This window comes from Apteryx mantelli, chromosome 2 (assembly GCF_036417845.1).
Source record: "Apteryx mantelli isolate bAptMan1 chromosome 2, bAptMan1.hap1, whole genome shotgun sequence".
NCBI lineage: Eukaryota > Metazoa > Chordata > Aves > Apterygiformes > Apterygidae > Apteryx > Apteryx mantelli.
In genome coordinates, this window is record NC_089979.1 from 170,125,437 (window position 1) to 170,196,333 (window position 70,897).

Genomic DNA, 70,897 nt, shown 5'->3' on the forward strand with positions numbered 1-70,897 from the left:
CCTTGTCCAGCATTAGCCTCGTGCCCCGGCGTCTTATTTCAACCGTAGGGAAGACCTTATCACGCTGATAGCAGCGCTGTTTCCTGATTCAGATAAGCCTCGGAGGGCCTTTGAAACCGTCGCTTCTTGAAAGGCCGAACTCGTTAAGCTGCTTGGCCGCTACGGCGTGCCGCCTGCCATCCCGGGACCAAAACGCCCCGGTGAAAAATGACAGCTTAAAAAGCCGAGCGCGCGCGGCAGCGGGTCGGCACTCGCCCGGGGACGCGCGGCGCTGCCTCGATGTGCCACTGCCCTCTGCTGTCGGCAGCCCGGCCCCGGGGACGCCGGCCAAGGGCGCCGCCGCCGAGCAGAAAAACGCGGATTTTGTGGCCTCCCGGGAGCCGCTGGATGAAATAACGCCCTGGAGAGCTGCAAAGGTGCTCCGGGAGGATGCTGCGCCCGGGACCCGTGCATGGTCCCGTTGTGCTAAAAACAGCATCCGCAGCGGAGGGTGAAGCCGGAGAGGAGGCAACTCCAGCTTGGATCAAGCAACTGGGCTACTTTAGCCAGGTTGAGCCACGTCTTTGGAATAACACCGGATTTCCCAACTTGGACAAAGCACCGTGCACCCTGCTCCTGGCCCTCCAGCGGAGCGAGGCGCCACGGCTCGTGTCCGTGCCGGCCGGCGCCGCTCGCCGGGGCTCTCCGTTTGCACTGACGTAGCTCCGGGCAGGGTCTCCCGCGTGCTTCCCTTCCCCCCCGGCCCAGCCGAAAGCGGAAGCGGCGGCTCTATTTTCGGTCGGCGGCACGTGCTGTGCCACGTTGGAAAGAACCGTGGCTCGCCGCAGCGCGCCGCCTCGGCATCGGCACCTTGCTCCCGCAGAGGGGAAATGACTAAATGCAAGGGCTGCGCTGCTTTTCCGGGAACCTTCCTTCCCTACGTCGCGGTTACCCGGCGTAACCGGAGTTCCCTTCCTGAGCTGGGCACCTCGGCTCCACGGGGACGTGCGTGAAGGATGACTCAAACCGTCCACCTAGCCCCAACCGGCGAGATAAGGGGACCGCAATGCTCCAAGGCCCCCGGAGAATCATGCAGATTTGATGAAGCAGTTTGGACATGAACCCCCCCGCTGTGGTTTAACCCCGCTGGATTTGAGCCCTCCGCTACGGGACGGAGGCGCGGGGAGCCGAGGTTTGCAAAGCGGAGCTGCAGCGGGAGCTCCCAAAGCTCACGCATGAAGCGCTGGGTGGTGCGAACCCGGCTGCTTTTCCATGAGGCCGTTTTGCCAAAGTTCAGTCTGCGACTCAGCTGGGATGTTTTATACAAGCCTGGAACTTAAAACGGCTTTTTTTTTTTTCCTTTTCCCTCTTATTCTGAAAATAAGCAGAACCCAAGCAGCTTGCGTAGCGTTGGAAGTGCTGGAAACGCCTGAGTGCTTGGTGAGAATAAACTCACTGACCTCCCCATGCCGCCCAAGAGGCTATTGCAGGACAAAATGCCCCCAAAATCTTTTTCCCCGCTAACCCCATGCGTGGGCATCCTGAATCAGTCTGCTTCCAGACTACGGGAGACAGGAATATAGCCCAAACCTGGCACGGTTATCCCAGTGCTCGCTGTGGTTAGCATGCACCGTGTCCCCGCTGCAGACACTGCATCCTCCTGCAGGTTTATTCGCCCTGCTTTCGGCTCTCCCCACTCCGGTGGCTGCATGGCCCAATCCCAGCCTGGGGACTCGTCCTCCTGTCCATGCATCAAGGTCTCCCTGGGTCTCCCCGGGCCTCACTTGCACGTCTAACCTTTGCACAACTGTCCAGCCTTTGCGCGACTCTCTAGTCCTTGCACGACAGACCAGCACTTGCATGTGTTGCCCTTGCATGGCTGTCTGGCCTTTGCACATCTCGCCCTTGCACGAGTGATCAGCTCTTGCACAGCTAGCTCTTGCACGACTGTCTAGCCCTTGCTCGAGTGATCGGCCCTTGCTCATCGAGTCCTTGCACGACTGTCTAGCCCTTGCTCGAGTGATCGGCCCTTGCACATCGAGTCCTTGCACGACTGTCTAACCTTTGCACAACTGTCCAGTCCTTGAGTGTCTGATCTTGGCACAACTGTCCAGCCCTTGGGTGTCTGATCAGCCCTTGCACATCTGGCACTTCTAGCACTGTCCATCCTTTACATGTCTAGCCTTTGCATACTTCGCCCTTGCACATCTGTCTAGTCCTTGCACAACTGTCTGGCTCTTCCATGCTTAGCCCTTGCACAGCTGTCCACCTCTTGCATTGCTGTCCAGTCTTTGCATGCCTAAACCTTGCACAGCTGTCCAGCACTGGCACCGCTACCTAGCTCTTGTGCAGAGGATCGGCCTTTGCACAGCTGCGTGGTCTTTGCATGGCTCTCCAGCCCTGGCATGTCCAACCTCTGCATGGCTATCTGGGTCTTGCACAACCATCCAGCCCTTGCACACCTCCCCAGCCCTGCCACATCCAGCCCTTGCACAACTATCCTGCCCTTGCACAGCTGCCTGGCTCTTGCACAGATGTTCACCCCAGGCATATGCAGCCCCTGCATGGCTTTCCACCCCTGGCATGTCCAGCCCTTGCAGGACTGTTCGGCCCTTGCGCGGTTGCCTGGATCTTGCACGGCTGTCTGGGGCTTGCATGAATGTCCAGGCCTTTGCATGGATGTCTGCCCTTAGCACGTCCAGCCTTTGCTCAGATGTCTGGCCCTTGCATGGATGTCCACCCCTGGCACCTCCAGCCCCTGCACAGCTGCCCAGTCCTTGCATGATTGACCAGCCCTGACATATCGACCCCCTGCATGGCTGCCTGGTCCTTGCACATCTGCCTGGCCCTTGCACAGCTGTCCACCCTGGCACGTCCAGCACTTGCACGACTGCCCAGCCCTTGCATGGCTGCCTGAACCTTGCACAACCAGCCTTTGCACAGCTGCCTGGCTCTTGCACATCCAGCCCTTGAATGGCTGTCCAGGCCTTGCACATCCAGCCTCTGCACAGCTGCCCGGTCCTTGCACGGCTGCCCAGCCCTTGCACGTCCAGCCCTTGCTCACCCTGCCCTTGCATGGCTGCCCCCCCCCAGCACACCCAACCCTTGCACAGCTGTCCACACCAACACTTCCAGCCCTTGCACATCCAGCCCTTGCACAGCCGTTTCCCCCCTACCCCGGCACATCCAACCCTTGCACAGCTGCCCGTCCCAGCATGCCCAGCCCTGGAACACCCAGCCCTTGCACGCCCAGCCCTTGCACACCCAGCCCTTGCATGCCCAGCCCTTGCACACCCAGCCCTTGCACGGCTGCCCGTCCCAGCACGCCCAGCCCTTGCACGCCCAGCCCTTGCACGCCGGCCCAGCGCGGCTTCCCCCCACCCCCTCCCCGTTGCTCCCGCTCCGCTCCGCTCCCCCCGCACCGCACGCCCGCCTCCCGGGGGGGCGTGGCCTCGCCGCCCACCGCCCCGCCCCGCCGCCGGCCCCGGGCTCGGCCCCGCCCCTCCGGGCTCGGCCCCGCCCCCGCCGGCCGGGCGCTCGCCGCCGGCCGCGCTATAAGAGGCGGCGCGGGCGGCGGGACCGCAGCGGGCGCGGCGGGGGAACGAGATGAGCAGCGCCGGCGCCGCTGCAAGATGCTGGATGGACACGTCCTGCTGGGATGGCTCTCCTCCTGCGCGCTCCTAGGGCTGCTCGCCTGCGCCCCGCGGCCCTCCGCCGCCTACTTCGGGTAGGTGCCCCCCCCCCCGGCTCCCTGCAGCCGGCGCCGGGGCTCGCCTTTGCACCGCCCCGCTGCTTTATTTTGTTTTATTTTATTTTGCACCCGCACCGCAGGGTGCGCAGCGGCTTTCTGCTTCTGCCCCGCGCCGAGGGGCAGATGCTGCCCCGCACCGGCGGCGGGATGCGGGGAGGGTTTGGAGGCAGGAGGAGGCTGGACCAGCCGGAGCGCTCGCCGCCGGCAGTGGTGCGCGGAGCGGGCAGCCCCGGCTCCGCGGCGGTCTCCTGCTGCCGGCGGTCGCGCAACTCCAGTCCGTCCCCGGGGAGCGCTGCCGGGCTGTCACCGCTCACCGGCCGCCTGCGAGCTGCAGGTCGCTGCCTGCACGAGCAATTGCCCTGCTTTGGGAAAGTTTTGCAGCCTGCCCTCTCCAAGCCCCCTTCTCCCCTGGTGGCAGCGTGGTGGCTGGGGAGCTCGGCTCCAGGTGCACTTGTGCTGGAAACCCCCCGACCAGCATGGGGGGGGGGGGAAGCCTGTCTCCTTCTCCCCATGATGATTTAGCTGCCTGCCGACTTCATGCTTTCCCACCTTCCCAAACCAGGTGCTTGCCAGCAGTCTCAAATGTGAGTTTTTTCAATAGGAAGCGGGGGGGGATTTTGGCTTGCACAGTGACCCCGTCCCGCAGCCCCGACTTTCGGGCAAAAGCTGCTCGGGGCGAGGGGGTGCCCAGCAGCCTCGGGGCGGCCGCGGCATCCCCGGCGCGTCCCGTCCGTCCCGTCCCGTCCGGCTGCGGCGGCGGCGGCGCCGCTCACCTGCGCGGGGCGGCCGCGGTGTCGCGGTGCGGCCGGCAGGGGGCGCCGCCAGCCCGGGCCGCCGCCGGCGCCGCGCAGGTGGACGGGCAGCCCGCGCCCGCCTCCCCCTGCGCTGCTTATCCCCCCCTAAAATTCCCTTTTCCCTGGCTAAAATCCATTCTTCCACCCTGAGCCCGTTCTCCCGCATGAATCCTCTTTCCCTCGTGCATTTTTCCCTCCTTTTCCCCAAATCAGTCCGGGTTGAAGCCCCCCCTTTCCCACGCCAAGGTGAGCGGCTTGGCAGGAGCTCAGCCTGCGATGCTGGGGCTCAACCTGCACATGCTGGTGTGGTTTGATTTGGTCTCTCCGGGGTGTCTATAAGGGATGCTTTGGCTCCTTCTCTTTAAAAGACCTGCCTGGAATGGGATCGGCTCATGGGGTGAGGTGGGGAGGATGCGAGCACCCGATCATCGTGTTTCTCAAAGTTTACTGGACCAGTGATAACTCTTGGTCCTGTTTAGGATGTTATGTTGTGACCACTGGTAGGAGCCACTGGACCAGCCGCAGGGAAAGCTTTACCAGACTTGATCTTCCCCCCCAACTCCCTTCTTTCCAGTAAAACAAATCCTGGTGTTGAGGCTTGTCCATTTGCCTGTGGTCTGGCAAAGCTTTCCAAACAGTGCTACTTGCATCTTCTGTTTCCAACTTGAGAACCGTTTAGCTTCCTGCTCCCGAGGCTGGTTTTGTGAGGGAACAGCATCAGTCCTGTGTGTGAAGGCTTTTAGGGGGGGGAAAAAAAACCCTCATCTCCCAGTGCAGTGCACAGAGTGTAGTGCTGAGCCTCTTGTCTGTGGGTCTGCCGGAGACCGCAGGCACCGGCTGCTTGTACTGTGCCTTTAGACTGATGGGGCTTGTGAGGACTTGGCTTTAACTCTATGTGGTGCTGGTAGCAGCTGTAATGCAGCAGGTAACTCATTCTGGTTACCTGCTTTGGGGATTTCTGTTCTGGCCTCATGTGGCTGATGTAGATTTTAGCAACTTCAGAGAGTGTCTCGAGTCAAGGGAAGGGTGCTGTCAGGTCTGGTGTCCTGACCATTTTGGGTTATTCCCTACCTCAAGACTCTCAGGGCAGCTGCTGCTCTTCTCACCCTGATTTGAAGCTCCCTGTCTGAGGAGGGGAGAGGAGACCCTGCCAGATGTGTATCCCAGCCCTGTGGAGCACAGTGAAGTTTGCTTATGTTAAGCATCTTTCCATTTGGATCGAGCCCCAGCAAAGGCTCAGCATCTGCTACTAATCTCCTCATTGCTCTTCTAAGAGGCCTAAACCAGTGATCGCACTTGCTGAGCTGCTGGGGACACTGGAGAAAGTTCGGAGCTGATGTGCAGGGTTGTTGCTAATCCCTGGTGAGATGTGATCCAACAAGCGTGTGTGGAAGAGGTGAGCTGCTCCTTGCGGCAGGCTTCTGCATCACTGATGAGGAAAGTGGCAGGCTGCTTCCCCAATCTGTGCTCCTGCAGGGCTCTTAATACCTCTGCAGCTGCCCTACAGTGGCTGGTGTTAGCCCCTCATTGCACTGCTTCCCATATGGATGTAGCTGCATGCATGGGGGATTTAATCCAGGTGAGGAATGACCTCAGTTTATTCTAGTGTAATGATCATCCCTAATCTTGAAAGGGAATTGGGGACTTTGGCTTAGCTATAGCAGAGGAGGGGGAAAAAGCCTGGATGCATCACCCTGGGCTTGGGGACTGTGCTGAAGCCAGCTCAGCTGATGAGATGTCCCTGCCAGGCAGGGAGAAGGGATGATCCTTCCAGGTCCAAGGAGCTCGTGTTGTGACACCCCTCAGTGGCCTCAGACCCTCTGCTCCGTGGGCTCCTGTCCCTGTTGGGGTGGGGGGGGGAGCAGAGATCAGTGGGGGCCGTGTTTAAAACAGATGTCATGCTGCAGCTCCTGCTTAGCTGCCCTGCTCTGCTGGGGGATAGGGACAGCTGTGGGCGATCCCTTCCCCCTCCTCTCCCCCATGTCTTATTTCGGGGAAAGAATCTGGTGTTTCCAAATGTGTGGCCTGCCTGGGAATTAGTGCGTGGGGACAGAAACGGGGCACGGTTACATGATAACGAGATTGTGTCAGCATGTAGTTATGTCTGGGGCTGCCCCCCTGGGGCAGCGGGTGAGCGGGAGGGGAGGCTGGAGCGGGGTCTCGGTGGGTGCTGGGGTGGGAAGGCCCTGGGTGGGGGATGTTCAGCTCTGGTGGCGGCTCAGAGGGGTTTGCAAGCAGCCAAAAAATAACAAATAGCCCTCTGGGCTGCCTGATTTAGAGCGTGCGGTGAAGGTGATGCCCCACTCTCCTGGGGCAGAGGGGGGGGGCCAGGCTTGGTCCCTCACTTGCAGGAGGTTGCTAGCCCACCTCCAGGCTTGGTGCTGGTCCCTGGGTGTTGCTCACCTCTCCTGCTCTTACAGAGAAGCAGGTGCTTGCTGGCTTGACCTGGAGCTGGTGTGTGGCAAAGGCAGCACCTGAAGTGATGCTTATCCAGACAAGTGGTGAGCAGAGCTGAGTCCCCGGGCAGCTGCTCAGAAGGGGATCATTAGCCCTGCTTAATGAAAAGCAGCTGGAAGAGGCTGGCTTGGGGGATGTTGTGATGTAGCATCTCCTAAGAGTTGCCTGATATTGGGCAAGGCTTCCTGTTATAGAGGAGACAGGAGGCTGGCGAAACTGGAGCAGGACTTAATGGGCTGCTGCAGGGTCCAGGTCACCCAGCAGCTTCCCAGGGGCTGCCTGAAGGATAAGGGCATGTTTTAGGGTAGGAGTATTTGTGATGCTGGTGCTGGTTGAGTCAATACCAGAGGGGGAAGCATTGCTCTGAGAGAAGCATCAGCCGAGCCTGGCTAGCTGAGATGCACTTGCTGCTCCAGGAGTCAGTCTGCTTTTATGTTCAGGCATCTCCTCTGCAGCTGTGCTGTCTTAAAACTAGTTTGCGCCATATTACGACTGGTGGATGAGGATAGCTTGGAGCAGCCCTAGCCTGCTGGGATCCCAGAGAAAGCATTGCATTTCACTTTCCTCCGCTTTTTGCTGCTCTGGTGTCTTGCAAGCTTTGGGTGTGGGTTCCCCTGCCTCCCTCCCTTTCCTCTTACAACTGCGGCTGCTGGAAATACCGTAACGGTGCCTGGGAATTGTGTTGGGCCTTGCACTGCTGGGCTGCAGAGGTGGCTGATGTCAAGATTAGCTGTGCTGGGGATGACAGTTTGGTTAACTTCAGTCCTGCTGTGTGTGTCCCCCCCCCGGGGTGAACAGGAAGGAGAGCTGGCCTTTAGGAGCTTGCTGCTTTCCTGGTCTACCTCAGAGGTTGCAACCTGCCAAGGCCACAGATCAAAACCCCCTCAACTTATTTCTTTCTGGGTGTTCTGATTTACAGACTGACTCTGTTTTGATGCAGTTCCACCATGCTTTTCGGTTGGGAGAAGTGCGAGTCCCTGCAGCTCGCAGTTTATTCTCCTTTCCTCCCGCAGCAGAAGGAGCTCGAGTGGAGGGGGCAGATCTGCAAACACTTGTCAAGCCCCGGTAGTAATGTTACAAGTGGCTCATGCTTACATAGTGTTTATATTGACAGATTGCAATGTTCTTCATAAATGTAACTGATCCGCACCCTGCACGCAGGCAGCGGGAGCCCTTAAATGCTTGCGTGGGGGAGAGGGAGGGAGGGGAAGCATAGCTTGCCCTAATTTACCAACACGGCTACCGAGAGCAGGGCTGCTACTGCACAGTGGGTTATTTGGTGTGGGAAGTGTAATATGTTTTTGTTCCCGATGGCAGGTGCGGAGTAGGTACCCCGGCGATGCTTTAGGTGCTGCTAGGGTAGAAATGCTGCATGCATGCTAGTTCAGGGCTTGATTCTGCTGAAATCACTCTGAAAAGACCTGTGAATACTAGACTAGTGGATATTCAAGGGTTGGGGTTGAGTGACCACCCTGATGGTCACAACTCCTTCAGCAGGCTCAGAGTTAGCAAGAGGTCCCAAACTGTTGCTGCAAGCGTGTGGCATTGGCTTGAAGGCTGTCTCCAATAAAAGCAAACCTGTTGGTGCTGGCATGTCTTGTTTTCCAGTTGCAGCAGCCTGTGGATATGTGAGATGCAAGCGTGGCTGTTGCCTATCAAGCATTTCCCTACCTGTCACTTGATGGTAGTGTGGGGCCACACACTCGAGCTCCAGCTCCAGACCTGCTGCGTGTGAACTTCTCGGGAGCTGTTGTGCCGCCAGGCCACAGTGTGTTAGCTTTCCAAACACGCTGGCTGCCCCTGGCGTGCGTTGAGACGTAGCAGCTGGTTTTCGGCGCGACCAAAAAACAAAACCTGGGCTCGGGTGGTGAGGGAAGAATGCTGTGTGCAGGCGAGCGCAGCTGGAGCAGAGGCAGAAGGCAGCTCCTGGGGCTGGAAGGGCAGCTTGGACATCCCACCCTGGTGCATGAGGCTTGTCTGCTTCTCTGGAGCCTGATGCTCATTTAAGGTGATGATTTTTTTGGGAATATAAAGGATGGGCTGTTTCTCTGCTCTTTCCAAACTGGGTGAATTGTCACATAGACTAATCAGTCTGAGTCTCAACTGGCTTCTCTCCCAACACTGGCCTCTCTGGGTGAACTCAAAGCAACTTCCATTCCTTTGTAAAGGAAACCCCATGTACAGAAGCATTTGCTTTGTAGATGCTTGGAGGCAGTGCTGGAAGTGATGGATGAAGTGCCACGAAGGTGGTGAAGAACCCCAGGAGCACTTGAAAAAACAGCTAGCTTTGTGCACACAGCAAAGGTCTACCAGAGCTGCGTCATCAGCCCTGGGGACCTGGAACTGTCCCAAATTGGCCTGGGCGGTACCCAAAAGCTCCCTCTGCCTGCAGTGTGCTCAAGGAACAGTGTCAAACTCTATTCAGACAGGGATTAGTATGGCTTAGATTCATGTCCTGGCTTCTTGTCACAACTGCTGCATGCCTCAGTTTCCCTTATCTGGAAATGGCCGTGACATCCATCTCTCATAATGCAGAACTTGTCAATGGTGTGTGTATTGTGCAGCCCTCTGCATTCAAATGTGCCTGGGTTTTTTGGTCGGAGCCCCTGTGGTACAGGTGATTCCTGGAGGAGAAGATAACTGGTTATAAAAATACTAATTGCATATCTGGAAAAACAGGAGGAGGCAAGAGGCTTTCTGTAGTGCAACTGGTGATGCAGAACTAGAGGCCAGAAATCTGTAGGACTCTAGTTTCCTGGTGAAAGGCCTGGTCAATGATTAACTTGCTTTCTGGAAGCTGCTAGCAACAGTAAAAGGGAGTCCAGCCCCACAACCCCAACACAGAAAGGCCATGGGTGTTTAATAATTAAAGGCCTTGTGCTTTATCACAGGGTAATGAGAATAGCCTTAAGACTTATTCAGTGGTCAGTAATTGAATTAGACTGTAGGATTGGGAAGGGGGACAGTTGAGTAAAAGGTCTGAAAGGACCAAATGAAGCCACCTTGATGCTCCTTAGTTTAAATCTTTCCAACTAGACTGGGTTTTGTCAGTCTTGGCTTTCCCTGTCTGCTTAATCCACTGTGCTGGTAGACTTTGTGGTGCGCTTGCCTCTTGGAGAAGACTGAGTGAAATTTCACTTTTTCCTGGTGAAGTCCTGATATTTAAAGGAGGAGGTAGTGACCTAATGAGCATCACCAGTAATTCCAGTGCTGAGTGGCTGAGCACCCACAGGGTCTGCTGTGCAGAGGTGGTGGGACCTAGGAAGCTCAGCTCAGAAGAGGTACAAGCCAGACTTGCTTCCCCTGTCTCCTGCTTGCATCCCTGTGCCTGGCTGTTAATCAAGCAGGGGAACTTAGCCTGGGTGGGGGCTTTGAAGCTTTCCAGAGATGGCTGAAGAGACTCTAGATTGGAATATCCCTGTGGAGGAAGCTGTGAGCTGCAGTGTGGCACCTTCAAAAATTGGGTTAAATGTCTGATCATTGAGGTCTATAGAATACAAATAGGACAAGTCCTATCTTGATGTTTGAGGAACTTGGGGGGAGGGAGCCCAATACATTAAAACTATCTTGATCTGCTAGATATGAAGGCTCCCTTGGCCAATTTGGTCTTAACCATAGACACTACAGCTACCTTCTAGAGATGGCACTCTTGGGTGGCATGGCAATTAGTGCACAGTAAAGTATACACTAGATATACACTCCTTCACCCCAAATTTTCTGAGTAGCCAGATGGTAACCTGCTAGTTTCCCAGAGCTTCCTTGAGAGCATATGTTTTTTGAAGCAATCCAAGAAGTCTCGTGTGCCTGGTTCTGCTGGCTGCAGCCATGCTGAGCTTCTGGCTTCTCTCCATAACTAAGCAGCCTCTCTCTCTGTACAGCCAGACAAACTCTCTAGTGGCTTGTAGCATGTTAATGCAATTGGTTTCTCAGTCTGAGAAGCCCTAATAAGCAAAGGGACCAGCTGCCTGCTTGTTAGTGATACTGTGAAAACATGGATGGAGAGCTACTGTCCCTTGCGCAGGATGCAGCAGCAGGGAGACTAGTGCTGCAGATCTTGGACCAACACAGGTAGCCTGGGTGTGATATGTTCTCCTAATTTACTGGACCCAACTCAGATCAAGTTGAGTAGCAGGAAATTGTGATGCTGGATGGAAAGGGTTAACCCTTTAGAAGCTGTTCTCTGAGGTCTAGTCTCAAGTTTTTCCTTTTTTCCTCCTGTTTTTAACTGTACTTTTCAAGGTTTCCTCAGATCATGGCTGTAAGTGCTAATGAGTCTTATCTCTCAAGATACTGTCATAAAATACACTTATGAAGTTTATCAACTTGGTAAGCTTTACGTTTTATTGTAATGCATGTTTGCTTTGTGCTAAGTGGAACAGAGTATTTCTTGACTACATGGATAAACACAGCAGTTAAGCTTCAGGGATTTGCTTTAGCTGATAGAAAAACCTATTCTGATTTTCTTTTTTTCCCCTTAGCTGTTGCAAAGAACTATGTGAAATGAATCAAATGGTTCCTGTATGTATTATGTGGTCTTTGTGTCTGCTTGTGATATTAAATCATTCTTCTGGGAACTGGGTGAATTTTTTTGCAGATTCAATTGCTGGGGGGATTTCTTTTGGGGAAAGGGGAAATAACAGGTTAATCCTGAACTTGTCTGTTTCGAGCAACATAACATAGATCTTCTATATGTCTACTGTAGAACATGCAAGCTCACAGTATCTGACATTAATGTTTTGAGTCTGTGCTGGCTTGGAAGGTAGCATGGTGCATGCAGTTCATGTCAATGGGATGTCAAGCACCGAGCATGAATTTTATGAGCAGATCCATTTGGCCTAGGTCATTAGAAGTAGCAGTTAATCAGAGCCAGATGCTTATGAGGTTTAGGGAAAAAACCCTCATTTGCCCTGTCTCTTCTCCATCTGCCTTGCACTGGATGGACAAGTGTCACATTTGCAGCTATAGTTTGCTTGTTTTAGGGTAAGTGTTTTGAGTGGTCCAGAGATTGAAGTTACATAATTGGTCACTTAAGTGGGACCCACTTAAGTGGGTCACTAATTGGTCACTGTACACAGTGGGAGGTAGTTTCTTCTGTTGTGGAGCAACATGTGATCACCTAGGATGAAGTACTGACATGTCCATATGAATATCTGAGCTTAATTAAAAAAATTGTCAAATAGCCTTGTCCTTTGGATGTTTAAATTAAGCAGGACTTGCCCTGAAAGCCATCTGGGAAGTGATCTGGCAAACTTCCTGCAGGCCAGAAGATGCCTGCCCTTCCTTCATGTGAAGTGGAGAGCTTCAGTGTTAGGACTGGGCAGAGCAGACCCCCAAAACATGCCTTGCCTGCAGTAAGCTGCTGGAGGTCTTAACACTGATCCAAAATGAGGTACTTGTATTGATCACCATGGTAAAATGCAGTCTAAGTTCAGCTTCAGGCATAGCTGAGTAGCACTGTTTCAACACCCAAAAGACTATGGAGTTGCCTCACCTTGGCAACTTCAGATGGCAGGTGTTTGTGGGTGGCGATCCTAGAAAACAGGGTTAGAAAGCCCTACATGTCCTGAAAAGTAGGAAATATCAGTCAGATCTCTTCTGGATGCTAGTCCTCTTTGAGGCAGTGCCTTTCAGCATTGGGAAGTTTGGGAGGAGACAGCAGAAGACATTGCAAGATACTCAAGTGAGCAAAGATGTGCCGCCAATCACCTGAGTTTAGTCTAGCTTGTATCTGAGTTGAGGGCCAATGTGTCTTGGTGTTTCTCAGCTTCCTTATAGTCTACTGCTATCTAGCCTCAAGCAAAAGTATCCCAACCCGCCTGGGAAGGGGGAGGCCTGGATACCTCCTTCATGACATCCTGAAGGTGACTAAGCTGGTGTCCTTCCTCAGGTATGAGAGCATCTTCACTACTGTAGTATGTCACAGCACCACATGTCCCCTGCCTCTTGCAGCAGCACTGCCCGCAGAGCTAGGCTTCTCCTTGTTTGTGGGATCAGCTTTGGTCTGGCTCAGATGTGAGCTATGAAATGAATGTGCATCTGAATGTCTGGAAGCCAAGTTCAGCTCAGAGTGCAGAATTCACCTGGGAGCTAAGGCAGCTAATGGATTGGGTGCATGGAAGAGAGGAGTAACTGGGTTTAGGATGAGGATCCAAATCCTGGGCCAGCTTCATGTGAGTTGACTAAAGAGACCCCTCCCAGAGCAATCAACGGGTTCAGTCAAGCTCCATATGGGGAGCAGCCTTGCCCAGCCAAGTGATGCAGCTGTGGAGTTCACTTGCTGCTCTGCTGCAAGCATCACTGTGCCACAGCTTTCCTGGGCTGCCCATCTCTGACAAGAAACCCTATCCCCGAGCCCAGAACCCCTCTGGGGACAGTCCACCAGAACTGATACTTTATTTAAAAGACCTGACTTGTTTTGCTTAATCTTGACAAAATTCTTTCCTAGCACTAATCCTCTTCCAGTGAAAGGTGAGAGCTCCAAATACCTGGCAAGCTAATAGCACAGCTCTTTCTACATCCCAGGGCCTCTCTGTAATCAAAGGTGAGGGGGGCAGGGATGTTTTAAGCCCCTGCCAAAGATAAATCTCCTGCTGGGAGCTAGCAGGGAGTTATTTCCCAGTCTGTGGTTAGCAAGCTAATCTGACAGGCTAGAGGTGAAACAGCCACTTGAGCTGAATTACAAGTCTAACCAAAGATCCAGTGCTTCCTTTGGCTCATTAGCTCAACTGTGTTGCATCCTTGGTGACTATTTCTATCTTCTGGCTTGTCCCACATTGGCTGTGGAAATCTAGAAGCTTAGCATGAGTTTGAAAAGAGGACAGAAGCTGAAGAGCTTTTCTTGGGAGAGTGGGACTAAACAAGGCTTTGAACAGTCCCTGCTGCTGCTGTTACATGGCTATCCCATTTGTCTATTTGAAGTCAGAGTATCCATGCTGAATTTTGTAGCAAGAGCTGATGAAAATGTCTTATAGGCAGAGACCTGTGGTGCAGGACAGACACTGGGCCAAAGAGCTGGCATTTGGATGGAAGTGGGGCTGACCCTCATCTTGCATCTGTCTCCTGAGATCAAGAAGAGGAATCTCCAGCTGAGCAGGAACAAATATCACTTGATGTGGTGGAGATGCCTTCAAATTAACTGCATTTTGTCTTTGGAGAGCTCAGTCCCTAGCCCTCCCTAGGGCGTGGACTTGAGTTCCCTGTGGGCTATCTCAGATGCCACCTTGAGGATGCACCAGGGTAAGAGGAGTGTCCTTCACTGCTGCATCCTGCTGAGGCACTTGCTGGAGCTGCGGTGAGGTTCATGGAAAGCATGAAAGCCAGAGCTTGAAGGCTTGGCTATCTGACTTATTGAGTTTAGGACTGTGCCAGATTTGGTGGCCCTTGTATGTGGTGACATAGTGAAATGCTGGTGTCCCATAGCAGCTGGTGGGGGATTAGACCCTCTCTCTTGGACTTTGCTGTAGACAGGGGAGCACCTCAGGTGGATGGTGGACCCTGATCTGCCTAGGGGCTGGCTGAGGTGTTGGAGTGTGGTACAAGGCTGGTGAGCTGCTCCCAGGGATGCTGGACTCAGACAGATCAGCAATGGTGCCTTCTCTTGGGGTGATAGAGCAGAGTGCTCTGATTACACAGGAATTGACTGTTCCTGTTGCAGCAATATCAGGGTGCTGAAAAAGTGTGATTTGTTGATTGCTTAGTGATCTCTGAAATGCTAGCAAAGCAGGAAACCTTCCCTTCCCCTAGCTTTAACCTGCAAGACTTGCCTGCAAAGCATACCTTGGAGGCAAGGTTGCATTTTAGGGGTGCAGCGTTGCACCCACTAATCCTTCTCCAGAGCCTTGCTGGGAGGTGCATGGCTGCCTTTTCAGTGGTTGGTGCCCTTGCATAAAGCACCAGGCAAGCATTGCTCTTGCTACTGTCAGCTGCCTCAGATCCTCTGTTTGTGTATCTAACTAAAACTTGAAGGCTGGCAAAGGAAGAAACCTGACCAGTGCAATGGAAACCTTCAATTCCCTGCGGTCCCAGGAGGAGAATAGTAGTTTCAGGCTGGAGCTAGGAATGAACTTCATCTGTACACTGCCTGGCCCATCCAGGAGGATCAGCCAGGAAAAACATCAACAGTTCCATTAAAAAGTCTGCTGGTTTGCTAAAGTAGTGAAATAAACATACCTGTAAGCATAACGGCCTCAACCGCACAGGAAACATTAACTGGAACGAACACACGCAGACTTGCTCCCTCTCCCCCCGTATACCTAGCCGATTAAAAAACACTATGCATCCATGGTAATGTGTAAATCAAACAGCAGCTGGGTGGATTATTCTTAGCTGGGAAAGAACCAGCTTGGATCAAATGCTGAGGGGCTCAGCGCTTTCCTAGAAAGGCAAAACCCATGCGGAGCCTGCTCCATGCTACTGCCTGGGTCTAGGGGGGATGTCAAAGGGAAGGGTATCAGCAGTAGAAATTGGGGTGAGATAGGGTTTAGGGGGGTTGTTAGCCATCTAAGTGCCTCTTGTGTCCCTTCTTAGCTTCCCTTCCCTATTTCTGTGGGAAATTCTGGTTTTGCTCCAGCCAGGAGGGACCCGTGGAAAAGCTGGAGTGGAAACCAGTGGGAACGGCAGCGACCAGCTAAGTGCAACACCCTGGGAACTTGCTGAGGTGGAAGTGATGGTACCAAATAGTATAGTGGTATATGGTAGAAATAGCCTGTTCAGTCCTCAGCTGAGCCTGTAAAATATGCCCTGATGTCTATATGGGGGTGAAGACCTGGGGACTCCTGTGACCTTGCTGGAGTGAGGGGTGGTGAGCTTCAGGCACGGCCTAGTTGAGAGATGGTACCAGTGTTTTGGACCAGCACCTGGGACAACCCTGGTCTTGGAGCTGCATGTGAAACGGCTTCCCCTTGGCCATGCCCAGCATACAGTCCAGAGAAAACACACTTGGAAAATGCCTTTGGTTGCAACCAGATGGCACCTGTCAAGCACAAGTAGACATTTCTATTACGGTATTCTTATTTTAATGTCTTGGACCACTCCCAGCCACGCTATAGCAAAACAGCCCTGCCCTAGCTGTCCCCCAAAGCAGCCCTCGAGGCAGACTGATGTGATTATTGCGTGCTAGAGACAGTCTCTGTGCTCCTAGGCCTCATCTGCACAGCCACTTAGCACAACTAATCTGAACTGACTTTTAAAGTGGATTAGTTCAATTACTCTTAACTAGCCCGGGTGGAAGCGTTGTCCTTCAGGATTAAAGAGCCTTAATTCACTTTAACATACTTGATTTCAGAGCAAATCAGCCTAAACTGAATTAAGAGCACTTTAGAGCCCTGCGTGGAGGCACTCCTTCAAAATTAATGTGGTTTAACCAACCCACTTTGCATTCCTGTGCTCAGTTCATTCCAGTTAGTGTTGCTTGAGTGTCCCCTTACAGATGGCTAATATAGTCAACCTCAGATATAAAGCTGCGAACAGATTACCTAGGCTGATGTGTGAGCCAGCGCCTGCAAAGGACTCCTGCATCTGCTGATTCAGTGCTTAAAATTGTCCAGCTGGACTGTTTTGGAGGTGCTTGCTCTCCTTTGTCTAGCTCTTTCACTCTGCATTTTCTTTTTCAAATCTTGCTTTTTTTAATTCTTTAAACCAAGCTGCTTGCTTTTTCACTTAAAAGTATAAAGTGGTGAGTCACACATCAGTTTTCTTTGGTGTCTTTAACCCCTGGAGTCAAATGGGAGTACCTCACTGATAGCATGTGCACCCTCTTATTCCAGCAATTTAACTCTTTAACGGAAGGTGAGCTGAGACCCTCTTGCTGCAGCTTGTTAACTGATTTAAAACCATCTCCATCCTTGGACTCCAGCTTGAAACTGCTGATTTGCTGCTCTGGGCCCAAATTTATCTGCCCCTGAGGGGCTGGGGAGGAGGTGGTTACCTGGCACAGCTTTGCTCTGCCACGGTGAAGGTGGCAGAGGGACAAAGAGTTAAACCCTGCGACTCAAACACGTGTTGGCATCCTTCAGTTTCATTAGCTCTGGGTTTTTCATGGCTTGCCTGAAGAGTCCCCTGGCATGCTGTGGAGGAGGGACTGGGCATCATAAACAAGCAAGGGGGGGCACTGCTGGCTCCCCATGCCAAGTCTGCGAGGTGGCTCTGCATGGTGTGAAGCTGTGGAAGGACCTGCTGTGCAGCTGTGCAAAGCCTGTGACTCCCTTGGGGGCCTCAAGGAAGCTGGAGGAGAGGCTCCCCAAAACTGCGAGCACTTCCATTTTAATCAGGGGTGCAGAGATGCTCTGGGTCTGTTGGGTTTTATCTGTGGAGCAGAGGTGAAAGGACGCAACAGTCTGCTGCAACTGAATCATCAAATGGGTCTGGAAAGGCCCCTATTTGCATGTATTTGAACAATTCCTGGCAGACACTTTCCCACCCTCTGCACAACCTTTCAAAGACTTGATGAAGGATGCTCCACTGAGTCAGGCCACTTGCACCAGTGCCTCTCTTCCTGGCAGTGAAGTTTTGCTCTAATGGATGATGGAAATTTCTTTGGCTGACCCCTAAGCCGATTTCATCTTATCCTTATGCCAGCAGAAATGAGGAACTCTCCTTTTCCTTTCTCTGTAGCAATATGTGCATGGTTGAAGACTCGCTGTTGCTCTTCAGTCTTCTGCCATCTTCAGGGTTGATCGTGACGTAGGTATCAATATTGATGATATGGATATTTGATGTACTTATGCATCAACTTTGGTTTCTCTGGCTAAACTTCCTAAGCACTGATGCAAATCTCTTGCTCAGAAAAAGAATACTCAAAGTATTGTCTACCAGTTTGGCGGGAGGGTGTGTGTGGGGGGAATCACTCCCATAAACAACTTGCATCCTTAGGCTTTAGGTTTTTAATTACTTGGGCCAATATTTCTGCCTCCCCAGTTTTGGTGGCAAGCCCTAATGAATTCAGCAGCACAAGATGTTGGTGGAGTGGCCTGGTTTCAGACATGAGTGCTCTGTTGTACTATCTCAGTACAGTCCTGTTTTTCTCCTTTAAAACGTGAGACCCTTAACCTCATCTTTAGTGTCTTCTCTCAAGATCTCCTGGAGGCAATTGCTCTGGGCAGTACTGAAAAGAGCAGGACTACTAGGCACACATCCCTTTGCATAAGCAGTAAGCTTCTAATTTCTGAGAAGACACTAAGGTCTTGCTTAGAGGAGATGTTTCACCTAGGTGCAAATTTGTTTGGGGGTGATGCTTTATGATCTAAGAAGAGGGATATTAATGCAACCTGCCAAACTACCCTCTGCAAAGCCTCTGCCTATCCTAGGAGTGTTGGGACAAGCCTGGGGCACCCTTCTGGTGTCACTCTTTGAAGGCCTCTTGGTTGGGGCCATGCTTGTGAGAAGCAGCTTTTCAGCAGGGGCAACAAGTGCAGTTGCAGATGCTGAGGGAAATGTTATCCCACTAGGAATGAGAGGTCAACTCCTCTGAGAAACTGTCATCCCTCCTTACAAGGATATGGAGGTGAGGATCTACATTGGCTAACTAATCTCTTGCCTCTATCTCAGGGGTGTCACCATTATTCATAAGCCTTCAGCCAAAAGGCCTTAGACTTCAGTGACTGAAGGCAGCTGGTATTTGATTGAGTTTGTAACCATCAATTAAGGGTGGGTAGGTTAATGACCTGCCTTTGTGAGGTGGGAATTGCTCACATCAAAGCTCAATCCATACTGTGGCTTTCCTTCCTTCAGGGCCTCCCAGGGTGGTGGCAGGGAGCTCCAGGGCTACTGTTGTAAGTAGTTGGGAGTGCTGGAAACCCAAAAGTAAGATCTGCTTAGACCTGTAAACAGGGGACGGTCGGTGCATTTGTTATCTAAGGGTCTTCATATATGGAGATAATTTTCCCAACAGATAGGCTTAAATAGTACAAATAAAGAAGAGGGGCACAAGGAACCTAAGCCACACACGAGCCAGCTAGCTCTTTCCTCTCCAATGGAAAGCAAGCTGATCCAGGAGCGTGAGGTCTAGATGACCAATTCCTTCATTGAGTTTTGCCAAAATCCTCTCATCTTGCCTGGTAGCATGTTCATGCATCCCTTGTTTGCTGGCTAATCCTGGCATGGGCCATGAGTGTCCTCATCTGCTGTCAGCTTCCCAAGCTGCCTCACTTTCTCTTAGCAGCCTACCATAAAACGGCAAGTCTGCTGCCACAAGCTGTGGATGTTTAAGTTTGCACGAAGTGGAATTATTCTTGAGATATGGCCTGATGATTTATAGCTAATTGCAGCTTTTTTTAAATAGAGTTTTACTGTAGAGTATATGTGTGTGTCCATGCAGAACAGACTGAAAGACTAATTTGTTTCCTGAATCTACATACTGCACACCAAGCAGAGTTACAGTGGCACCATGTGTGGATAACTTGTATGCTGGTGTAATCATGTTGTACAGGAGAGATGGGGGATTAGGAGTTTCAGGACTCTCTGCTGTATCTTTGGTCAGTGCTTGAGCAGAGATAAGTGAGGATGATGTGGGAAGTCCCTGTAGCTCTTTGCTTAAGCCTGGTGGAGCTGAAGTTGGCCTAATCTTCCTGGAGATAGTCAAAGTGACCAAAATGAGGGGGAGATGCTTTCTAGTCTGTTGGGCTGCTTAACTCCTCAACTTTTTAAAACTCGTTCCGCCTAAAAATGGGTTGACCAGTAGCAGAGAGAATTTAGGAGTAATTGGTTGGAGACAGCTCTCTGGTGTGGTCACCTTGTGAGTCAGATGGTCAATGCATCCCTAGAGAAGAATTTGTAAGTCCTAACTGCAGTGGCTCGAGGGTGCAAGAGTGCAATGTGAGGAGGCTGGAAGGCTGTAGAGCCTGTTCTTGCATGAGACAGACCAAGACATTTTGGGAGGGTGTGAGAGGACACATTACCTAAACCTTCCTCACTCTCAAACCTTTTCTGTAATAAAGCTCTTCGAGGTATGTAGCATCAGCATCTTGGGTGAACTGGGCTCTCAAAACCTTTGACTTCTCATAGTGTCCCCTGTGCTGCCTGGTAGCCCTGGGGAATCTGAACTGGCTCCTGAAATAGCTTTTTGGAAAGATATTGAGCAATTCTTAATCTTTAAAATGTAGAGTGCTCTAAAATCTAGTGACAAAATAGTCACGTGAGGCTCTTAATGCTTTTCATCTTCTTGTCCTCAAAGCACTTTACAAAGGTGGTCAACACCATGATCCCATTTTGCTTGGGAAACTAAGGCATGGAGCAATGAAAGGATTTGCCCATAGTTATCTGGGAGACAGTGTCAGAGTACAGAATACAGGTTCTTGGTCCTGTGCTTCTCGTTAGCAACTCATTTTGGTGTCTGTATCTGTTAGTGTGTGATGTGAAGGACTGGCCAAGACAGCTCCAGATGATACAGTTCACTTCATCCTAGATTTTGGACCAGAGTTAAACAATTCTGCTTGAGCCTTGACTTCTTTCGTTATGCCTTGCTAAAACTGTTGGGCAGAATGGCAAAGGAGTGGGAGCTGCTAGAGCAGGCTCTTAAAATCGGTCCTCACAAATGAACTAACTTGACTAAGAGTCAAGATTGGGAGTAATGGATCAGGTGAGTTAATGGTGAAAATGGTTTATGGCTTTTCCTGATTTCAGACTGAAAAGTACAAACCTCCAAAGTTGACTTTTTGCTGCAGTCAAGCAAGGAGTAAGAGGAGGATGACTGTACAGATGAGCTGAACCGAACTAAATCTAATGTAGCACCAAGGCTGCTGCCCAGTTCTGTCTCTGTGGCTCCAAGGACTGGTTTACAGGCTACCCAAAACAGATTTCTTTGCAGATTAAGCTCTTATCCTGTTAGAGAATGAGACCAACATCCTCTTAAGTGCTTATATATGTACTTTTAACAGAAAGATGGACTTCTCTTAAACTCACAACACTAAAAATTACAATCCCCTGTTGCGGAGTTTTTATACATCCTGCTTAATGGGTTCAGACTGGAACATTTCCTGATCTCTTGCTGCCCTGTTTTCAACAGCCTGTGGACAACCCTGCAGGCCATTGCATTTAGATGCTAATATAATGTGGGAAGGATTTTTCCCTTTTTAATTGTTTCTTTCCTACTTCACTTTTAAAGCAGCTCTAATTCCATATTACCCTAACTGTGATATGCAAACTTTAAAAGGAAACTTGCTGCCAATGTATTTTAAGATTCTTATGGGCAAGCAACCCCCTGCATAACATGATAAATTTGGACAGCTTTTCTCACTAAGGAAAATAAAAAGCTTTCCAAATCGAGAAAATTATGTAAGCAAATCCGATGAGTGTGCTCTAAAATTAAACCTGCCTCACAAGCTCTAGTGCCTTCAGTGTGAAACCAGTGAAGACTATTTGGGGGAGGCTGTAAAGCTTTGCCTGTGGGGTGTCCATTGGTGTTCTGAAATTCTCTCCATCTGTTGATCCACTTGCCCATTTGATGCAACCAAATGTGTGCAGGAACATAAAGCTGTCAGGGTCCATCCTCATCCTGAGACCAGCTGCCCAGCATCCTGATCAAGCTGCAAGAGGCGTTTAGCCCAGGAGGTTCACAGAAACATTGCTAACTCATCCTCTACCCCCCTGTACCTTCTGCTACGCAGCATCCTACTCAAAGGTATGACTTTGGAGCTCGATGTGGTTCTGCTGTGGTGGAGCAATGTGATGTCTCATCATCTGAGACCAAAGATGTCTGGTATGAGCATCCTAAGAATGGATTTTGCAAGCTGCGTTACATGCACTGTGCAGATATTGATGATTATTCTAGGATGAAGTTCGCAAGCTTACTGAGTTAGAAAGACTTCTTGCCGTGAACCTTTGTCCTTCCCCCAACACACCTTTACATGTGTTTAGGGGATCCCTCTTGTGTTATTGCTGTACATCCACCCTTCATCCTATTGTACTACCCAAGCTCTTCTCCACTTTGCGGTCACATAAAGTATCCTGTCTCGGAATGCTTTTCTGTAGTACAATGCTCTAGACAGACCATTGCCCTCTGTCCCCTTTGGAGAGGGTTAATGTTTGCCTCCAGGGATGTGACTGCCTCCGCGAGGCTTCCCCATGGGGACTGTGGTGCTGAAGTCCCTTCCTGTTCAGGGTGGGAGAAGGGAAGATGCTCTTCTGTGTGCTGCTGCTAGCACAGTGTTTCCAGCTACCACAAGAGGTGTTTGACCTCTTCCCTAGCATTTATACTAAGATGACTTTGAGCTGTTGACAGGCTGGGGAGATCTCAAGGGGTTCATGGCACTTCTCCTGGCTGACGCCAGAAGAAAACACCTGGAAAGTCTTAGTAGGGAGTACCTCATGTTGTCCTCTTAGCTCTCATTATGCCCAATAGATCTGTCAACTCACAGCCGCGCAAGGTATTTCCATCTGGGGAAAAATCTCCTCTGATTTTTGTTTTACTCTTTTATTTGCAGATCGATGACAGGTTTCTACCAAACATGCAAAGCATTCTTTATTCGTTGCTATCCTTTCCCTTTGCCTGAATTGCTTTTCTTCTTGGCCCGCGGTCCTCCAGACTTCTTACAGCCAGGAGACACTGAAATCATAAATGCACGAAATACAAGGTAGATAAACATTTTAGTTTCACAGATATTTCGATCTAAATGTTTTCCAAGGCCCTCTGTCAAGAAGGATAGGCCAGTAACAGCATCTGAAAGGTCATAGCCTTGTTTCTGCTTGCTCTGATCTTCAAGATGCTAAACGTGTGTGAAAGCCTCAGCAAAAGGCCTGAGATGCCATTGCTGTTCTCTAAGGCTACAGGGAGCATCTGTGTCTCCTCTTAGGCTTTGGACATTCATCTTGGAGCTCTGCCTGCCTGTATTAGCTATTGTGATAGTGTTGCCTAGAGCGCCCAAATGTGACATGTATCAACTGGCATTTTGGCTGCACTAAGTGTAAGATTTTTCCAGTGTTGGTTTATATCTTTTCTCAAGTGTGTGCAAATTACTGTTATGATTTATTTTCAAGCTGTAACTTTGGTTTTATCACTTGAAATACTTTGGAAACTTGGAGGCCTTTTATAATTGCAAACTCTCTTTAACTTGGAGGAAAATTCCAGCATGAAGCATGCTTTTGATTCACACAGAAATTATGTTACAGAAAGGTGTCCTTTCATCTCTGCATTATTTGAGCCTAACTTTCCTCCCTGAAGCTGCCATTTGTTTGGTAAAGTTGACTTTGCTTCTCACCAGCTCCAGAATAGAACTGAGTTTGTTACTGAAATGTCAAGACTATCAACATGGATATCCTTTAGTGAAAAGCTGGGAAATGATGAGCGTGGGAAACTGGTTGGAGTGCTTGCTTACCTCTCTGGAGGAAGGGGGAGGAAATTAATTGGTGTATATACTTACACTAGTAGTGTTTGATAATAACTAAGAGCAATAGATTTGGGCTATGATGGTTTATTCCTTCTCCACTCTTTTCCCCTGTGGTTTGAGACCTATTGGTCAGCCTGTAACAAAAAAAAAAAAAAAAAAAAGTGAGTGCCTTGTAAGCTGTTCCTTTCTTATAAAATAAGATGTCTTTCCCTGACTTTAACTTCAGTATTGCCTGTTGCTCCAGCTGTGTATGCAAGTTATACGTCATTGGGGCACTTTCAACCACTGCTATTTTGGGGCTGGGGAGGGGTAAACTAGAGGGATTCCTTTCTCCACCACTGAGAAAACAAACGTCGCTCTGGGGATCGTGGTGGAGGGAAAGCTGGCAAAGCAAGCGAGGTTCTGCCACTCTTGTTCCTGCGGTTCAGCCTGCAGAATCGCAAGTGTAACCCGCGCTCACCGTGCTTCAAGGAAGTGAGGTGTGAGACTTGTGGGTTAGCGTCCCTCGGGGAACAGGTCAGGGAATGCTGGATGTCTCAGTAACCTCAAGGAGGGTTGGAGGGAGCCAGGGAGGTTGATGGAAGTCTTGGCGAAAGCCGTGAGCTATTGCAGGGATGAGGAACGAAGGTTGGGGGTGGGACAGTTTTCTTGACACCAGGCCAACTGGAAAGTCTCAAGTGCAGATGAAGAAAGGGGAAGTCATCTGATACTGTCTACCAAGGAAGGACGTACAATCTCAGGGAAGGACGTAGCCAAGTTTTGTCGCAGTGCTATAGAATTTCAGCTTGGAATTAAATAGCAATGCTGTTTTCCAGCAATTTGCTTAAAGCTCTGGGACTTCTGCTTGGGTTTGTAGGAAAAGGCCACAGAGATATCTCACCTTAATGTATATTTTTGTTATCTTTTTAAGTTTAAACCTCCTTGAATTTCCTAATTATTTCCCTTCAAGTTGCATTCATACCTGTCTTTCAAACATGCATTGCCACAGGATTTGAGGACAAACAAAATTCACACTAAGTATGGTTGTTGGTTCAAACGGCTTTGAATTTCTCTTGCCCTAACTTCTGTCTTCTGTGTATTATCTAGGATTTGGGCACTGAGCAGACAGCTCAGGTCCTGCCTCCCCAATACCATGAGAAAACCTGCTGGGGAGACTTCTTCATAGGCAAGTTTTTTCTTTTCTTGGAAACATCAGTGTTAATCCTGCTCCAGTATCACTGTCCCTGTTTTTTCCAGATTTCACTGTACAGTTGGGTGCCTTCGCAACATTTGAAAACCAAATTAGATTCTACCGATTTGATTGTTTCAGTCTGCCAGCTCTGATTTGGATAAGTTCCTTGTACTCATGTCTTGTATCATCTTAGGGATGATGACTCAGTCTCCAGACCTACTGAAAGAGGTGGGATGTGGAAACTGTAAAACAAGCCTACATGTGTTTTAGAGACAGATGGAAACTCCATTTCAGGCTGGAGCTGTTCTAGTTGTGAATAGCTCTAATGAGCATTTGTTGATGGAATAGTCTAGGTGCTGGTTCTTGATATTTGCTCTTATGAATTGTTTAGGACTTGAAGAACTAAACTAAAAAAGAAGCCACAGGTTTGTTCATGAAGACCTATGACAAAGTTATCTTGCTTGGGGAATATGCCCAACATGTTTTTAAATTTGTTTTTGCCTATTTGTAGTATTTCTGTGTCAGAGACAAACTCCACTTGCACTAAAACATCGTCACAAATGGCTTTATTTGGTTGTTTATACATGCCAGAGGAGCTCCTTAGCCTGTGTACCCCCCAGGTGTAGCCTGGAGTCCCTGGAACTCGTACAGCCCTTGTAGGGCTGAAGACTGTCTTTAGCCAATGCATGTGACAACTGAATACTGCTACCAAAATGCATCTACAAGTGAATCCAGAAGCAGTGTGATTTAATGCCACTGCTTCAAGCATCTGGAGATGCTTTTTAATACAGAACTACTGCTAATATTACGCTGCACAGTTAAATTGGGGAAACTTTGGAGATAGGCCACATAAGTAATCCAAGTTGTCTCCTTTGTGCATGCATACTGCAATAGCCTTTTGTTTCAGGACTGCGTGCTACTTTTGTTATGCAAAATTCTTGCCTTTTTCAGTGAATGGGCAATTACTAAATATTTCTCTTTACCATTCTTGTGAACTGTGTGGCCTCAAGGCTTATTTAGACCACATTATGGAGATTCTGTACTCGACTGAAAACACACTTTTTTCCTCATGGGTGTGTTAAAGATGCTGTCTGAGACACGGAGCTTAAGGAGAGCATGATCAATAATCCTCTAATCTAGAGCATTCATGCTGATGCTGAAAATCAATTTTCTTTTCATTACTTCTGGATACTTAGAATTATTATAGGCCATCCCATGTTTAGTTCTTGTCACTAGGGAAACCCGAAGGCTCAGTACCTGGAAAATGGGATATGCTAATGACTTGCGAATGGCTGTGAAAGCTGTTTGACTGACTTTCCCTTGTATCACATCATTGCTGGAATGGATTCTAATTCTCCACTGTAACACTCATAAGACCACAGCCTGTTCTTCCCATGGTCCCCTGCCTCCTTTCCATCTAGTCTTCCTCAGGAAATGAAGACAAGATGGGAAACTGTAAGGGAATATCTATCTCATGCATGTGATGAGGCAGTGCTCCTTTGCAGAACATGTTCTCATACCCTTGGTAGATAAAATTGGTTTCCTAATTCATACTCAATTATACTGATCTTTCCTTGAATGATTGAATTGCGAGCAATTTGTGTATAATTTTGTGTTCTTTTCCCATCTTCCACTTCTGGCTCTCAAAAGAGTTCACAAGGAACAATTTAGATACAAAACTTCCAAATTTCTACTTTATCTGTTTCACAGATGGACTAATGCATTTGGAATTCAAAAAGTTTAGGAATAGGTATCACTGCTATTTCAAATGAGATGTCAGCTAAATGCCTTTGTGAATCTGGAAAAAAACTGATCATCCATTCTTGGGCTGGGAGATGAGTCATCTGTTTGCAGACCACAAAGCAATTTATTCTGTAAGGCAAAGTATCAGACTAGGTCATTGTAGTAGAGTTGAATGCACAAAGTGCCCTGGTTGGATTTTGTTCTTCTGCTGGTCATCCCCCAGAGGTGTAGATTCATGGGACATCTCTCAGTAGCAGCTTCTGACCTCACTGTAGTTTTTCACAGCTTAAACTTCATGCTGTTGATTTGACTGGAACTTGATAATCTTTCTAAAGGAAAAAATTCAAATCCTGCAGTGTAGATTTGTTGAAGAAAGTGGACCCACAGAAGTTTAAGTGTAAGTAGTAACACTAACAAAACTATTAGACAAAAGATGTAATTCCCTTCTTCCTCAAGCTCTTTAGGGTTGTATGCTGCATTAGATACATGGTTGTCGTATTGCCCTTTAGTCCTTGGAAGCTGCCATTATATGACATATTGAAATTGTATATTTAATGTTCTATCATGATTTTTCTGTGTCTTAACGATATTCAGTAGGTGAAACTAAGGGATCACAGTAGTATACACCTACAGAGCTCATAGCTTACCTCCAAGACATTTGTGGATAACGGGTGGTCTAAGAGATGCCTTTTTCCTAGCTGTTGGTGGGTGGTTTAAAAAGTGAGAGCTTGCACAGGTTGCTTGAAGGTGTCTTGAATGATGTTTGCATGCTGGGATATCACCAAGCTAAAACATCATCAGTAACTTTCGTGCCCCTTCACTGTCTGATGTACGGCAACTCTTTCCCGTGCTCTTTGGCACCATTCTTTAGTGCATTTGCTCAAATGGTAGAAGTTCATGTTCATAGATCTGCAGGCCTCTAGTCTGATCTCTTCATTCAGCATGGTCAAGGATATCATCTTATCTAAAAATACCAGAACTCTTCGGAAAGGAGGATGTTTTGACTTGCGCCAAGAATGTGGTGCGCCAGGCTGTTCAGCCCCACTGACATTTCTGGGCCTCGCTTATTGGTTGTGACACTCTGAAGCTTGCTCCAAGCAAGTGGGTCCTCTTCCCATGAGACTTTTTTTTCCTCAAGATGCTTTCCAGCATGCTTTTCTGTGCTCTTTACGTTAAGATTGAAAATGTTTCTCCCTTTGAAGTCTGTATGTATGGGGAAAGAGTGGTGTAGAAATAACACTGTGTAGCTCTGCATCTGTTGGGACTTTCACATGTTTCCTCATCTGGTTTATTATCCAGAGGTCATATTTTTACAGGCAGTGGTTGTAACTAGAGGCCTGCTCTGACCTTCTTGAAGTGCAGCAATCCCAGCTTCATGAAGCATATATTTTATGGAGCTGAGAAACAGTTCTCTGCAAAATGAGCTAAAGGAATATGGATACAGCTGTGGCATCCCACAATGCTCCATCTTCATGTCCAGTCTTAAAGTGAGGCTCTATTCCCCCCCCCCCCCAAAAAAAAATATATATATAGCTTGAAACCTCTCAAAATGCTGTGAAGAACAGTTTTTGCATTTGGTAAGGATTTGGGTGCTGAGCATGCAGTGTGACATAACAGGTCTTTGCCCTCTGTAATCTTTTACCCCTTCCAACATCCAGGCATACAGAGCCGATTCAATTCTTAATCTTGGTGTAACGAAACCACCTCGTGGTTTCTGTATTTGGGTTGATCTAAATTGGGATGGCAGCAGTTCTTGAATCCAACAGCTTTGGGCTATTTTAGGTAGTGAAAATCTGCCACTGGCACTATGGAAGGCATTTATAAGTAACAAGCTAATTATGTAAAATGCACACTGTCCACTTGTTAAGATCATCTTAAAGTTTCATAATCTAATCAGAATTTGCTATGGATAACACTTAGCTTGTTTTCCTTCCCTGCTGCCTTTTTAATACAAGTTAGTTTGCATGACCAATACAGGAAGGAAACACTTTTCTTAATACTGGTGGCTGACAGTGGCCCACTTAATACAATGCATAAAGGATTTTTTCTAATTACTGAGCACAAATTCATTGCTCTGAAGATGGATGATATGCAGCCGTTAACCTGAAGTCCCATCAGTTAAGTAGTACTCACTGAATAAAACTTTGGGACTTCTTGGGCTATGGTACTTTGGTTAATATGACTCTGTATGAGCTCTATGATGAAGCTGTAAATGCTCAAGCCACCAAGTATTCTGAGACTGTTTATATGGAGGGATGTCAGAGGTAGATCTGACTGGGGTCCATGCAGATGGTCTGTAGTCCCATTATCTTTGAAAGGAAGGTGAGGCTCCTGCAACCTGCACAGGTAAGAGCTCATTGCTTTAAACTGTCTTGCTAATCATGCTGCTGGTCAAAGGAGTGACTTCCTTTTCTTCTCACTTATGCCAAGTATCCCCTTCTGAAGAGCTGCTGAGCTTCAGGTGCTGCCGGAGTCCAGAGTAATAGAGGAATATTGCAGGAACACGGAACACTTTGATATGAGTGTTCAAGACTCGAGCTGAAGACAGAGGCCTATTAAAGACACCTTGGTTATCAATATCTTCTTATGAATCGCTCCTGTGCTTAACCACTGTTAAATCTTCTGATTGTCTCCCACAAAACTGCACGTGGAGGAAGAGTTAAGCATTTCTTACAGTGCTGTGGGGCCTGGGCCTGTTGTGGTGGTGGGGAATGAACATCAGGAGATTGGCGGCAGATGTTCATATTGTTAGTTCTTTCCTCTTCCTTTCAGTGGGATAAATCAATGCATGGAGGAATGGTGTTTTGAGGTGCTGGGGAAGATCAAGGGAAAAAGACAGCAATGGTGCTCAACAGATGGCAGTGAGGGAAGGCCTGGGAAGCGCCCTTGCATCTGGAGCGGAAGGCAGTAGGGTTTGTGATGTTGGTTGGCTTTATGGGAACCTGTTCTGCAGTCTGGGATACTTTAGCGAGAACAGTCTTTTGCACTGGTGATTTATCCTTAATTAATGACTTAAAACATTGAAGCTTCATTTGGAGCTTATAAAACCTCAGGGCTGCAAATCTCCTTCAGAAAGACCTTTGAGACACCTTTTGTCAGGAGTGACCTTTATGCAAGAGCTTTGTGTATTCTCCTCTCAATTTTTTTAAGGAACCAACCCTCTGCGTTCAGTCCATTCCCACAAGTCTCTGGTGCTCAGAATGAGGATAAACTTGCACCATCCCATCAGCATAATCTGTCTCTCATGCATCCTGTTCTCTCCAATGCCCAGAAAGTTTGTTTTTTCACCTGTTTAGTTTTTAAACCTGCTACGAGGATAATATGACATTAGAGTGGAAAAGCTATCGCTGCTGTGCAGGGGAGGAATTGCAGAGCCGTAAACTGCTCCCAAAATAGATCAGATGATGTGTCAAACCGCCCAACCATCTAAATACTCCACGAGCTGACCTCTATGGGATATAAAATAGGGTCTGGGTGAAATGTTTTGGGGGAGGGGGAGGTTAAAGCCCTCTTCCGCCTGTATCTGCACACTTGTTTCTAGAAGTTGTCATTTGTCCATAAGTTGATAAAGAAACTGTTGAGCCAGTCTCCACTTTCAGCTGGGACCTCTGGGTCCTGAATATAGAAGCTGGGGCTGGGGAAGGAGGAGAAAGATCCTTCTACACTTGTTTTTTCTGGCCTGACGGACACCAGGAGCTCTTTGCCTTCACTGTGCTTCCCTCAAAGGCTCAATTTCAGCCTTTCAACCCCCCAGCTTCCGAGACTTGTGTCGTATGGGAAGTAGCCTGTATTTTCTCTTTAACTGTTGTGCTGCTTGGACGCGTGTGTCTGTAGGGATATCTCTGGGCAGTGAGGGAAGCTGCTGCGCTGGCCACCAGGAGCTTCTCCCCTCGCTGCCAATCTCTGCGGTCTGAGCAAGGGCAGCTATATAACTGCGGCATCTGCCGAGAACAGATCGGGCAGTGTTCGGGAGGGACAGCAAGATTTATATGACAGACGGGCCAGGGAGGGGGAAAGGAAGAGGCTGGTCCCGGTGCATGATGTGTATTGCGGAGCTGTTAAATTTGGGAGACAAGGCTTAACAAAAGGCTGGCTGAGGTGCTGGGGAGACAAATGGGTGATTCATTACAAAGTCAGATGCGTTCGCTGGCAGGGGTGGATAGGGGAGAGACTGACACTAGCACATGGCACACCGCGTATTGCTGGAGCTGTGCAAGGCATGCCCACGTCCCGAAGCACCGTGGGCTGCCGTGGTTCAGAGAGCCTTGCTGCAGATGCAGCAGAGCCACTGCCGTGACGGCATGAGCTTGCGGTGGTGCTGGGATTGCGTAGGTGGGGTTCCTGTACGCGAGCGTAGCAGTGGTGGCGTGTCCAGGATGGAGAGCCGGCTGCTCTGGCAATACCAATCGACCTGATGTTGTCAAGCATTGCAGAGTCTCATGTGCTTGATATTGCTGGGTTGATCCTTGCTTGCATCTGGAAGGTTTGGGAGTGCAGATAGGCTAAATACTGCAGCTGAGGCAAGGTCCCATGGTGTGTCCTTAACCAACTGAAAGCCCAAGACTCCTGTCTCAGTGCTGGGAACGTACTGCCACCATACTGGGTCGAACTGAAGGTTTCTCTACCCTGAGTATTTTGCAGACTATGGATATCTAGGGAAGCCAGTGAGAAACGGGACAAGTATAGTGATGTGTCTCCTGGTGCATCCTGCCAGCTTCTGGCAGTCAGTGGTTTGGAGGCTTCCTGAGCCAGCAGCTGCAGTCAAACCCTCATGTTTAATCATCTACCTTGGTGTGCCTCCCTTTCCTGAATTTGTCTAATCCCTTTTTCAATCCATTTATATTTTTGGGCCTTCACAACATCCGGTGGCAATGAGCTGTGCTGTTTTTCGGGGGGGGGGGGGACGGAGGGCAGGGGGGGAAAGCTCTGTTCTCTCTGAATGTCTTGCATTTGCTATTTATTTTTCATGCTGCTGCCCCATTTCATTCAGGAGCCTGGAGGGGGCTGTTTAGACTCACATGCCCAACCTGTGCTGGGACTTTGAGTCAGCAGATCTGGTCACTGTGTGGCCCTATGCAAAGGGCTCCCTGCAGAGCCCCCAGCTGTGGACAGGGCTGCAGGATCTCATTAGGTCTCATGCCAGCAGCTTGAGCTGTAGAGATCCAACAGGATGGGCTAGATTTTTGTGGATTTTTTTGGCCCTCTTCATGTAGATTTAGATACAGGTTGATAGCATAGATGGTTGTCTTCCTTTTAGGAATTTGGGCTCCATGGCAGGAGGATGTGTAACAGAGTTTGCTCGTAGCTCAACTCTGCAAGAAAATCATGCCATTGAGCACCTGGCCTCTTCCGTGTGGTCTTCTGTCTTTAAAATCTGTTATAAATTCTTTTGCTGTTTTCCCAAGGTGAGCCTGTTTTTCACTGTTAACTTACCCTTGTGTGATCCATCACGTATGTGGTCTTCTCCTGGCCCTGTACCCCACCAGAAACTGTTCAAAAGCAAGGGAGGGGAAATGGTTGTGTATAGTTTCCATAAACGTCGTCTGGACACGTCGCTTGTTTTCTATGTCACTGGAGAGCTGTTTGGCCCAATTCTAGATTAAAATAAACTGCTCTAGCCCCACTGTCATGGATGGAGCTGAGTTGTTTTTACTGCAGCTAGGATCTGAGATCCTGGTAGGGGAGGATTTTCTGCCAGAGTAAAATTGTGGTATGTTTCTTATCTCCCTGCTGCAAGGAGGGGGATTTTGGTGTTTCTATAAGCCATAGGCACTTGGGTTCTAGTTTGCGTGTGCGTCTCTCACCATTTCATCCTTTCATGGAAAATAATGGCCTTTATTCTGGAATCTCTCTCTCCACATCCCCTACTTGCTCATGTGGTGCTGAAGGGGTTAAAATGAGCCTTTTCTTTTCTTCTCCAGGCTTGTTTCTTCCTCCTCTTCCATTGCACTGTCCCCCTGCTTACACTTCCCCGTCCCCAAACTTGCAACTAACGCTTTGCCTCCGGTCTAGTGGGACATGTGCCAAAAGAAATGATGTTAAGCTTGGGGGGGGGGGGGGGCAAAAAAAGTCAGCACTGGCGTAAGGAGCAGGAGGGGGCTGCGAAGGAGCGTGGGGTGGGAGCTGCGGAGCTGTCCAGCCGGGGGGTGGGATGCGGGCCGGGGGGATAAGTCCTGGCACCCGCCGCGAAGAGCGAAGCTTAATGCCGTCTTAAATCGTGAGTGAAAGCTCCTGTTGCTGCCTGGCCCGTGCATTCCCCTGGCACCGCGGTTCACCGGCCGGCGTTAAGTTGAGTTAGAAATCCTTCGTAAATCTAGCTGATTGCTGCTTCATTCTTGAGAGGATGAAGGGGAGAGGAAACAGCCTTGCCCTCCTCCCTCCTCTCTTCTCTGCTCACTTGCAAACAAAATGGGCCATTTCAGTGGAAATAGGTTGCTGGCAGCTTTTTTCCAAGCTGCTGGGAAGCTCCCAACTGAAGGCAGCTAATAGTTGTTGAATTAAAAACTAAGCACCCCCTCCTCAAAAATCCAGTGGTGTTTCCAGATGTGGCACGGAGATGGGTACTGTTCAGTCCCCTGGTGTGAGCTGCACTTATTGCAAGGGAACATTGCAAAGGTCCGCGGAGCTGGAGCTGGTATCTGCTCTCCTCGTATTGCCTCCGTGCTGGTGAACCTTAACTCTGCCACTCTACTGAGATACTTGCCTAAAATAAAATGCTTCTTGCTACGGTGGGCTGGAAACTTCCTGAATAAGGTTTGTTGTTTGGAAGGGGGAGGGAAGGGGAGAGGTAGTTTAGCCTTGTGGTTCAGACACACCACCAAGGGCTGGAAGACCTAAGTTTGATTCCTTCCTCTGCTGCTGGAGTGCTTGTGCCCTCCTCACCGGGGAAGGGAGGTGGATGGGAAGGCAATGCTTCCTTTACTTCAAGGAAATGCTATTAGCTGTAATTCATAACCTGTAAAGCTCTTCTGCTTTGCATGGGTGGGAAATGCTACAGCAGCTTCAAGTATTTGCTTGTGGTGCTTCTGGTTGCCACGATGCAAAAATAGCTGTTCCCCATGGCACCTTGATCCCGTAGGTCCTACGCAGGAATGCACCGTAATGAGAACATCTCCAGCCCTCCACATCTGAACTGAGTCACGTATTCCCTGCTCGTTCATTGAAGCATTTTTCCTTCTGTAGCTAAACTTGACCCTCCTTTACTATGCGCCAAACCATTGACTTTTTTTTGGTGATTTGTGCAGAAGAAGCTGAGGGCATGATTTGGCCTTGCTTTGGGGTGCAAGTTTAATTGCATGAAAGCTCATTTATACCTGGGGCAGCCATTCTGTATTTGAGGCCATAGCTTTCACCATTCACAGAAAAAACGCTTCTGAACTGATGCGACATAATTCCTTTGTAAGGCTGTTGAGATGCACCTCTCTTTTGAATATGACAGCTGGCCTGGTGGGATTTCACTTGCTGGGACTGCATTCACCAGTCCTCTGACTTCTGTGTCAACTTCAGCTACGGCTAAAATGGGTAACTCGGGAATAAATTATCTCTGTGGTGACACTTGGTCATGAAAAGAGCTTAATGATTTAGGATCAAAGAGTGCGGTGGCTGATGTGAATGTTAGAAATGTCCAGGAGAGTGCTGTTGGACAGGAAGAGCTAGAGATTTGCAGCAGCGAATTTCTGCTCCCAGAAGCAGCTGTTATTTCTGTTTCCCCTGGATGCTACAAGCAAGTCTTGATAGGGCCTGAGAGTATGGCAGGTATGTGTAGCAAACTTGCTACGTGCCCACTCCTCCACCCCCTTGTCCAAGAGAAGATGCTCAAAAGAGAAGAGAGTCCAGAGGAAACCACTGTGTAGACATGCCCAGTTAGAGGAGGAGGAGCAATTCAAGACAGGTATGAGTGACTGGAGCTTACCAGCATCTCCACCTTTTTCTCTTTTTAAAAAAACAAACAAAAAAACCCCCCAAACCCCATAACAACAAACCCCACAAAAACACATTTTCTGTGTGTGCTCCACTGGAAGTCTTTTGGGTTCCAAGTTCCCTCCATGCTGGTTTTGCTCCTTTCCATTCTCCTAATTCTTAGACCAGAGAGGACAGACGCTGCTTGGAAGCAGAACCGAGGACTCGTAGATACTTGCCTCTGTGAAACACATGCTCCAAGTGTGCTGTATTTGCAAGGATTGTATGTGTAGGGTGTAGACTGGCTGTTTTCCATCTGCATAGAGTGAGGTCGTAAGGTCCTGTTGCCCATGCCTTTTGTGGCTGGCAGCGCGTGGTGTTGGAACGGACTCTGTGGCGGGGTCCTGTTACTTGTCCGTTTGTAAGTAGAGACTGAAACTGAGGCTTGGACAATATACGGTAAAGAACTGGCCCATTTTTGAATGGGGCGACATCTAGAGAAAAGCTCTGGGTATCTGTACCATGCTATTGAGAGGAAGATAAGGATCAAAATTGCAATTGGAAAATACTTGTCATCATGAGAATAGCTGTATTCATAACTTGAGTTTCTGAATGTTTGCTTGCTTTGTTTGATGGTCTCCAACTGCGAGGCACCATTGTTTGCAGAGAATGACATGGGGAGCGCAGAGAGGTGAGCATAAAGCAGCAAGTCGGGCAAGGTCTTGAAAGAAATGGACCAGCACTTGCAGAAAGGGCTGTGGTCTGGGGATGGTGGCAAGGAGAGGCAGCCTTGCAAAGTGCCAGAGTGGACTTAGTTGTAGCAAAGCTGCCTGTGGCTGGTCAACCGCCCATCAGCTAGAGACAGAGGAGAGAGTCCGGAAGTGGAAGTGAGCTGAGACAGTCCTATGAAAGGTTGGCCCAAGTCAGCTGGGAAGGAGGATGAGTTCAGCTTGGGACAGACCAGAAGAGCAGAGGTGTTACGGGAGTAACTTTAGGGGTTAGTGGAGGTGCAAAACCAGGGTGTCACAGGAGGACAAGGAGCCCTGAGACTCAGCTGGCTCAGCTCCGATGCTGGTTAAATGCTGTGTCTTGTCAGAGCAGGTGGTGTGAGTACTCAATGCCCTGCTCCTTTCTGATTTCCAGGTGGAATGTAGACTGTTTAGCTCAGTCCTGTAAAGCCCCAAATTGTCTAGTTTTTCCCAGCTTGGTGGGGAGACTTTTTCTGCTGTCACCTTCTTTGACTTCCCACCCATGTAACAGCAAAATGCCAAAGATGATTGGTAGAAAAATTATACTGAGGAAGGATTGAGCTAGAAGGGAATACCTGTCACAAGAGTGATCTTCATGAGGGAAACTGAATTCTTGCTGAGATGTCGGGATATCATGGAAGGTCAGAAATCCTGGCTGAGGTTTGGAGGGTATCTTGATTTTTTTCTTCTTCTTTTTTTGGTAAGGATTCAAGGGGATTTTTTTTGCATGCGTGTATGTTAGTCAAAGTGGGAAATCTTTGATTTTGTAGCTCAGAGAATGGTAGGGAATTTTGCAACTCACACATGTGGCTTTGGATTTTATGGTCTAAGCAAGGTGGCAACAAATGTGAATGCCTGAATGCTGGGGTGAGCACTGTGTTGGAGCAAAAATGCTTAGTTCTGACTTTGAGGCATAGAAAGACAACTAGAGAGCTAAGCTTTTAGTGGCAGAGGGGGAAAAAGCTCCTTCTCACTTAAAATGTTTGAGTTCAACAGTGCTCCCAGCTCTGGGAGGGGCAGAACTAAAGTTGGTGGGCACTCTTCAAATAGTTTCCTCCGAAGGACTTTGGGTTACTGCGGGGGCACGTCAGTGGCATCTGTACCCCCCCCCCCAAAAAAAAAAGGGCAGTTGATTCTTCGGTGGCCAACTCTTGCTCCAAATTTTAAGTCCTAATTGCTCACCATGAAATTCTAGGAGTTTTCCAGGACTTTTGGCTTGCTATATCTCAAGTAGCAATTAGCTGTTGTGTATTGGGGAGGGAGTATGTTAAATCAAGTTAGGAAAGCTCCTTTGCAGTGTGAGTGTGTGATGGTGGGGGAGAGAGATCAGTTGAAGTTTGGATACAAGAAACAAAAATATAGGCCTGGTGTGCAGTATAAATCAGTCTGGCTCCTTGAGTTGGAGTCATTAGTTTAGGTATGGCAGTGAAGAGGATTAGTATGTGAGTTCTCAACTTTTTTCAAAAACATCTTTGTCTTTGTTAGAAAAAAAGAAATGGTGGAAAGAGAAGAAAAAGGGTTGGAAGAAGTAGCAATACTGCAGAGAAAACACTCATGTAAAAAGTGGAAATGAAATCAATTGGGGCTTTGTACAGATATACCAAAGATAAATCTCCCGGCAGAGAAGGAAGCGCCGGGATAGGAATGCAATATTTCAGCAGGCCTGTCATTCCAGGCGGGTATAGCAGAGGCGTTTCCTTGCAGGAAAGCAGCTCACCTTGGCTCGCGTCTCTGGAGGCACTTGCAAAGGAAACTCCTAATCATGTCAAAAATGAGAAGGTGCTTGCAGGTCTATGCAGGCGCCTTAATTCTGCCTCATCCCCCTCAAATTCTCATCAGGAAAATCCCCAGTTAAATAAGAGAAAATACGAGAATGGACAAGAAGGAATGAGCTGATGAGGCAATAAAAACTCTTGACTTCCCAGATTAGCTGAAAACAGGACCTATCTGAAATTGCCTCTCTGGAAGGGCAATAAATCTATGTTAATACGGGTCCAACTTGGCTTTGCAGCTATCAGTGCGAGTTGTGCAGTGGCAGGGGCTGTGTTTGGGATCCCTCTCAAGCCTGGCTGAGGTCTGAACCTCAGAAGAGCAGAGCAATTGGCAAGGCAGGGCGAGAAGTTCATGACCAAGGCAGCTGAATGCTACCTGTAGCGCTCGGGCAAACCAGATAGGTCTCACTGTTTACAACTGGTGATAATAAACCTTCTGGTTCCCTGGCTTCTGACTAGTAAGGGACTGAACTGGAAGGAAATTTGGACAGAGAAGAATGGAGCTGATGTTGGAAACCTCTCTCCTGTGTCAATAACCTCCTCCAAAGGAAGAGGACTTGGGGGAACACCTACTCAAGATTAAATGTAGTCAGTTTGGCTGCTGCTGCTGATTACTGTTGATGCTAACTAAATGCCTGGAGGTCCCAGTCCAGGCAAGGGTTCCTCTGAGCTAGGTGGTAAGACACTGAGCAAACAAGTCCTTCCTGAAGTCTGGACAGTGCAAGCATGCCCTCCGGGAGCAGAAGTCAGGTGAGGTGCCCAGAGGAAGATTAGGACAGAGTTTGAAGTAGAAACCAAGAGCAAAAACCAGTCTCTTGACTTTGTCAGATTGCTCTCACAGAAGCCAGAGTTAATTTCCACAGAGTTAAAGCTTCCTGGGTTGTGTGAAATGAGCTGTTTGGTTTCTCTCCAGCTTCCTAGTGAACAAACACACCTTCGTCCATGCTCAGCCCTCTCGATCCAAAATACAATTACACAGGATGCTGGCTGGCAGTTTAATCGTAACAGTCATGAATTGGGTGAATGTAATAAAATATATATATATATATATATACATTAAAATAACCAGCTTTCCACCCCCCCATCCCGAAAGATTTCCAGATTCCTTGGACGGAACAGCTCGGTCTTTGTGAGGAGCAGAGAAAGCATCCGACTCTGACACCGTTGCCTTACAGGACCTCGCTTGGCAAAGGTTGCATAAAAGGGCTTTATGGGATTATAAAGGTGCCATGCAGTGGCAGCTCCACGGCAGCATTTCAGGTGGGGGCACGGTCACCCCCTGCCTCTGCGTGCGCTTGCTTATTGCTGGTGCTGCGCTTTGAAAAGTGCCACCTCGCCCCTGTTTGCCGGGACTGCTGGGAATATGTGTGCAAGGCCTGAGGCCACTGTGTGGGTTCCCCCTACTGAAATGGGCACAGATCCAGCGCGGGGGGAGAGACAACATGTGTGTGCTTACATACTGCGCCTTGCAATCGTGGAACTTTTTGCCCGGAAGAGCTACGTTGCTTGGTGGCTGGGAAAAGCCCCTTTACACCCTCCTCTAAATTTATTCCCCCTTCTCCTGTTCTGGAGACACTCTTATTTGCTCCAGTCTGATTCAGACCGGCTTGGAAGCCAGTGAAATCAATCTGAACATTAAGCCAGGCAGTGATGGACGAGTCTCTGTTCATCACGTGTGTTGCACAGCCTGTTTCTCACCAGCTTGGATTTCCATTTCCCCTTCTTCTGGGATGGGTGAGGACTGGGGAGAGTGCACTCCTTAGTGTAGAGCTGGGCCAGGAAATGGGCTGGGAGGAGATGAAAAAGGTGGGTTTTGGCCTCCCCTCCAAGACATTGTGGTTGTATCTTGTCCTTGCGCCCTTTCTCAGGAAGGGGTAAATGAGAGTTGCACCGGCCCAGCAGTCATGGTTCACCTTGGTTGTTACCTGCGCGTCCCCATTGTCAGATCTGTCAAACTTTTGCACGGAGCAGTTAAAATGGACATTGGCAATTAGTCCATTTGATGCTTCAATTTTCTATTGTTTCTCAGGATTTTCCAGCTGCTAATCCTAAGTAGCTCCTGGAGGCCTGTGTCCTCTGGCTTGGTGGAGCACTGTGAATCCCACTTCCTACGTTCTCCCTACACCAAGCTCTTTATTTTGTTTTTACTTTTTAAGAAGTGACTCTCCTTGGGCTCCAGTTTGGGGATGCATGGCATTGGGCTGTGCTATCAGCAAGTTTTGTAAGACTCTGGTGTGGGGAACTGTCTCTTTGAGGTGTCTCAAAGCCAAGCGTGTAAGGTGGGAGGGTGGGGAAGGCATTCAGAATCGCAGATTGCTTTGCAGAAGTCTTGGCCGTAGGATCGATTTCTGTATCCCTTCTCACTCTAATAGCTGTCTGCCACATGATACTTGGAGCTTGTATTTTCTCAAACATTAAGCTGAACAGTACAAGCTCAGTCAGAAAGGTAAATTGGGAGAGTGGGAGCTGTAGAAAATGCTTTTATGCCTCCCTCTCCTTTGCCAACTGGGGATATCTCTTGCACCAACTGTGGAAGCTTGCAGGAATGAACCTTCAGGGCAAATGTATTGATGAAGGCCAAGATTGACAGGCCTGGAGATTTTGTTACAGGTCTTTGCTACTGTGAAGCTTGGACCAGGCCATCTTTCTCATAAACAAGTCTACTCAGAGCTCCACTTAACTAGGCCACCAAGGGCCAGGTGATGTCCTGTCTCCTTGGGGAACAGTTGAGCTGGGGTTTGCACTCATATTCCAATCCAAACGGAGTGAAAATGTGTAAGGGTTAAATTTCATCAGTGCTTCAGACAAAGGTTGCCGTTTGGCTTTTTGGGTGGTTTTATCTTTTTTTGGAAGCAGAATTTTCTGAAAACTTTCTTTTGAAAATTTACACTAGTTACTAGTTTTTCATGTTTCTCACAAATCACTTTTTTTGACTCTTCATTTTTTCCCGTTGCAGTTTTTTTCTTGAAATCCTAATACTTTTGAAAGTAACACTTCCCTGCCCATCTCCCTGTTCTCCTAAAACAACAACACTAGCTATTCCCCCCCCCCCCTTTAGACATTTGATGTTAAATTGCCTCATTAAATCATTACTAATGATTGTCATCTGTACTGGATGTTGCTGGCTGTGGCTCTGGTCAGGATTTGGTGCCTATTGTGCAAAGAAGTTTGGGAGTTAAAACACACTAGCCTGGGGGACTGTGTGCCTGGCAGGATGCATCCCACTGAGTTGGAGAGAAATCCTCGTTAAAAACAGAAACAACAGCCCACTGTTCTTGCAGGGCAGGTGGAGTTTTTAAGGGTTTCCAGGATCATCCTGCCCTTAGCCAAGGGCGTGAGCATGTGCTCCCCTCTTGTGCCCACTGCCCTGCATCTCCTGCAACGGAGGCCAAGGTTGAGCCTGGCCCCGCGCTTGCTGTTTGCATCCGTCTGTGCAGGGCTGCAATGTTCCAGCGTGTTTCGAATTCTGGCTTTAGTAATTCTTCCTTTTTGGCTGGGGAAACGTGTCTTCAGGTCCCTCGAAACCCTACATAGTGATTCCCATTGACTGCGTGGACTGGCACCTGGCCGGAAGAGGGCAGAGCCAGGAGAGCGGGGCGCGGGCAGCTCGGCCAACAAACCGCTCATGAGTCCAGCAGATGTTCCTGCAGCGTCTCTGCTCCCCGGGGCTGATGCCAGCCTGGTCCTCTTCCAGCAGCTCGTCACTTGACACCGGGAACAGTACGCTGGCTTCTTTTGTTGCACATTGTACGAGTCAAGGACCTTGTGCTCGGAGGAGGCAGGGGAGGGGAGAAGGCAACAGGACACGTATTTCTTCAAGGCGTTCTTCGTTTTCAAGCTCGTTGCCCCGCGTTAAAAGCTTTTGGCAGCATCGCTTCTCAAAGTGTATCCTGCTCGCAAGCCTGATGCTGTGGCTTGCTAGGTTTTATGTAAGGATTTCTCCTGCTCTTCTGCTGAGGGCAGAGTGGCTGTACGTGTTTTTCAGAGGGATGGATCACCCTCCCTCCCTTCCCAAGCCTGTTCTGGCTCTGCTTGCTGTGCTAAACTGTTTTTTTTCTGTGCACAAGAGAGCAGCTGTAGTGCTGTTGTCTTTTTGCTAGCTTCCTGAGTTTATGCATTTTAGGTACCTTCTGTTAGTTCTTCTGTATTTCTGTATTAAATGGCCTGTCTGGCGGCAACAGGATTTCACAGAAGTGGAGACTGAAGGTTTAGCGTCTGAACAAGCTCTGTGAGAGCTAGTAGAGAGAATAAACCCAAATACTGCTTCTCACCCTTCTCCTCTTCCTCCCGCACTGCGGAGAAAGCCTCTCTGTAGCTTCCATCCTCCCCCAGGCATCAGTAAATCCACATAGCTTAGCCGGGGCAGACCAATTCCTGACACAGCTCCCCTTTCTGCCTGCTTTTCTCCCTCCTCATGTCTGTGCCCCTCCGTTCCTCCTGCAGGCTGACTGGGAACGAACCCCTGACCATCCTCCCTCTGACCTCGGAAATGGAGGAAGCTGCCGTCAAAGCCCACTACAAAGTCTGTGACCGCCTGAAGCTGGAGAAGAAGCAGCGTAGGATGTGCCGGCGGGACCCTGGCGTGGCCGAGACCCTCATGGAGGCAATCAGCATGAGCGCGCTGGAGTGCCAGTACCAGTTTCGTTTCGAGCGCTGGAATTGCACCCTGGAGGGCCGCTACCGGGCCAGCCTGCTGAAGAGAGGTGAGCAGGATGGGGAGCTGCACCTGCGCCTGCCGCAGCTCCCCGGTCACCCCGGGGTCCTTCTCGGGGTCACTGGTGCCTCTGGCACCTGTGGGCTTCTCGGGGGCTTTGCGGATAAAGTTTTTGTCCTGATGCATCCTTTGCCAGTGGTGGGTGGTCATCTCTCCAGAGGTCCAAAAAGAGTTTTTGGAGGGTGGTGGGGAGGCGAAGACGAAGCTGAGGTCAGCTCATCTGTGACAGTGGAAAGCGGTTGCCCTCATGGCCACGGAGGCTCTACGTAGCTGTAATTGATTTGCTTATACTGGTGAGGCAACTGCTTTCTGCTTCCTGTTGCTGGCCACAGCCTTGGAGGCTGGAGGTGGTTGCTTGTGTGTCTACTGCCAGGAGCTACAGTTGCTCCTCACTTCTGCTGGGACTCGAGCCGTTGCTGGAGGGGAAGGGGTGGACTTCTCTCCTTCCTTTATTAAAAGGTCTACAGGCAGGGTATGCCGATCTTTCACGAAAGAAATAAGAAAAAATGCTTTGTTAAGGGAATTGAGACAAAATGGGCTGTTCCATGCTGACCTGCTGATGGTGTCAAGGGGAGTCCTCCTGTAACGCAGCGTGAAAACTGCAGATGTTTCCTTGTGGCCTGTTATTGCTCAACCTGGGGAGAAGCTCCATGGATGGGTAATTCCCACACCCCTTCCTGGCAGATCGGATAGAGATGACCAGAAGCTGAAAGGGCATATTTGAGGAACAGGCGGTGTTTTTTGTCTCCTTCCTGTGCACAGGCTTGTATAGTTGAGTTTCCTGCATCTTCCCGACAAAATATGGTTTCTGTTTCTGCGCTGAAGATAATGATGCAGGAGGCTCATTTCACAGATAGGTTGCCTGGACCTTGAGGGCTTTGGGGACTTCCAGAACGTCCTGCAGTCAGTGATGGAGCTGGGCCTAGAAACCAGGGGTCTGACTTGCCCAGAGATGAGAGCAGAGGTTTGCAGCGCTTCCTCCCTTGCTAATAAGTGAGAATGAGTCATTCAGAAGTGTTGGGGCTTAACTAATGCACTGTCACTGCCTGCAGTGGAAACAAGGAAAGTCCTTATGAAACCCAAGAGATCCAGGCTGAGCTGCAAGACGTTTAAAAATATCTCTGCATGCCAGAGGAGTCCCTGGATTAGTGGAGCCTTGGGAAACCCAAGCACTTTCTCATGCTGACACCTGGAGGCCACAGCTTGTTCCTTCAGACGCGCCTGCCCCCCGTGGGCAGCCTTCAGCAAGTGACATGGGTATTTTAAAGCAGCCTGAAGTTAAGCTGCCTTAAAAAACTAGTGAGAAGCCCCCCTTGTCAAGACCCCGTGTAATAAATGGTGGCTCTGGGGGCTGCAAGACTGTCTGCCGTCTCATTCTTCCATGTTTTATGCCCCTGCAGTATCTCTCCTCTCCGCTGATGCTGTAAATCCTTCAGATGTTGTTTCTGCAGCATAACACACTGCCCTGTAAATCTTTCTCCTTCGCTCCAGGAGCTGCTGGTTCCTGGTTCAGCATTGCAGCAAGTGATACCCTAGGGCAAAGGCGTACATGTATAACCTACTAAGACACAGCTATTCAAATATGTCAGCGTGGGCTTGTTTTTTCTCCTCCGGGGCTTTTGCACTGTTTTAAGGAGACCAAAGAATCCTCTCTTTTAAACAAAACATTTCTCCTTCTGTTGTTATACTTGGTCACCAGCACTGCCTGGCTGTTGGTTCGTAACTTGGGCTGATGTGGCCCGTTTCTTAAAATAACGGGGGATTGTTTAAGGGACTTGTTATCCTCTTTGGATACTCGCGAACAATTTTGGAAATGGCTGAAACTGGATAGCTGTGGATGGCAGGCTGTCGATGCGCTGGAGGTTAGAATGCCTGCATTGATTTAAAGCTCATTATCTTGTTACAAAATATCTTGGTGCAATCAAATAGTGCGCTGCAGAGATGGCTTTAAATCTGGCCAGAGCCAAATGTCACATGGACTTGCTTGGAAGCCGCCTGAGCTGCCTGAGGGCGAGATGATACCTGTGCTGGTGGGCACTGGGAATTTGTGAGGCTTTGAACGACGGAGAACGGGAAGAATATATCCGAAGCTGATGGGAGGATTGAGAGGGGAGAGTCTGGCAAATGAACTGTTCCTCCTGGCTTTGTGTCGAACCAGGTGTGTGTTGTGGCTGCTGGGCACTGACTTTTCTTGGAAATTTCTCACCCTCTCTGGATTCAGGGATTCAAATAGGAGGCTTCCAAGCAGGTTGCAGGTCTGTGATACCTATTAAACTGGGCTGAGGCCTGGCTGTTTGCCGCCAGTTGTGGTGTCTCAAACCAGAGGAGACTTTGCACACCCTAATGCATCGGGAGCGTTCTGTTGTCATGCTGGTACCTCTCTATTTCATGGCACAAGTAGCAGCAGTGAAGAGAGGCCAGCTCTCCAACCTGGGAGTGAGAGGTATGGGAGCATCTCTTTAGCGAAGGCATCCCTCTGGCAGGCATGTCGTCAGTCTGACCCAGGGCATGACCTAGACACATTGAATCAGCCTACAAAAGATGAAAGCCGTTAAAGGTGTTTTCTAGCCAGGGATCTTTGGTGGTTCTCATATCCATGAGTTTTTGTTGTGTGAATTAAATAAAGAATTCCCCACTGCCCAGTGAGAGAGCTTTTGACATCAAGGATCTTTCTGAAGTGCCAGAGCACATGGTCTAACTTCAGGGAGAAAACGAACAGAAAACAAAAACAAATCTGTTTTCTCAACCCTGACGACTTTCTACTGTGTCCCCAGTGAGTGTGGAGTTGACCCTGATTTAGCCTTCCTTCCAGAGAGGGAAAGGTGCTATTCTTTTCCAGATGAGCGGCAGAATGGTTGGACAATTCCTACCATGACCTGGTTTGAGTCAGCCCCATTGGGAGGACCAAGCCTTAGTCTCCTGGACTGAATTTTTGTCCTCCGTCTGCTGAAGTACAGCATCATGCGCCTGGGAGTGCTTTGGGAAGGCATGCTCTGGGGACAAGCCAGGGTAGCGCCCCATGAGCTCGCTTGGACTACCATGAACCTCCCAAGGAACAGTTCCAAAAATGACCTGGCAGTGTCTCTGCATGTCCTTGGTTGACACACCAGCTTGCAGATAAATCCACTACTGTCACCATCCACTTGTGTTATTTCGGAGTGGGGGATTTCTTGAGCCGGATCCAAAGCTGTTCTGGAATTCCATCTCAAATATGCAATCATTTACAGCTTCCATAGCTGGAGAATGAGGAGCTATAAATGCTGGCATGTTTGCTTTTTATTTCAGACTTTTATAATTTGGACTGAAATCGTGGGTTTCTCTGGGCCTTGGTTTACCTACCGCAGGGAGGCAGATGCTGTCATGACCCTGCAGGTGAGCATGGAGGTGTAATGAAAGGGTTATGTATAAAAGATTTGGTGTATAAAAGATTAGCGTAAACTGCTTTTTGAGGCAATTTGGGTGAGATGCTTCACTGGGCGACAGGCTGGTTGCTGTGGCTTTTGTTAACAATTTTGTTCAACAGGAGCAGGACCTGGTGATTTTTCTGGGGAGAGGGAGTAACAAGAAGCCCTCACGGTTTCTATCCTGACCCTGTGACTGGAAGTCTGTGCTGGCTTCTTCCTATCATTGGTGTCCCCTTGGTTAGGAGTGTGGCTCTATGATGATGATGGTACCTCTGTGGCCTGTCTGGCTTTTGCTCACCTCTTTCTGTTTTCAGGCAGAGACAGCGTGTTGGGTGACAACTACAGGGCTGGCCAGGTTTCTCTTGTATTTTTGAATTCTGGCTTGTGCCACCTCTCTCCTGCATTCCTGCTAAGGAAGGGCTTTCCTGATGTTGTGCTCTCCACTGTGTCCTCCCTGCCATCAGTGATGATGTGCATAGGGCTTGGCGTGCTTTGACATTTGCTCAAACCTTCTCATTATGGGGTTTGCCTCAATTTCTACACTTTTTTCCTTTTTTTTTTTTTTTTTTTTAATTCTTGCTCTGGCTGCAAATAAAGCCATCTCCTTCTCTCTCCCCCAGGTTTTAAGGAGACAGCCTTCCTGTACGCCATTTCCTCAGCGGGGCTGACTCACGCCATGGCCAAGGCGTGCAGCGCAGGGCGCATGGAGCGCTGCACGTGCGACGAGGCCCCTGACCTGGAGAACCGGGAGGCCTGGCAGTGGGGCGGGTGCGGCGACAACCTGAAATACAGCAACAAGTTCGTCAAGGAGTTTCTGGGGAGGAAGCCCAACAAGGACCTGCGAGCCAGGGTGGACTTTCACAATAACCTCGTGGGCATGAAGGTGAGTCACAGGCTGGTCTGCAGAGAAGGGAGCCGTGGGTCTGTCTGGGGGACTTCACGCTGTTGTAGGTTTTGCAAGCTTGGGTGTGGAAATGGGAGCGTCGGATGCAAAACGCGTGGAGCGATCCTTCTGGTGCACAGGTGAAGGCTCAGCAAGGTGACTGCCCCATTTTGGTCAATATGCTTCAAGAAACGTGCAAAGCCATGGGAAAGACTGGAGGGAGAGATGTAAGAATGTGTCCAAGTCTAGAAAACGTGAACTGGGAGGAAAGTTTACTGGCTTTCCAAGGAGAGGAGAAGGGGAACACAATAACCGCCTTACAGTGCAAAGGGAAGGAAAGACTGGTTGTCTGGGCCTGTGTGAGTCAGGACAAGGAGGAAGCGATGAGGTTAAAGGATGCCTTTATAGCAGTAGTTTGGTAGAGGTAGGGAGTGTAGAGCATCCATAGCCGGGTTTCTTTAAAAGTGACTGGACAAACATCTGGCAGGGAGCTTGGACAGAGCTATTCCTCTCAGGCCCCAAAGTCCCTTCAGCCTATTCCTTTCATGCTGTGACTCTGCCTTCCACCTCCCTCGAGCTGGGTTTGCAGCTGACAGTGCTGGGGTATGGTAATCCCTCTTTTTTTTTTTTTTCCCTTCCCATCCCTATGCACTTTGAGTGCTTTCTGCTCTCTACCCCAAGTTCCTCCCCATGAGGCTTTATTCTCCTGCCTGGGGGCCTTCCCCAAGAGTGATGTAAAGGGCAAAGTGTTTGCAATTGCTGGGCCATCCGAGCAAGGGAAGGGGAGATTGAGGAGGGGAAGGGGCTTTCCACCTTCTCCCATAATTTTCTTGGCTGTACCTAGCCTAGAGTTGCTCGAACACGAAAATCCCTCAGATTGGCCAGCACAGGTGCCTAGGATCAGTATTTCATTGCACCACCATTGAAGGGGGGACATACTGTAAGGCTATAAATAGCCTTTAAGCCTTGTTATTGTCCGTGTGATTGGACAGAGGGCTGGGGCTGGGATGGGGACCTGGGTCTCCAGTTTCCCAGGCGAATGCTGCCCAGCCAGTTGTGCATTCTAGGAATCGCCACCCCAGCTCAGTTGTTCATGTGCGTATGCATAAAATGTCATTCCTTGCAGCAGAGCTAGGGCATTGGAGAATGCCACCAGTGAGTGTTGGCCAGCAAAAAGTCTCCCCCTCTCCCCACCACCAGATGCTCCTAGACAGCGCTGAGATCAGGATTAGAAATATCCTGGATTTAGCTGGTGTCTGACTTTGGCTGACAGCTTTCCTGCCTCTGGATTAAAAGGCTCAGCGCCTGTGAACTCTGTTGCAGCTCTTTGGCAATGCTTGCGTGTGAAACGGGCTCTGCAGGGTGATGAAATGTTTTTTTATCCTTATGGTCGGTTTTTCCTGAGGGCCTATCCTAGCTCTTTGGAGTTGGTCGTGTCACAAATGAAACTAAAAATGGTGAAGGCTGACTTTGGAGGCTATGGTTAAATGCTGGAGAGAGCTGTGACGTGTCCTCGGCTCTCCTTTTCCAGAGTCAAGTAATACAGCCTTGTCAAAAGCCACAAGGCTGTTGCTTCAGATGCCATTGTCATGTTCTTGTGACTCTTATGAATATCTCCCCTCCAGTAGTTTTGGGGCTAAAAACATGCCCAAGGAATTTAGCCTAATTCCCAGGGCTCTCCACCCCATTAATTGAAGGCGGGATGGTCATATTGCTGAAACCAGCCTTGGATTTTGGTTAGATGTGCTCCTTTGTCAGCCCTGATCTGCACTATCTATGTGACTTTGAGCTAAATGAACTCCAAGGAGGAGTTGGAGGGAATACATCTCCCCTTCTGCCTGTCCTGATCCAGCTGAGAGTTGTTGGGGGAAGGGAGGGGGGAATGTCAGAGACTCTTGCATCTTCTGCTTCCACTTTAATTGGCACAGTCAGTCCCCAGCCATTAGCAGTGGCTTCTAAGTCCTAGTGTAATATCTGCAGCTAAACAGCTGAGTAACAGTTGTGACGGCCGTCCAGACACCGAGACCCTCATGGCAATCCAAGTCAAAGGCCATTGCTGCAGGTCAGTGATCCGGTGTTCCTATTTTCGTCCACTCACGCTGCGTCTGTTGAGTTTGTATTGCTGTCTGACAGCTTTTCCTTGCCCCTTTGCAGCAGCGGTTGAAATGATTTCTCTGCTTATGCTCCTAAAATAATTACACTTTAGCGTGGTCTAAAGGCAAGGCAAGCAGCTTACCAGATTCACAGCAGTGCTGTGAAACCAGGCAGAGAACAAGAAAATTGCATCTTAAGAAAGAAGCTTTTAGGAAGGTGGTGGGTAGTAATCAGGAGAACATAAGTCTATATAATCCAGGATACATGGACCTAAACTCTTGCCACAATATGGTGCTGTAGAGATGACTGGAGATGTCTGGGTCCAAGATGAGGATTAGAGCCCTTGCTGTTATACCCAGGCTGGCTTTGTGACGGCAAGGTCAAAGTGTGCAATGCTTGCTTCAGGTATCAAAATGCTGAGACTGATTTAAAGCCTGAGCATTAAATTTCTTAAGTGTGGTTGATGGGTTGTCTCTAATATTGCTTACATGTGGGTGTAGATTAAGGTCAGGTTTAAACTGTTTGCTTTCTTCCTGTCCCCCTCTCTACACACACCTCCAGTGCAGCCTTGGTGGAGGGTGAGAGTTGCCTGACAGGCAATATTTAGATTCCCCAGCTGAGCCTACTGATATTTTCCTTGATGATGGCAGTGGGTTAAATATGAAACTCTTGACATGACATCTTCTCCTTTTCTTTCTCCAAAAAACCTGTCCATCCACTAATTGTTGCCTTATAGACTTTCCAACCATTGAGTATCAGGAGACGCTAACCTAGTGGCTATAATGGGCTAAACCCACTTTGGACTAACCCAGTTTGTTTATAACTAGTTTGTCCTGGATTTAATGTGAATCAAAGTGGATATGGAATGAGCACAGGTAACCTTGCCCGATTCCAAAATGGCATGAATCAATTTTGAAATGGAGCGCTCGTTAAAGAGCGGTGATGCTCTTACGGCCTCCAAGGTGTTAAATGTTCCTGTGAGCTACAAAAGGATGATTACTGCCATTTTGAGCAGGAGCTGAGGCACAGAGAGACTTTCCCAAGGTTATGCAGCAAGCCTATGATGGAGCAGGAGACTGAAGCCAGCTCTTCTGAATTCCTGCTTGTCACCCACTGTGTCTTTCTTCTAACCAAACCACAGATTTAAATCATTAGCTATGCCATACAGGCAGGCCCCAAAATCTTTGCTGCACTACAGACTGCTTTGGATTGGTCTGGGAATGGACAAGGAGACTTTCTTTTCCAGCACTTTGCTACGGGAACTTGTTGTGGTGTCTGCCTGTGTTGGTGTAGGTACTGGGTATGTATGGATGTACTTGTGTTTGGGGGGTAGGGGAATATCTATTAAAGATATAGCATGAGCTTGGTGGTCTTTCTCTGATTCTTAGCAACATATAATCCTTCCTGTCTAATTACTCCTAACCATAGCAAAATGTATAAAGAGGCCCTTGAGACCCAGCAAAAAAAGGACCTGTGTTTAATTGACTGATTTGGCAACCAACTATTCCCTTCTGGTCAACACGGCAATTTCTCCATGGTGTCACACTAGCAAACAATCTGTGTATTTCTGGGAGAGTGACATTATCCTATCCCACCTAGTTTTAGTGTCTCTTGGTAGACATTCTCATTTAATTATTTTACTTCTGTTTTTTTACAACCTTGATGGGTTGACTGTAATTTTGCTGCAACCAATGAAATAATCACCGAACATGTTGTGCCCGTGATGGCTCACAAAGTTATATGATATGACCTCAATCGCTAATGAAAGGGCGAGCTTGTCTAGCGTGAGGATGAGGTAATTAGACCAGGACTTCTCCAGCCTTCTCTTTATTGAAAAGTAGGAGCTCTGAATAGGCCACTTATTAAAAAAGCAATTTCCCTTCCTTTGCCAAATCTACTCTAGCTCATTCAGCTATTCTTTCGGAGGGGGTTTGGGTGGAGAGTGTATGTGTGTTGGGGGGAGTTTGTGTGTATGTGTCAAGGGAATTGGGGGTGGTGGTGAGAGAAGTCAACTGTATTAAAGCTCAGTTGCCAGCAATGAAGTTTCTTGGTTGTATTAAATGAAGCACAGGCAGCCTTGCTAAGGCTCTCCTCTTCTCTATATCCTCCCCCCTTTTTCCCCCCCATGTACACACAAGTGCAGCCCTCTTTTGTAACCCATTAATGAAAAGTCGGAATATTAGAGCACTCAATTAGTTCCACTGGGCTTGAGTAAGTGATGTTTTAATTAAATTTGCCCAGTTTCTCAGCAAAGTATCATTAAACATGACTTTGCAACTCCCTCTCCGGAGCGTTGCTAAGTTTCTTAATCCCAGGAGTGCTGACCTCTTCCAGAGGTATGTCTGGTCAAGCATGTCTTACAGATTCAAGGGGCACTATTAAAGGGGGCTGCTATTACCCAAGGAAAAAAAAAACTGTCGTGTTCTCATTCCCCTTTTTCCTTTGTCCTTCCAGATGGAGGGACACAAACCTTTGCCTTCAGGACCCTGAAGTCAAGGTTATAAACCACAGTCTCTTTGAGAGCCAAGGGTGTTTAGTGGAAAACTATAGGAGGATAGAAATAGAGAACCAGAGAATTTCCACTGAAAAGTCTCTCTTTAGGCAATATCTCCCTTTGAAACTCTTTCCCTTTATGGGGCTTCCTGAAATATTTTCACACAGCATCAACCCGAGTATTTTGGTCTATGTGGACTATGTGCACGTTTCCAAAGGATCCTCCTCACACTTGTTGCTGTAGGGTTCAAATCTAGACCTGTCCTGAGACATATTATATCCACATCTCTGAAACCATAGAGGATGCTCCGAAGAGGTTAGCAGGAGGTGCATAACCTCTTCCCTACTGTTGGATTGCTTGTTTTGGAAGTCCATGCAAGGAATGGCTCTTCCCTTAGGCAGTGCTGGGAGGGATATCAAGGGCTGAGCATGCCTTCTGCTCTGGAGGCAGACTCTCCATATCAGGTAGATGTTTGTCCAGCTATCATCTGTCTGAGGAACTTCATGAGGTATCACGTAACATGTTATCAGAGCGCACCACTCTCTTCGTTGCTGTATCTCCATTTTGCAGATGGAAATTGAGACCTAGAAAGATTAAGTGACTTGCTAAAGGTCACACACAAGTCTGGCAAAGCAGAGACCTGCACCCTGGACTCCTCTTGCAGAAACAGTGTTTCCAAGCATTGCCCATCCTGTCTCCTACCATTCCCACTAGCAAACATGATTACAGTCTCCAGAGCTTGTGGAGCAGGTACCGTAAGTGCTAATCTGTTTTTTAGCACCCTCAAAAAGAGTTTAATTGCTTTTTTCATAAGACAAATCCATATTAACCTAATAATATAGTTGGTGCATGAAAAAAAGCAGGTGACAAAATGCACCCTGTATGTAGTTTCCCTAGGGATGCATTTGTTGCATGAAATCTAGCATCATTTTACTAAGATGCAAATCAAACCTAGCAAATACTGGCCTCTGTGAGGCTAGCTCCTGACTTTGCATATAGAGGTCGGCTTGTAGGGCGACCGCTAGTATTAATTGCTCCAGGTTATGACAGGTAGGAATGCACAAGCGTGCTCTCTGGAAATCTCCCCCCACCCCTCTTCTTTCAGGTTGAGATTGGCTCAGCCAGAGTCTAAGGCCTGGAAATCAAAACTCTAAAAAAAGGTGTTTGGTGTGTCCCATAAGGAATTGGACTTAGTTGTTTATGTAGAGCTTTTTCAGCATGTGAAGCATGTTAGAAATACTGAAGGGAAAATGAATTACATTTAAAGTTCTCGAGTTAAAGTAGGGTTATGTTATTCTATGCTGCTTAAGTGCTCATTTTTTTTAACTCATATTTTTCACTAAAATACTGTAAAAGAAGGAAGGGTAAAGGAAATGAGAAGCTCTTCTGAAAAATAAGTTTGAAAACAAGCTCAAAATAAGGGCTTTTTTAATTAAAAAAAAAAAGAAAAGAAATCCTAACAGTCTGTGGAATTTTCATACATAAAACCAATGGCAATGGCCAGTGTTAAGGGACAAGTCTGGCCTTGTAGTGGTTTGGGTACTTAGAAGAAATTGGGACTGTGGCTCTTGTCCAAACAAACATTAATATTTGAGCTGAGAGAATAGCCAAGTATATTTAAATTAAAGGAGTTCTACGTGTATAGAGAATGGAAGAGTTTTGATTTTTTTTAAAAAGAAACATCTCAAAGTCCTGTCTGAAGTAAGGCTCGGCGAGGGCGTGCTTTTTCCTGGATGAGCTAACTCTAAGAAGTTCATCTGCTCCCTGTTCTCCCCCAAACCATGGCAAATGGTTTGAAGCTTTGGAGCCGCAGACCAGCCATGACGACAGCGAAAACGATAACCGAGGAATTCCCACGGCTGCGTGGCCGCTTCAGACTGCTGCTGCCCAGACAAGAGTTGTCTGAAAACCACCGCCAGAGCCCCGTGACCCAGCTGGGAATGAATGGCAATCTGTCCTCAGCGTTTCAGCTAAAACACTGAGAAATTGTGTGTTGCAGCATGTCTGAGACTGATCATTACGGGGGCACTTAGTCTGAGCTTCGTAGCAAACCATTGTTGTGAGGAAGGATTACATGTTGCATAGCAATGCTCTGCTGTGATCCCTTTTCCCTATGGCTCTTACAAAGCCGTTTGGTCAGGCGGTCCCGCAGTACTATCTAATTTCCTCTTCGCAGCCGGCACCAATAAAGAAGGTTCAGTGTTGCTGTATCATAATTGTTTTCCTCATTGTGCTTTTGTCAGGATTTGGTATTCTCAGAACAAGATCAACGGGGATTTTTGTTTGCGAGACAAAAGAACTAATTTGTTCATAGAGTTTTATTTCCCTCCCAAACTGCTGTCCTATTTGTAACAGGGCTAGACTAGCTAGGATGCTCAGGTGAGAGTGGGAAGATAATATTTCAGTGTGTGATTCTATGCATGTCCCACTGGTTGACTTTGTTCAACTTTAGTTTCATGGTAAAGCTCTCTGCAGCAAATAACACTATAAGGATTCAAATGCACAGCTGTGTTATTGCTCCTTTCTGAGTTAACACATATCAGCCGAGTCGCAGTAGCTGCGACTGCACTGGTGGTGTTTAGGCCCCAGCAGGAAACGTGCTGTGCTTTGGATTTAAGCTAATATGTTTTCTTTCATGTCTGTAACATCTATGCCATGGTAAATGATATTTAGACACCTGAATCCTGCTCTGAGGGTAGGATTCAACCCACAGGTTAAGATACCTAAATTTAGGCATAGATGAAATGTTTAGTAATACGCGGTGATGCTGTGTTTGTGTGCAAGAGGTTGAAGTCCATGTAGGATATAAACAGATCAGGCTCTGAACTGTGATGTGCCTCAAAAAGAAAACGAGTTACCTACTGAGCTTGAAATGATATGCTTGTGTTAAAGTCCTCTCCTGCCTTGTACACGCTAGAGCTCTTTGGCAATAAGGGCTAAGCTATTCTAGCCTGGAAGTCCTTCCAGCGTCGGAAGCGTGACCTAGATATTTACCCAGTTGTCCTGGGGCCCGGCCAGAAGACGTTTCTGCAACACTGCTCTAAGCAACCTGCTGACCTTTCACTGGGCTAAGTCTTGCTGTGCTTCCTGGAAGAGGATGGATTAAGAGTCTCTGACAGGACCCTGCAACAAGAGGAGGAAGGTCTTTATGGAGGGTGGGGAAAGCTGGGGAAAACAGAAGGGCTTTGCAGGGGTTCGCAGGGCTCCAGAGCACTTAGGGGCCAGTAGGCAGCATTTCTCCATATTTTCTTGAGCAGCTGCCTTGTGACAGCAGCAGCAAGGGAAGTTTCTCTGGGATTTTCACTAGAGTTGCTATGTAGCGTTCTTGAGTCTATCCTGGCCCTTCACAGAAAAGATCTGTGGGGCAGCTGGGATGCATCGTACTTGCGCAGAGGCCACGTGAAAATCCACAATCTGCATTTCATGAACTGGTGTGTTTGTGAAAATTGGGACAATGGAAACTCTTTATGCCTTGGCCCACCGCTATGTGATGTCTGAGCTCTTGTAGCCTCTGGTCAATGTGGAGGTGGAAGCAGGGCAGGTAAAAACGGACTAGGATTCATTAGAGGCTTTGTTCATTGCCATTTAGGCCCAGACAAGGAGAGTGGGATTCATCTACCTAAATGTAGTCATCTAGCACCATTTGAGATACTCTGGCAGTTAGGGCACAGTATGTAGGAGACACCTTTACGCTCCTGGAGAGGCAGCTAGGGGCATGGTGCAATATGTTACAGCAGCTAAAAATGATGCTAGATGCTGATATTTAGACACCTGAATCCTGCCCTGAGGGTAGGATTCAACCCACAGGTTAAGATACCTAAATTTAGGTGCCTCCATGTGAGCAGGGTCCCTAGGCTCCTGTTAGTCTGTGGAGATGGAGTCAGCACATTGGTAGGTCCTGGAGAGCTGCTTAGCTGAGCCAGTACAGGTGTCTGCTTCAGTGTGAGCTGAATCTCTCCAGGATCCTAGAACAGTCTTGGCTCTGCTGAGTCAGATGGGAGTTTAGAGGTGTTTCTCAAAAGCAGGCACTTGCATTCAGATGTCTGACTTGGTGAGCTCAACCCTGGCTGGAGGGTGTGATTCAGGTGCCTAAACCTACATGTCTGTTGCTGCTTGAAGGTCTCCTGCCACCTATAAGCTGCCAATCCATTAGGACCTGGGTTTCCAACACTTACTGTGTTGTATATACCAGCCCCATATGGATGTCTGGGATATGCTAGACCTGCAATGTCAACTCCTGCACTGAGCTCCGGAGAGGTGGCTCCTGACAAGGAACAGCCATGTGTTCAGGTTCCCTTTCCCCATTTCATGGCTGTGCCTTGTTCAGCTGGCTCTAAATCTAGTCAAGCCTGTGCACAGGAGCACGTGTACCAGCTGAGTCTGTTCTCTTTGGTTATTTGCTTTCCCGTCTCCCGTACAATGGCGGTTGTCTCCTTCTCTGGGTGGAGCAGATGTAAATGGGTTGGGGGAGATGGAAGGGTTGAGAAAAGCCTGAACGGATGAATGACTGCAGTGTGCTGCCCTTCTGCAAGTATCTCAGCAATTTTTGCCCAGTTTGCTGATGGTCTGGGCGTGAAATCAGGTATAGGAGCTTTGTTTCACATGAACCCAGCTCTTGAACCAGCGTAATGGGACTTCACATGAGGGAGAGTATGGGTGATTTTTTTTTTTTTTCCTCTTGGTGTTGAAATGTGTTCTGTACGCTCCTGTCTAATATTGTGGGATTTCTTGCAGAGTTGGCTAGACGCTTTGGCACGCAAAGCATGACAGCCCCTAACCAAGCCGGCCCAGCTGAGTACTATAAGCAGTAACACATCTCTCTCTGTAACCCATCACTTGTTTGAATGCTACTGTGTATTATTGGATTGCATTTGAAAAGGTCTTGGCTGTCACAGGAATGAAGTGTGACCATTGGCTAGGCTTTGCTGAAGGCTGTATTATGCATAGTGTCTTTCTAAAAATGTCTCTGTAATGTCAGGATTGGGCCAGACCCCAATTCCGAGTCCATGACCTATTGCACATTTGCACATGGTGCTCAGTGGGACTCATGCCGCCAAGTAATGAAGAACTGGACGGTCAGGAAATGGACTGCAGCCAGTCCTCTGCCATCATGAGGCCATAACATAGGCAGATGCCATAATGGGCAGAGAGGGGGAGATTTTTTTCTTTTTTAGATATTATAGATGCCCACAGGAAGGGCACTCTTTAGTGCTACCTTGACAGGAGGCAGCTCTATAAAACAGACTCTGTTCTGACTTGCTATTTTAAGGGCTGGTTATAGGTTACCCATTTAAAGTCAAAATGTAAACTGTTTTGGGGGAAGGGGAGGAGGGAGAACTGGAACTATAAATATCTGTTTATAACCTGTGGGCAAGATGCAGATTATCTGTGACCATCCAAATAACGTGTCTGCTCTCATGTTGCCCGCAGAGGAGTCCCAGGAGTAAACCTATCTCTGGAGAAGGTGGGGGAGAACGTTCAGATGCCTTTTATGAAGAGATGGACATGCTTTTGTGTTGTGAAGCATTGTTATTGCAGCCTGGTTTGAAAAGGACAGGATCCTTTACTAGCATCAGTCAGTTTATGAACATGGGGTCCTTTATAGCATCTGGGGAACTGGTACCATCTTTGTCTCCGAGATGAATAACTCTTCTCTCTCTGCTTTATTCTCTTCCCTTTTTGATATTGCTTTTACTTTCTATGTTGCTTTTTCTGCTGAAGATAACCTTCTCTTTCTGTTCCCTCCATTTCCTGTGTGAACACAGTGGTTCCACTGGCCCTGCTCTTCCTTTTGTATTTTTGCTTTGTCCTGATGCATGGTCAGGAGGGAGCTATCCTCATAGAAGGGACATCAAGGTCTGGAAGTCTCCCTGTATGGGAGCTTATGCTTTGGGAATAAATCAAACACACGCTTTTTTCTGATATCATGAACAAGATACTTGCTTCCTTTGGGGATCGGTGAGATGGGCCCTATTTCTAGTAACAGTACCCACTTCAAGAGTGTTTGAATTTTAAAATTGAAAAAGAATTAGAAAAGGATTTTAAGGTAAGCCTTGCTCTTGATAGTTGTAGTGAACAGCTATAAGCAGGGATAATGTTTAACACCAGCGTCCTGGCCTGGAGGGGTCAGAATCCACTCCAGTTTCCAATGGTTTGAATGCCTTTCCGTTGTTCCCCATCTTGAGTTTGAAGACCTTGGTCATAAGTGCTCAGCTTTTTTATGGAAAGGAGAAGGGGAGAATCAAACATTTCCATCCTAATTGAAAATATCTTATAGAAGGTTCTGCAAATATAATATATAAGTTATGCTGGACTGGGATTCAAACCCTGCAGCCTGTTCCTCCATGGATGGTGGCTTGTGTAGATAATGTTTGGACACAGCAACCACCCAAATGCCTATGTGATGCTGTTCCCCTTCATCCTTTTCCCAGAAGCCCTGCACAGCATTTACCTAAGTGGCTCTTCTACCTGCTGGGTTCTGCTCTGTGTAAATGACCTGTGGCCTTGCTCTCTGGTCAAATCTTGCCTTTGGATGGGCAAGAGCAGCTCACCCTGAGGCACAGCTGAAGCGTCAAGGCAAAGGTTGAGGTTCTTCATCCTGACATGGAGCATCTCCTGTTTGCTCATGATGGGGCAGATGGTGGGATAGACCCACTTCAGCACAGTGGGCCTGGTCTTTTGGCCAGAATTGAGAATTTAAATTGCCCTTTATTTTCCCGTGGGGTGACTGCCCCATATCCTAACTTTGAGTGAAGACTGAGGACTCTGCTTCCCCCAGTCCCTCCCACACCCGTCAGCCCTGTTGTTGTCCCCAGGGGCTGCTGCCTGACAGGCTGCAAGGACTGAACCCGGTGGGATGGATTCTTCTCTCAGTAATGCCAGCCTAGTTTTCAAGTTTTTTTCCCTCGAAACTCTCTGTGTAAGAAGCCAGATTCCCATCCAAGCTGCCTACAGCTGGTGCCACAGGCAGAGTAAATCCTGGGGGCTGCATTAAAGCACCTGGAATTAATGAACCCTTCACACCAGGGTCTGTTTTCCATTTCTTCATGTCTTAATTTTTCAGAGAAAGGGAGGGCATAGAGGAGACTGAGAAAGCTTTGGGTTTCAGAGTGCACGAAAAAGTGCTTCATTAAACATGCTTTTGGCCAGTGAGCAATGGCACTCTTTGTTTTTAAGAGCACGTGCAGCCTTCCCCATTGCTGTCAGAAAAAATTTAGCAGCTCCTTTTGAACACACTGCCACACTCCAGAAGAGGATCCTGAGCAAGGTTTGGGGATGTGGAAGCCACTTGGATGCTTTTAGAGCTGTTGGTTTTGGTGGTGATGATTCAAGCATGTGCTGTTGCTCTCGAGGGCTCTATACGTTTCAGCTACATGAAGGTTTCTCCTCAGTCACAAAGTGAACGGGATGGGATGCCTATGCCTAGTCTTGATGCATGGAAACAGCACAAAAACCATGTTTCCACTGAGCCTGTGCTGCTAATTCGAAGCTATGTGTGTTTAAGGTAGACTCCTGTGTGTTGTGGTGTGGAAAACATTCCTGTGGTCCATGTTTGTGTTCTGAAGCACGTATCACCACTGGTGTGTTTGTGTGTGTTACAGTAGTGCTCTCTCACTTCTCTCTGTTAAACCAGTATTTTGGAACATAGCAATTATGTTTTCATCATCTGCTTGGTGCTTTAGGGATCGGCAGAGTTTTAAATATGCCACCAACACACAGGGAAATAGCTTGTAAAGCAACAGAACTGTTGGACATTGGCTAACCCAAGCATCATGCAAGGAGATGAGTGAGTGTTTTGCAGACTGCTGGTGGCATGTGGGAAAAGGCATTAGGAAAAGAAAACTTAATTGTCTAAGAATTTTAGCTGTGTACCAGCTGGAGGTACAAATTGAAATCCTATAACAAAAGATCACATCTCATCTGCCCTGGTGAAGGCTTCAATACCTTTTCCTCTCAAAGGTGGAGGTTTAAGGTGGATTAATATTGGTGATGTAGGTAAGTGAGGTAGGCTTGAATTCCATTCGCTTTTGTTGTATCTTATCTCCTTATTCTTATTAAAATATGCATAGGTATTAAAATTTGTATTACATAATCGCTTAGCTGCATCACAGGTTCAAAACTCTGAGTAGATGAGTGCCGACTTTGCAGGCCAATACCAGCAGCCTTTGAACACTGTACTAGTATCATTAACTAGCCAAGTAATGCAATATTCTGGCAGGTAAGTGTCATATTTCTGGAAACTGGGACTCTTCTTCTAAAACAAATGCTTCCTTTAGTGTGCGCTTGCTGCCCTCTTCCAACAGATAGGTTTATGTTGTTATTGCCTTTGGGTTCCAGGAGTGTCTTCTAGCAAACGGGCTTTTTGCTCCGTGCCTTAATTTCTTCTCCCATAACTGATTTTCTTTTGGGGCTGTGTGTGTTCGCAGGTCATCAAAGCTGGAGTGGAGACAACCTGTAAATGCCACGGTGTATCTGGATCCTGCACTGTCCGAACCTGCTGGAGGCAGCTCTCTCCATTCCACGAAATAGGGAAGCAGCTGAAGCAGAAATACGAGACATCGCTCAAAGTGGGCAGCACTACCAACGAGGCCACGGGGGAAGGAGACATCTCCCCACCCAAGAAGTCCATCCCTGGTCACAGTGATCAAATCCCAAGGACTACGGATCTCGTCTATATTGACGATTCCCCGAGCTTCTGTCTGATGAGCAGATACTCGCCTGGGACTTCGGGAAGGAAATGTTACAAAGACAAGAACTGCGACAGCATCTGCTGTGGACGAGGGCACAATACGCAGAGCCGGGTGGTCACCCGTCCGTGCCAGTGCCAGGTTCGCTGGTGTTGCTATGTGGAATGCAAGCAATGCACCCAGAGAGAAGAGGTTTATACCTGCAAAGACTAACGCGTCTTCTGTCTGATGGCTACCCTCAGTGATGGGCAATCGCGATCTATGAGAACTACATATGGAGACAAACAGGGTTTGACTGACCTTCTGGGATCTGAAAGCTATGTTGAGACATAAGCACTTTGTAGGGTACAGGTGACCCAGCTGTGTTGCTGTTTTTTGTTTTTTGTTTGTTTTTTTTCCCTGTAGACTGAATTTTAATGAGGTCCAACCATGTGGAAGTAAGTGCCTGTCACACTGGGGTTAGACGCCAGTTGACCTTCACCTTAGTCATCCATGCAGTTTGACGGATCATTTATCCATGGAACATCTTGATCGTTTCACCAATACTCCATGGACTCCTGGGCTAACATATTCTCTTCGGAATAAACAACTGTGTGACCTATACTACTTTATTCCTGAAGCTTCCCTGACTGCCTAGAGAGCTGAGCAGATACGAAAAAAAGACCTTTCTGCTTTGAATGTGGTGGTAGAGGAAGTGGTCATTTTTTCCTTCTGAAACTGGAGATAGGTGTGTGGGGTAAGCAGAATCAGCTCTGATTGTTCCTCTAGTGGAATTTCTGCACATCCAGCAAACAAGGCTCTGACAAAGAGACCCGCTTGGAGGGTAAGCTTTTTAATGACAGCTCTGTATCCACGTGCTCTGATCACCAAAGTAGCTCCAAAAATGTTGGGTCCACCATGTTGCAGATGGAAATTTATCCAAGAAAGAGGTTGGGAAGAGTATGAAACCAGACATGCCTGTCACCTTCAGTCCAATCTCTCTCTTTTTTTTTTTTAAACATTTTCTTCAAATGCAGTTTCTTTAGCACTATCACTGTCTTAATCTTTATTTTTTAAAGAAACCACTACTTTTGTTTTATTTTCACTTTGTACATGGTGTATGTTTCTCTCTTCTTCCCACCTCTTGCTGATTTAATTCACCCTGTGGAGACTGCTTTGCAAATCCAAACTGGAACTTTTTCATCTTATGTCAGCTGAATTTGGACGTGCATTTCTGAGTAGGACAAGAGAAATTCCCATGCATCTTGGAACACAGTGCTGTCTTGCATTGTATAGCAGCTGTTTTGGACTGGATCGGACCTTTGGAGGAGTCGACTTTTCTTTTACTAGGTCATCATTCCATTTACTCTAAACCATGGCAGTGGTACATGACACAAGCTGTATGTAAACCCTATGACCTTAAGATTTTTTTTAACCACTAGATTGAGAACTGTATTTTGAAAACGCAACTGCTAAATGGTAACCACCTATTGGATTCTAAACAGCTAATTGAGACCGAGACAACCTATTGAGTGGCCAGAGAAGCCAGAAGTCAACTGCAGTGGTAGATAGCTCTGACGCTGTGAAACAGATGACAACCTTAAGCATTTCTTTTTCCCTTTGAAGAAGATATTTACAACCCAGGACTTGATGTGGCAATATCCTTCAGTCATATAAAAATGCTTCTGGTTTGGAAGCGGCTGGTAGATGCCTCAACGAAGCTTTCTAAGGAAACACTGGAGAGCAGAGGGCGTTTTGGGTTTGGTTTTTTTTTTTTTTGGTAGCAATTTTTGGTTGTCCAGTAGTAGCAATTTCAAATAGCTTTATAAAGCATTGGTCTGATTTTCAAAAGAGGAAGGCTGGCTGGAATTTTTCAAGAAGTGGTAGATGTTTGCCAAGCAAAAAGAGCAGAGTTTTCCAAGATGGACCATTATTTTTCAAGGTGGTGTTTTTGTGTTTTTCTTTCTTTTTTTTTTAATTTTCCTTCCCCAAATGGTAGCCACTAATATTTAAGCGGTTCATGTGCATCTACTGGGAGGAGAGAAGTTTTTTTTTTTTCCCTTGGTAACAAATAACTGCAGCCCAGTCTGGCTCCGTTGGCTTCAAATTTTGAGGTGGGGGACTGGGGAGGGACAGGATGTTACCGTTAATAGCGCCATGGTCCTGCAAAGCGAAACATACTGGCTCTTTTATTTTATTTTATTTTTTTGTGTGTTTATTTGCTGTACAATTCTGGAGATTGGGGTAGTGCTGGAGAAGGAGGAATCCACACACAGTGTTTGTCCCATCCACCACGGCAAGTGCTTGGTGGAGCGTTTGACGCAGCGAATTTGCAGGAGAGTCTCGTGGCTTCCATGGGATGCACTGTTTTGAAAGTCTCACACGAGCAGTTTATCTAATGGTTTAAAAAAATGAACTGAATAGAAACCTATTATTCAGTGTATGCATGTGTGTATAGATATACACACATGCAGACACGTAAATATATATATATAAATATTGAACGAACATTTATTTATTGTAAAGCCCTTCAGAAGGACCTTCTTATGGTTTCAATGTGGTATTATGTTAAATTCTCTTTCTCTCTTTCTCCCTCTCTCTCTCTCTTACACGTATGTGCAAACTCACTGTTACATTTTTGTGTGTGTGTGTTAGAATAGCTCTTGCCCCTCCAAAGTAAGGCTGGATCCAAACCTGCTCAAAACATGAGGGTTTTGGGGTCTGAATTACTAGTTCTGGACCCATTCTTTTTTAAAAACATTTGTTCTTAATGAAAGAATGGGCCACAATTTATGTGCATTATTATTATTATTAATTATTATTATTATTATTGTTATATTTAAACCATGGGCCTCATTTTCCTCCTTTTCACTGGTGTCTCTGTCTCCGTTGACCTCGCTGGAGTAACTCCATATTGCACTGGTGTGAGAGGAGAATGAGTCCCTAGATGCAGAAGAGAGGGCAGTGTTGGCATTGATATCATTATAACGAAAATGCCTGCGACAGATGGGATAGGATAGATAGCTTGGTGTGTTTGGCCGTAGAGGGGAGAGAGAGATGGGTGGGCAAATAAGGCAGACCATCAAAAGTCTGAATAGAAGTAAGAGGCAAAGAGTGAATGAACTACTGAGTGAAAGAGCTCTTCTGTGTATTATAATTCACGCACTGAAGCCTGGATGCTTTCTGTAAGTATTTAAAAAAAAAACAACAAAAAACACAAAAACAAATTGTATTTATGTTAATGTGGATATATTACTTGCCTGTTATATATTTGTAAATAGCAAGGTTTATTCTCCTGTGGTTAAAAAAAAAAATTATAAATAACTAAATAGTAGCGAGGCACATGTGTTAAATGTATAGGCAATGTATAAAATATACTAACACTCTGAAATCAGGAGAACTTGTCTTCTTGGCCTTTTGACCTAGAGTGGTAAAACATATGTGGGTTATTTTTCTTCTCCCCATCCTCAACCTTTTTGTGTGTGTTTTGGGGGAGGTTGTGTTAAGTTCCAGGGTTTTCTGATGTTTGCCTTATCTTTGAAGAAAGAATGGGGGGAAAGGCCTCATTGTGGAAAAATCCAGTGGAGCTTGAGTAGGATGAAACAAATAGCAGCTGGTAGAAATGTTGTTAGACCCTCTCAAAACTCTCTCAAATGCTTGAGCTGGGTTTTCTGCTGGAGAGAATTGTGTGTTGGTGTTCAATTAAACCGCGGGACTGAGCAGGGACTTCTGCTCGTGCTTCTCCATGTGCAAGTTTTAGAAAATCCTAGGTAAGGAAGCCTCAAAGTCCTCTATAAAACATCAAGTAATGTCCTGTAAAAACCCTTTTGGTTCCAGCTGTTTGAAATTGGATTTTTCCAGGGAGGCCAGTTCTAATGTCACATCGTAGGATATCCAGTGCAATCCAATAGAATTGCTCATTCTTGTAAAACTACTACAAGAGTAGATTTGGGCCCTGAATTTTTCATGGTGTCACTTCATAATGAAAGTGCAAAGCAACTTTTCCCCTTTTTCTTCTCCCCTATAGAAACAGATTTTTGCAGCAGATATAACTGGAGAAGGATGGATGGGTGTAGGGGAGGTCTCTGGTTTCTGATCCCCTTTCATCCCTTTCCCCCCCAAAAAAAAGTGTCAAAGCATGGGTTCTCCTAAGCTGATCCAGCAAGACTTGCAAGATCAGTATTGGGGTGGGGGGGTGCAACCATTATTTATATAACTTTTTTATTAATTTTTTTAAAAGAGAAGTTAGCTGATGGAAGAATATTTTTATTGAATAGTGCATTTAGTTATGTCAGAAATATAAAAAATATATATAATATTTTTGTAAACAAGGCAAACTGAAAATGTTTGCTGTTTTATATTAGAATTTTCTATTAAAAGAAATAAAAACCCACACAAATAATTGTTGCACCCGTCATCTGTTTTTTAACAAGCTTCTATTCTGTGTGACTGACTCATATATACTGGATGTGGAGATGTGCAAAACAAGTCCTAAACATTACGTTCTCATTGTCTTCCAGCTCTTGAAAGACTTCAGTTGGTGAAACAAGCAGTGTTTAATCCACAGGGCTTTTTCTGATTGCTGACATTAAAAGTTTCTTATGAAGAGTGACAGAATCAGTAGCTTGTAAATGAAATGCAAAAACCTACCCGGAAACCTCAAGCTTACTGTTCTTAATTTTGCTTCCTGATCTTGAGATGGCTCTGGAGGGAGGAAAGTCCAAAACTATTTTCAATAACTAGATTTTCATTTCAGTTGGGGTGGGAAGAGTGGCTCTTGTGAAGGCTGTTGGGGGGGAAAAAAAAAATCTGAATGCATGGGAAATTTAAATGAAGAGGACCAAATTCCAGGCTTGATCTAGCACAAGCTGTTCTTATCGACTTGAATGGGGTAGTGTAAAGTTGTGGCACTGGAACTTGGTCCGCTGGAGTTCAGGAAGCCTCTCATTCCCCTTTGGAAGCACAGAATAAATTGTGAGCCATCTCTTTTTCAGGAGAGCTTTTGGGGTTGCTGATTTGGAGACCTGGATAGGGGCTAAAAAATTTCTGAGGATTTTTCATGGTCAGCCAGCCTTTATTCATCTGCCTTCCTTTGGCCCAGCCCTTGAATTTCCTTGTTAGTCATTTTTCAGCTGCCCTGTTTTGGCCAACATACAAGGAGAGATGGGGTTGGTTTGGTTGCAGTAGGTCTGGATGAGAATCCCAATGAAGGGATAAATTCCTTGTGGTTACTTTTATGGAATAGATGCTGCTTAAGGTAATTTTCTGTTGAATTATAGTGCCTATGAAAAAGCCCTCAACTGATATTGCGGTAAAGTTAGGTCTATTCTGTACTTTCTAAAAAGGTGCAGCAAAGCTGTATTCCCTGCTTTTTTGGAGCTATCTGCACATCTGTTGGGATGAGTCTGGCTTCCACGATCAGCTTGCCCTGACTTTCACTATTCAGGATGCTAACTAGGTGATGACTTTTTGAAAGGAACGTTTTTCTGCAAGATGAATAGTGCCTTTTATGACCGTTGCAGTCCATATAATTTGAAGGAGGCTCAGTATGACACAGGATCAGGCCTGTAGAGGTCTGGCCTATGCTGAAGCAGTCAAGCTTAGGTCCGTGGATATGAGCATTGAACAGCTTTTTAAATCCAGTTGCCACTGATGAGGGTTGGATTTGACCAAGCTATTTACAGGTTCCAGGAAACGAAGCATCTCTGAACAAAAATGAGAAATCTCTAGTATTTGTGAGAGGCGAGGAAAAGAAAATGGATTTTGTTAGCACATTTTAACTCTGGTAGCTTTTTAACACCGTAGTAGGCTACCTATAACTACATTTCTTCAGGGAGTGAGGAGAGTGTAAGTGAAGACCGTGAATGATTTGGGTATGTGAAAATTCAGCATGCTATCAGGGACACATCCCAACATGACGTTTTCCTCAGTTGTTGCTGTATGTTCTCAGAAATGGGCAAAACCCTTCTAAGCGGGTTTTGGCAAGGTGACCCAAAGGGACAGGAGATTCCCTTTCCCCACCGGGTCCTTCCTTTCATTGCAGGGTTGCACAGGAAAGTCAGGCTGTGCAGGGCAGAGGTACTGGCTCGCTTGGCGCAGTGGGGCATTTGCAATGGGCCAGGAGACATCCCCCTTAGCTAAGGAGCCTCAGTTAAACCTCACTTGGCTCATCTCCATCTGCAATCAGTGTAGGCCCCTCTAGAAGGGGATTAAGACATAGACCTCCCAGCTGAGAGAGGTGGGGATGAATTCAGGACTAAGCAAGGTTATATGTGGGTATCTGGCAGCCCTGCCAGCTCTCCTTTGGTATGAACCCATCCGAAACAGGGGTCGCCAACCTAGCATGGGAATTTTCCCTTCTTCCACCCCACCCCAATCTCTTAACAATGCCCTTTGAGGCCTGAATGTGAAGTCTAGGATTTGTTTTGCACACTTGGGATGGCATTTCCTTTTAAAGGGAGGTGGGGACTGAATACTAACATGAAGGATTAGTATTTTTCTTTTGTTTTTCGTTTTTTTTTTTTCCAATGTCTTATGGGAGCCTAAGTTATTTTTCTCTACCTCATATGTACAGCTTGTAGGTATAAATCTGATTCTGAGTGACTGTTGAGAATGTATTTAAGTTATTTAACATCTTTGTATAACAAGAAAGCCAGAACAAATGAAACAATAAATGTATTTTAAATTATACTTGAAGCGTGTTCCTCTTTCTTCACTTCTGTTGAGAAAGGTCTAAGATTTCAGTGGTTACAGGAGCTTTCTGCCTCCCTCAGCACTGCCTTGACATCTGGGCATGGAGCCACTCTGTACCTGTGGCTAATGTAAGCCTTGAAAGGCTGTAAAATCTAGTAGGGTAGCAAGTTAGGTGGACTGTTGCCGTAGATGAGAAGGATGGTGCATTTCCAGTCTGAGGCCACAGTATGTTTTGGAAACCTCAGATGATCCATGTTGATTTGCTGGGTGGTGGAGATCCTCATCTATTTGGGTGCCTTGCAGGCTGCCCCTCTTGAAAGCCCCCAGGGTTTCAGGGGAAAGGATGCTCACAACCCTCAAAGGAGACATAGGCAAGTGTTGGTATCCCTTTTTCTCCACTGTAATTAGGCCTACAGAAAGCACAGTCAACAGCTCAAGAAACAGCTCTTTAACAAGCCCAGCTTTGAGGACAATTAACCCTTGTCAAGTGAACTCTGAGATAAATCTTACCCTGTCCATCTTTGGTCCTTGAGCTGGCCTTCCGATCATGATAGCTAAATGCCTCCCAAATTAAAATGTAGCTGGCCTCATAATATCACTGCAGGCTAAAGAAACATCTCTATCTGAATTTTCTGGCTGAGGCACAATGGTGGGGTCACCTTCCTCCAGCCAAGTAATGCATCTGTGGCACAGCAGGGCCAAACCTCCAGCTTTCTAACTGCCCCTCCCAAAGTCTTTGCTCTTCTGGTGAAACAGCTTAAGTATGATCTGATCCAGAACTGCTACAGGCTGCTCTGGTTTGGGTCAGGTGCTACTGCAGTGTTTAGAGCAGTAGAATGTTAAACAAGCTCAGGAGGTTGAAGGACTCTGCCAGCTTTTTATGGGATCATATTAGTCATCATGTTTAGCTGAAGAAGTCATGATACCTTGGCCAAATGTCATTGTCATGATGTGATTGCAAAGTTACTCTGATAGAGTATCTGGCAGGAGCTCAGAACAGGGAGGACGTGGCCAAATTTAGACTGGATGAATGCAACCATTGTCATTATACTAGGCTATGTATTGTCTTACCTGCTCAAATGTCTTTCTCCTCAAAAAGGCCTCCTGAAGTTATCTGGTATCTAAAATTCATTTCAGCTGAGCTTTAAATATCCAGAGCCTGTTGCTGTTCATCTGGTAAGCTACTAATGACTTGAACATGGGTGATTTGGGTTTGCAAAGCCTCTGAGAAACAATTCCCTCCCCATATGTGCATGCATGCAATGAGATGTTGCCTTCCTGGTCCCCAGCTGTGTGATGGTTCACAGGTGCTGCTTTTCCATGTGGGTGAGGAGAAAGCTGAGGAATCAACCAACAGCCAATTGAGGTCACATGGGTCAAGACATCAAAAAATAAAAAAATGGAAAAAAACCCAAGCCCTGCAGCAGACAGAACTTATGGTAGAGAAGGTATTGATTTGGTCAGCAGGCAGCGGACTACCTGCCCTACTAAAGAGGTTTCCTGGTACCTGCTGGATGATTTATTAGACTGTTCAGTAATGCCACTGTCAACTAAAAGAGCTTTTGTGTGGGGAGGGGTTAGAGAGGTTCAGTTCTGAGCAACCAAATGTCATCTGGAGCTTGGGAATTCTCCCTAGCTCTAGCTGCTGTATTTGGAGAAGGTCTGCCACACTCCTAGGGCCAGGTATTTTAATCTCCTGGAGTTGGGGGGATACAGTCCTGAGAGAGAAGCCAATTCAGAAAAAGCCATTTGGGATATAGTGCCAACAGTTGTGACCCTGGCCATGCAAGATTTGCTCGGCTTGCTTTTGGTCAGCTGCTGAAAATCCCGAGTCTAAATCTCTGATGTCACTGTCTGCACAAAAGGGTCTGCTCTGTCGTCATTCATTGAGAAGAGGATTGTATTACCATATACGACATTGTGGCTGCTGACCTCGTGTGCCTGCCTCTACTGTGAGAGCTCTGATCTGTCAGGGAGAAGCCAGACTCCAGCGTGGGGCTTCTTTTCCATTAGGTATGAAAATAGATGGAGCGCAAAGCCAATGTTGTTCCAGAAATGGAACTACGCCACCAAATGCTGCCACCATAGTGGCAGCTATCAGGGCTCTTCTCTGCCCTTCCTGGTAACCGCCAAAAAAGAGGTGGTGAGACCAGAGGGGTTGCACCTGGCAGGGAAATTAATTGAGGAAAAGATGTGATATAAAAGTCATGTATCACCACAGTACCTTGATAAGAGGATGCAGCTGAGTTCCTGTAGCCTACTGAGCTACTGCCTGTTGAGGTCCTTGCCTCACCTTGGCACAGGCACCCTTTCATTTCCTTCAGTGGCCAATTAACCGTGTTAATATAAAACACCTTCATGGGGCAGGGTAAGAAAAAGCACATAACCAGCTATGGCAGTTCAGGTGACTGCTGGTAACTTCCTACACTGCAGGAACTTACTGCCTTTCACGCCTGTGTCCGTGCCCTCTTGTTCTCAAAGGTTTGACACCCTGGTGAGAGCAAAGTGTGGTCCAGATAATTCAAACAAGCAAACTCACCAACCCAAGGAGCTTGGCAGACTTTCTGAGCATGTGACAGAAAAACTAAACTCAGAAAGAGCTTTAGCCTCAGCTGTCCTTTCAGCGTACCCTTGATAGACTTCTGTTCTGGGTGAGACTATTAAAAAAGATCTGCTGCATTCTTCTGTACTGGGAAGCCTTGAAGACTCTAGCTTGTTTTTCCTAAGGTACTTCACAAAATCAGAAGTGATTATCCAGTGCCTTCCCTCTTTCCATGCATGCACAAATTCTTGTAAATTCTCCCAGTCTTATTTTCCACTGTGGTGGAATCACATCCAGGTCTTTAAAAAGCCTTCCAAGAGATGGTTCCTCAGTACCTGCCACAGAAACACCTTTGTCCATCCTCAAACCAATGTCGTGGTACCTTTAAAGACCCTGGATCATTCTAGTGTTAGTTTCCTATGTGCACTTTCACACTCCTTTACACAGCTTATTATCTACATCCACCCCCCCAAAAAAGGTTTATTAAATTAGTTAGAACTGTGCAAACCAAGGGGTCTTTCATGTTTTGTTCTGCCTTTTTTTTTTAAGTCTTATTTGAAAGCCTTCAGCACAGCAGAGTTCTTAATAACCAAGCCCTGCAGGAAGTGTGGTGTTCCCCCTTGTCAAGCACATGAGGCTGTGAAATCCTGGTGTTTTGCATTACTGCCTAATCATCAACATCCTAAAGCATTTCACATTTGCTATGGTGATACGGGGAATGGAGTATATAAACTGAGTTATGCATGACCCTCTTTGTGATGAGAACACTCAACACCAAGTGTTGAGGAACTAGGCAGATCTTTCAGATGATGTTTGGCCCAGGTAGTTCTGAGCAAGAAATGTGGATTACTGGAGGAGATGGGACTGGAGATGGGAGAGCCAAGGAGCTACCTCTGGTCTACCTCCCACCAAACCCTGCAACATACCTCCCTGCCTTCTTCTGCTTCCCATTTGACCTTGCATTACACTTCCTGCCAGTTGGGTAATGAGAAAGCGCAGGCTTGAAACCTCACAGCCAGCCTCCGCCAGACCCTTAAAGAGCTGCTAATGTGAGTCGTAAAGCCGCAGTAGCCTAGGATGTAACAGCGTTTTGACAGCTGTTCCCACAGAGGAAGTGGGTGAAGCTAGAATGCATATTGTAAAAATTTGGGATTAAAAAAAAAAAAAGTATTGAATGAGAGACTACCTCTAGAAAAATAAAACCTGGCTCCTTCCCCTTTCACTTCTCTTCTTAAGGCCACTTTTAGGTCTTTGCAAGAAGATAATTTAAGCCTGCATCTGTAGATATGCTTAGCAGTGGGGACAGCATGAGAACTAAGCAAAATCCAATATATAATAGAGGTGCCTTTTGCTTGGAAAGAAATAAGGACCTGGCCTGAATCTCTTAGAGGATTCTAGCTTCTCATCTGAGGGATGGCGCACAGAGAAGCGTAATTGTGTGTCTGTGCGATCCTAGCAGGAAACTAAGGGTGGTACCGAGCACAGTCAAATGGAGAAGGGTGGGTGTTTGTGAGTGAAAAAAATAGAATGTGGAAGGAGACAGAAGTTAATGAGGAGACCAATTTTATAGAGCTCTGCTTCCTCTTAAACTGCCATGAAAGCTGAAAATCTGACTATTCCTTGGATTCCCCCCCCCAAAACAAAACAAAACAAAAAGAAATTGCTGAAGGATGTGCTGTGAGATGGCAGAGTCAGGTAGCAGATATTAACTCATCATCATTATTAATATAAGTGCAGGCACTTTTGGATACCTCATCATAGAGGTGCTACTGAGTTCAGAGGCAGTCACCATGCCTACTCACTTTCAGTCCAAACAGGACTACAGACACAGAGTTAGAAAGATGGAAGAGGCCTAGAGAGGAGATGTGGCTTTCCCACACTCACGCCCTGGTCATTTTGAGAGCTCGGTCCAGAACTGGGCAGTGGTAAGTGCTGTCGACACTATTTTAGACATGAGGATACCACCAGTGGCTGGGACAAGTACACAAATCAGGCCACACTTCAGTGTTTATATTCTGCCTTTCTGCAGTGGGAAGCAGGCAGGGGACGGCAGCCATGGTTCATGTGTTTCCCTATGGATTCACTTCCAGGCTTATGCTGGAAGCTGTCTGCCCCACTTCTGCAATTGCCAGTCTTGCAGGGGGAAAAATTGAAGCTGGCTGGAGATGATGCTAAACATACGACTCCCTTGTGCGTGGTTGGCTACAGTACTGGTGTGCTGCAGCCAGGCTAATGAAGGGCATAGCTATCAAATGCAAAATGGACCGCTTCCCTCAGGACTTGTGCTATTGAGATGGTGAGAGGACATGCCGCCAGTTGCCTAGAAAAGAGGAGAAGCCGTTTCTCTCCCATCTATGCTTCTAGATCTAAGAGGCAGATAGTGTCAGGATACGTGGTGGACCGAACTTTATGGTTACATCTCTACTAGTTAATTAAACATAGCTCTGATGCTGACACCACCTGGCATGAAACAGTCCACATCCAACCTATTGCATTCCCTTGCCCACCAGAACAAAGTGGATCTATGCAAACCGCCTCCAGGGAATGGTCCTTGGCCCATGCCAACAGCTGAACCAGGCCCAGGAATTGCTCGGGAGTGCACTTTTGCATGAGCCAAAAGCACGCTGGGGATTTTCTAATATTTTAACAATATATCAACCAAGTTCCAGTGCACAGGAATATTTCTTGCCAGTCTTTAAATCTTCCCAGATAGATGTAGAAATCCAAAAGCTCTACAACTAATACACACATATGCCTAGAATATTTATTGATC

At 47.5% G+C, this 70,897-nt stretch overlaps 1 protein-coding gene across 1 annotated transcript; it reads left to right on the top strand.

Annotated features, from left to right (window-relative positions):
- The first annotated feature begins 3,580 nt into the window (after positions 1–3,580).
- WNT9A (Wnt family member 9A) lies at positions 3,581–59,123 on the top strand. Its single transcript, XM_067292552.1, has 4 exons — positions 3,581–3,706; positions 41,078–41,337; positions 45,373–45,635; positions 58,650–59,123. Exons 1-4 carry the CDS (start codon positions 3,612–3,614, stop codon positions 59,121–59,123), a joined length of 1,092 nt encoding a protein of 363 aa, XP_067148653.1. The 5' UTR covers positions 3,581–3,611.
- The last annotated feature ends 11,774 nt before the right edge of the window (positions 59,124–70,897 follow it).

Coding starts and splice junctions, on each gene's coding strand:
- WNT9A (XM_067292552.1), top strand. CDS start 3,612: ATGCTGGATGGACACGTCCTGCTGGGATGGCTCTCCTCCTGCGCGCTC. Junction 3,707..41,077: donor CCCTCCGCCGCCTACTTCGG/GTAGGTGCCCCC, acceptor TTCCTCCTGCAG/GCTGACTGGGAACGAACCCC. Junction 41,338..45,372: donor GGCCAGCCTGCTGAAGAGAG/GTGAGCAGGATG, acceptor TCTCTCCCCCAG/GTTTTAAGGAGACAGCCTTC.